At 41.1% G+C, this 72089-nt stretch overlaps 3 protein-coding genes and 1 non-coding gene across 6 annotated transcripts in view; 3 read left to right on the plus strand and 1 right to left on the minus strand.

Annotated features, from left to right (window-relative positions):
• Positions 1–152: 152 nt before the first annotated feature.
• On the minus strand, positions 153–1975 carry LOC110885960. The gene is made up of 4 exons (XM_022133705.1): positions 1868–1975; positions 1021–1806; positions 621–945; positions 153–562 (listed from the first exon to the last, which is right to left on the minus strand). The coding sequence occupies exons 1-4, from the start codon at positions 1973–1975 to the stop codon at positions 153–155; spliced, it is 1629 nt and encodes a 542-aa protein (XP_021989397.1).
• A 10668-nt stretch (positions 1976–12643) lies between these two features.
• LOC118486920 lies at positions 12644–12750 on the plus strand. Its single transcript, XR_004880087.1, has one exon. It is a non-coding gene; the product is annotated as a small nucleolar RNA R71 (small nucleolar RNA).
• Positions 12751–37736: 24986 nt separating this feature from the next.
• On the plus strand, positions 37737–50093 carry LOC110885952. Its single transcript, XM_022133698.1, has 3 exons — positions 37737–38105; positions 45384–46710; positions 49537–50093. Exons 1-3 carry the CDS (start codon positions 37737–37739, stop codon positions 50091–50093), a joined length of 2253 nt encoding a protein of 750 aa, XP_021989390.1.
• A 19823-nt stretch (positions 50094–69916) lies between these two features.
• LOC110910366 (UBP1-associated protein 2A) overlaps positions 69917–72089 on the plus strand; it is a 3102-nt gene continuing 929 nt past the window's right edge. Inside the window, exons 1-2 of one of the 3 annotated variants that reach the window (XR_002576085.2) lie at positions 69917–71372; positions 72027–72089. The exon at positions 72027–72089 is cut by the window's right edge and continues 41 nt beyond it. Coding sequence is in view for 2 of the 3 variants with exons in the window: in XM_022155043.2 (XP_022010735.1) it covers positions 70041–71372 (1332 nt within the window). In the remaining variant the exon portion in view is untranslated. Of the gene's footprint in view, positions 71384–72026 lie in introns of all 3 variants that reach the window. The other 2 variants (XM_022155043.2, XM_022155038.2) reach the window with 2 other exon arrangements.

Here is a 72089-nt window from a genome sequence, read left to right on the forward strand (position 1 = left end):
CATGCTTTACGGCAGACTGGGCAAGTTTCATCATTCGGGAACATGGGGATCATCAAACGGTACTTAAGGATTGACCGGTACTCCACCGCTGACATTCGTTGAACCAAACCATCAATAGGAATAACTGTTAAGAAATCCTGAGCGTGAGGCCTCTATAGGCATTCAATGACGGCTTTCTGGCAGGGTGACAAATGGAAATCTTCTCCCAAACTTTGTGCGATTCGACAACAAAGGGCATTCGCCAAAGTTTTCTGTGGCTTTTTGGGGGCGGTGTCCTTGTTAGAGAAACCGCCGAGATCAAAGTCAGGTAGAGATTCATGCAAGCGTTCCAAGGCGCTGGCATAATCCGGATCAGTGTTAGCAACCCTACTGTTACGTAAGATGTGGTCCTGCAACTCCCAAGATTGAGACCTGGAAGCCACAAAGGCATAGGCAGCCACATCCCGGGCCGAGAGAAGGCCCAACCCACCAAGCCTCATTGGCAAGGTTACGATTCGCCACTGTAGATCACCAAAAAAAGGACCCCCACATACGACAATGTCTTCTATTGCCTCCCGAAGACCTTTATCAAAACATGAAACAGCATTATCCACAAAGGGGGGGCTGGCAAGTTCGCAAACCAAATAGCAACTTTGCAACCCCCATACAAGATCTAAGTAAGAGGTGTTCGCTTTGAGGATCCCACAACAAGGGAAGGTGTCCCATAATGTCAACAGCACGAGTTGCCCTCTTAGACGCTAGACCACTAATAAAACTGGCATCACGGCTGACTGCCCCTCCTAGCAGTTTGACACCTTTCTCCGGCCTCCCAATCTCACTGGGGAAAAGCCCTGGCCGGACCTTCACCCCGTTGCATGTCGGCCAAAATACTTCAGTTTTTCTAATATTAAGTCGTAGCCCCAAGGCTGGACCCTCCGAACCGATGATGTCGAGAGCTTTAGCAACCTGAACAGCGTCCCCGATAATTGTCCCGTCATCCAAGTACCAAGCATGGAAGGGGAGTTTACAGTTTTCCTACACCTGAAGCACTAAGGGGTGTAAGGCTAGGGCAAAAAGCAAAGGTCCCAATGGATCCCCTTGCTGCACACCCGTGAATGCACCGATGCGGTCATTCCCCACGTATAGCCTAGCAGGCTGAGCATATAGAAATTGAACCCATGGGAATATGGAGGGGCAATGGCGATGGACCTCGCGAAGCAAAACTGAACAGTCAACTAAGTTGAAAGCGTTGGAAAAATCAACCGTAAGCATGGCCAGCGAACCATCCGAATGAAAAGAATTAAGAAACCTGTTAGCGCTGTGCAGCACCGCCTCCGCCCCATTGGGGACCCCCACCCCAAATTGATAGTCCCCCAAGTACTTAACAGCTTCTTTCCCAACTTTCTTCATTGCTACTTTGGAGACTAATCTTCTCCAAATTGCCCCCACAGCAATGGGGCGAATCCCATTATCAGGCTTCAACAAAGGGGTTAGGGGCGCCGAAGCAACAAAATCCGCGAGCACCTTAGGACATAACCCCTCTAGCCAAAGGTTTACCACTTCAGTGATGGCAGTAAGCAGTCCTGAGGCCGTGGCCAACCCCTCGCCGCTAAGAGCGTCCAACAGGTGTTGGGCCCGTAGGCCATCTCGCCCACAAGATGTCCCTTTCGGGAAAGATTTCACACACCTGTGCACGCAGTCTTCATCCACGGATAACGCAGGTTGTGAAAGAGGAGTTCCGGGGCGGTGCGAAGGGATGTTTGTCGATAAGGGCTTGCATGGTAGATTCCCCCCGGGGAGCAACCCCACTGGAACACAACACTTTAACTGCAGCAGTGAAGTGACCATCACTCACTTTCCTGAGACATTGCTTGATGTTAGGGCTAACCTCCTCAGCTATCTCCCGTTGTGCCTCCCCCCCACGCACGACCCCTTCTCCAGTATCGGAAAGGAGGGAATTGACCAAAACCTCAAAACCAGAGCCCTCCTTCCACATAGCTAACGCCCGCAAAATACTATCACATTGCAAGGATTTTCGATTACCCGACCTTCGCTCTTGCCTGGAAGACGGCTTAACCACCTTAAGGGTACAACGGAGTAAGAGCAAGAGTTTGACCCAACTTTCGACAGTCCCAGGGGAAGCTACTACTTTATGGATGGCCCCTGTCAAAGCTTGTGCAAATGCCAAACGATAGCTTGGGGGGATGCTCTTAACAGTTCGAACCGGAAGGGAGAAAACACGCGAGTTTGTTTTATGAAAATAAATATAGTTTTTATATTTACTTCAAATATTGTACAACACGCAATCTCTTATAAAAATAAATATAGTCTTATATTTATTTCAAACTTCAAACAACTCGACGATCCTTTATAAAATAAATATAATTTTTTTATATATTTATTTCAAACGCCGAAACGGCATATACGTGTATTGTGTCAAATATATACAAGACACAATATATATAATACAAGTTTATTATATATTACTTTCATACGAATATTCCTATATACACAAACGATTTCTCGTGACGACAAGCGACCTTAACAATATATTTATATGTTTTGATATAAATATTTATTTACTTCTAATATCTCGAGAATCAAGTCTTTTCAAGACTTGTTAGTTATTATCGATGATAAACGACACTTATCAAATATGACCTAATCGTTTCCATTTACATCACAACTTAACCGTCGAATCGTTCGGTCAACGATTCGGTAGAGCTCGGTGACACGTAGTTTAGTTACTGCGCTTATTTAGAAACTTATAAGACATTCCGTGTTAGGAATATTGTAGAATGCATGCTAGCGAATCAAGTCTTGGAAACGACATCACGAAGTCGTATTTAGCTAGCTTTGCACAGGAATATTCAGGTGAGTTCATAACCCCCACTTTTTACTGTTTTACATTTTTATAAATGTTTTCGGGGGTGGAAAGACATGCACGTTTTGCAAGAACATACAAAGTTTTGAACAAACAAAAACTCGTATTTCTAAATCATATTACGAATGGATTTCGAGGAACTCAAATGGATTATACTAAATATACCAGTTTTTACAAAACAAATGCGTATTATCGAAATGTGAATGATTTTCATGACTAGGGGTGGATCGTCTGGTGGTAATATATAGAGTGTGGGGAGTTGGCCTTAGAGGCTGGGGAGGTTCAGCCTTAGAGGCTGGGGAGGTTCAGCCTTAGAGGCTGGGGAGGTTCAGTCTTAGAGGCTGGGGAGGTTCAGCCTTAGAGGCTGGGGTAAAATACATGTTACATTTTTTTCAGACATTTTATACATGGTATGGTTAGCTTAAGGAGGGTTTACTACTTAGATCATGTGAGTGGTGGGTACAACACTTAAGGCCATTAATCCTTGTCGTAGGACCGATAGACATGAGTGATAGATCTATTTGGGTGTAGCGAGCCCCATCCATGAGTCCGCAGAATGGGCCATGTGGTGACTATGTCTTACAGCCGAGGCCCGGTAACAAATTTGCTAGGTTTGAGTTTTCCTGCATCACTTCACACATGCCAGTGGCTTTGCAACCCATTGGTGATCTCTTTTCCTTATTGCTACATACCAGGGACATACATACTTTTAGAAATACTTGATTTTGTTTTACAAATTAAATATCATGTTTTATACAAATTCAAGGCAGAGGATGATGCGGGCATGGAGTCAAAGTCAGGGTGGGCATTGATGTTTATACATACTTTACAAATACAAGAGTTTACAAATACATGGTTTTACAAACATAATGCGTTGCAAATACAAAGTTTCTATATAACTTGACAAGAAAATGATTTTTTTTAAATTCGTTTTCTCGGTATATTCCACAAACCGGTTATTCAAAAGATTTATTTCAAATCTTTTACAAACAAACTACGAACTCGCTCAACTTTATGTTGACTTTTTCGCATGTTTCTTTCTCAGGTTGCATTTCAAAGTTAAGGCACGGTTGGAATAGGAGAGCCATCGGGGATTCGAGTACTTAGTGGGCGTTCATTTTCTAGAAGTCTTTGCTTAATTGCTTCCGCTGTGTAATGAAGATACCAGTCCAGTCACGCCAGCTCTGATAATTTCGGGGTGTGACAAAGACTACAGACATGACGATCAAGAAGTACATTCGAGCTCTACCCGACTGTGTTGCTGATTTCGTCCACGCCACAAAGCCAGCAACGATTGAAGAAACTTACTTGCTTGCCGCTGAAATCAACGACAAGCGGGTAAAAGCTGGTTTTTGGGATAAGCCTTCAAAGTCTCTGCATCAAGCTACCACCGCACCAACCGCTGACACCGCCGCCGCCGCTCCTCAATCATCAAAGTCCTCAAGCCGCAGGAAGAAGAACAACAATAGCAGCTCCAGCAACAAGAACTGTGTTGTCACCACCACTGCTGCTCCACTACAAGCCGTACCGGCTCAGCAGTAGTCCCACCACCGTTCTGCACCAGTTACTTATGCACCACCAGCAAAGCGTGCATACATAGGCCCCCATCCGGCTTGCCCAACATGTTCTTATCATCATCCGGTGGGTCTTGCCTGTCGTTTCTGTGCCCACTGCAATATGTACGGCCACTTTACTGTCAACTGCCGTACTAGTCCCCGCAACACCGCAGCTCCTGCCACTGCTCATCAACTGCCGTACTAGTCCCCGCAACACCGCAGCTCCTGCCGCTGCTCATCAAGCTCTGCTCCCAGCCCCACAAGGCCAACACGCGGCTCAGGCACCCGCGATCACCGCCCGAGTCTGCTTCACATGTGGCGATCCCAACCACTTTGCGAACATGTGCCCGAACAGGGTTGTGAAACAAGAGCCCCAGCTGCAGCAACCTCACCAACAGCAGCAGCAGCAACAGCAAGCAGCGCGCGCCAGGACCTTCAACATCAATGCGCGCCAAGCCCAGGCTGACAAAAACGTGGTCAATGGTACGTTCCTTGTGAATGGTATTTATGTATCGTGTTTGTTTGATACTGGAGCCGATAATTGCTTTGTGTCGTTTGAATTCGAGAAGCTCCTTAGTCGTAAGCGCCCCCATCTCCCCTCAACGTTCGATGTAGAAGTCACCACCAGAAGAACTGTCGCTGTTAATTCTGGTCTCCGTGATTGTACTCTTGAGCTCAACAATCACATCTTCCCAATTGACCTTATTCCAATGCAACTTGGAAGTTTTAACATCATAGTAGGCATTGACTTTCTTCGGGAAAACCATGCTTAAGTTGTGTGCTTCGATAAGATGATTCGATTCTCGCTCGCGAATGGTGATTTATTATGCGTTTATGGTGAAACTGCTTCGAAAGGGCTCAAACTCATGTCATGTGTCCAAGCTAGCAAGTATCTCCGCAAGGAATACAGAGCTTTCTTGGCTAACATTGTAGTAACGGAGAAGGAAAAGAAAAGGAAGACTGAAGTAAAAGACGTTCATGTGGTCCGTGAATTTCCTCAGGTATTCCCTGATGATCTTCCTGGACTACCGCCAAGTAGTGATATCGACTTCCGTATCGACCTCATTCCTGGAGCCAACCCTGTTACCAAAGCTCCTTATCGACTCGCACCGTCCGAAATGCGTGAACTCTCGAACCAACTCCAGGAATTACTTGAGAAAGGCTTCATTCGCCCGAGCACCTCTCCTTGGGGCGCGCCGGTCCTTTTCGTTAAAAAGAAGGATGGGTCGTTCAGGATGTGCATCGACTATCGGGAATTGAATAAGCTAACCATCAAGAACCGTTATCCCCTGCCCCGCATTGACGATTTGTTTGATCAGCTACAAGGTGCTACATGTTTCTCGAAGATCGATCTACGCTCAGGCTATCACCAGCTACGCATTCAGGAGGAAGATATACCCAAAACCGGTTTTCGCACTCGTTACGGCCACTATGAGTTCGTTGTTATGCCCTTTGGTTTAACCAATGCACCCGTGGTTTTCATGGATCTGATGAATCGCGTGTGTAAGCCATTTCTAGACCGTTTCGTCATCGTGTTCATCGACGATGTCTCTATCTATTCCAAATCGAAAGCCGAACACGCGCAACATTTACATTTGGTTCTCGAACTACTCCAAGGGAATCAACTCTATGCCAAGTTCTCCAAGTGTGAATTCTGGCTAGAGGAAGTTCAGTTTCTGGGTCACATTATCAATAGTCAAGGTATCCATGTCGACCCCGCGAATATTGAAGCAGTCAAGAGTTGGATTACGCCAAAGAACCCGTCTGAGGCCCATTCTTTTCTCGGACTAGCGGGCTATTATCGACGATTTATCAAAGGATTCTCAAAGATCGTTGTGCCGCTTACCGCTCTTACGCATAAAGATAAGCCTTTTGTTTGGGGAACTGTAACACCCCGAAAATATAAAACTTTATATTAGAATTATAAAGTTTAAATAAATGAGAGTTTATCAATTTGAAATTTGTAACTTAGTTAACTAACAAGTCTAAAATTTAACTTACATTGTGGTTAAAACAACAAAAGTTATGTTGGATAAGTAGAGGGACTAATAATGTCAAAACTTGAATTTTATTTACTAAATTAGTAAAACAAATCAAACCCCTCATTTGAGAGAGGCCTGATCGACCAAGAACACCCCAGGGCGACACCCACACTTTTCAAACCCTAGTTCACAAGAAAAACTGTAAATTGAAGGCCTAAATCAAGCAATAATCGAAATCTGAACATGGAATCGTGATCACCTCGTCAAGGGGATCATAAGGTATGTTGAATTAGGTCATTTTAATTCGATTCAAAGTTCTTGTATGTGATCAAAATCGAATGTAGAGCTTGATTATGTGTAGTAAACATGAAATTGGAAGTAATGTAATGTTTAGGGACAAACCCTAGACGATTTCTTGTCAAATTCTTGCATGATAACTGTATAGATCAAAATCACCATAGTGGGTGATTAGTATGTTAGTAGAACTTGATGAACACTAGGATTAAAACTCTTGTTCTAGTGTAAACTGAAATTATGAGGAAAACTCTATGTTGTTGATGTTAACATATAGACATGTAGTCAAATTGAATTAATTTGGGTGATAAACTCGAGTCATGAACTTGGTTTAGATCATGTAAAAATCTGACCCGTTAGGTGTTTGATAAAATGCCTAAAAGAGGGTTAAAATGTTAAAAGTTGGGCAAAACGCAGATTTGAATATGTTAAGAAATAATGCGTTAAAGCTTATGAAAGAGTTCTAATTTTTGTTATAAATTGAACTCTCTAGGCAAGGAATCCGGGACGTCAAGTGGACACGCCGGAAGTGATACCCGCGGAAAAAGTGTGCTTTAAAGGTACGTGGCTTAAGTCCCGTTAAATTATGTGTTAATGTTTAGTTTTGTTGTGAGAATGATGTTGTAGTGTAATGAATACGTTTGATGCGTCGTTAAAGCGGCGAAGCACACTCGACCATCAAACGGGTCAAAGTAAAAACTTGGAACTTAGTTTGGCTAGTCAATGAAGTGATGGTTTTCACTAAATAGCCAAACGGGTCAAAATGATGCTTTTAAAAAGAATCACGAGAGTAGAGACTTGAAAGTCTCATACTACGTTAAATAATGGATTGTACTATACTAATGGTTTGGTTATATAAATCTAAGTCCAAGAACCCGGGAACTTGGATCGAATAATAGAAGTTGAATAAAAAGAGGTTGCTTGTGATGCGTGTCAGTGTGTATATATTTTTAATGTATATTTAAGCCCTTTTTACACCTTTAGTCAAGTTTTAAATTTATAAAACACGATATTCACTAACACTAAACACACATATGGGCAAGTGCACCCATCGTGGACGTAGTATAGTGTTGGTAAGATACCGAGGTCGTCCAAGGACACAAGAGCTTTTAATACCGGTTTATCCTCAACGTCTAATCAAATCAAAAAGTGAGAAAAATGTTTTTAAACTAAGAAAATAAAAACTAACTAAATGCTGAAAAATAAAAATAAAAACAGATAGACAAGGCCCCTCTTTTGAAGGCGACGTTACCCTCAACCCAGTAGTTTGAGTCAGCAAGGATACAATCCTAAAGGGTCGGAATATTGGAAGATAATGAATTAAGTTATTAATGCAAATTATGGTAGGCCCCGCTTTTGGCGGTGACGTTACCCTCGGCTAAGTAGTCTGAGTCAGCAGGGATACAGTCCTAAATAGCCGGGTTATAGTATTAATAGTAGTTAACTCATGAGGGGGTCAAAGAGTTTGGATCCCAGCCATCCAATACCCATGGGCATTGAAGGAGATCCTACTAAATTTGACCCAGGTCCCAAGCAGGACCTCTAAACGCTGAACAAGGGCAAGACCCTTACCAAACCGTTCCCTTAACCCCCGACCAGGTAGCCAACATACCTCCATATAGACCGTGGAGATATGAATGGTGAAAATCTTTTATTTTATATAGACAGTAAAATAATGCCAAGACACCACGGGCAAACGATAAGGAAAGATCACCTTCAACATAAGCAACTAGTTATTAAAGTCATTAATACAAAACCAAATAAAAAGTGCAAAAGATTAAAAATAAAAAGTATTATACTAAACACTTGTCTTCACCAAGTGATGTAAGAGACTTAGGCAAACATGGCCTTGATTGTCAAGAACTCTTACGATCAATCTTGGATCCCGAGACGACTCACACACTCTACGATGGACAATGGATGATGGTGGTGGATGATGGTGTTATGGTGGTGGTGGGTGGTGGATGGAGTGTGAGAGAGGAGGTGTGCCAAGGGATGAGATGGAATGAAACCAAGCACCCCTATTTATAGGCTGAACAGAAGGCTGGGCACGGCCCCGTGTCCGCTGGACGCGCCCCCGTACCCGTCTGACAGTCTCTCTCCTCATTAATTGTAATTCGTAATTACAATTAATGCGCCTGCTGTACTTTCACCACGCCCCCGTGCTCACTGTACACGGCCCCGTGGTAGGCAATGGAAGCTTCTACTAGTTTGTCTTTTATGCTGCTTCTTGGGCACGGCCCCGTGCTGGCTGAGCACGGGGCGTGTTCAGGCTTCTGTTTTCTCTTCTTTGCTGAGGATGCCGTTGAGGGTCCGGGCAGTCTACTTTTATTCCTTTTCTTGTATTTATGCTAGAATTAGTTGTCTTTTTGCTTCTTTTGTGAATTTGAGCTCATTTCATCCTGAAAATACAAAAGGAAGACAAAAACACTCTTTTTCCAACATTAGTACTTAAAAAGGGTTAGTTTTATGCCTTAATTGATGTGATTTATATGTTGCATTTTACACACATCAAATACCCCCACACTTGAACTTTTGCTTGTCCTCAAGCAAAACTCTTTAAATGTGGCTTACACTCCCAAATGGAATAGGTAGAAGAGAATGTTTTTTGGTTTGTCATAGAGTGTCGGGAATCCAAAGATCTTTTTAGGTTTTATTTTTATTTATTCACAATCCTATTCGTTATGATTTATTGAGAACGTCTCATAGGATAAATTACTTATTTGGGCATAACATGCCTTTTTAAAATTTTATTTATATACAAGTTCACATACCTCACGGAATAAATCACTCAACACTCGGCCGTAGGTGTATTTTTAGTGAATCACTCGAGAGCGGCATGGAACTCACGCCTTCCATAGGCTTGCCAAGCAATCAATCCTCCTCCTTTTTAACTTTATACCTTTGTAAATATCAAGAGGACTTTTTGGGTGAAGGGTTAGGCTTGGGTAAAGGTGGGTGGTTGGGTTAGTGGTTAGTAAAAGGGCGAAAAGCGTAAAAAGCGTCCGTTTTCGAAAAAAAAAATTTCTTTTTAGTGACTTTTTATTTTGAAGTATTTCTCCAAACAAGCTTTTGTTTGTATAGCTTTGTTTGTTTCTAACTTCATCACATATATATATATATATATATATTTTAGTCACATAAAAGAACGAGCTTGCGAAAAACCGAGCTTTGTTACTAAAATAAGGGGTGAAAAATAAAAAGGTTTTTGGTGGGTAAAAGGGGTTTTTTTTTAGGGTAATGAAATGAAAGGTTTAGGCTCAAAGGGGTTAACTAGGGGGATTTTGGGTAGGTGGTAAAAAAAATTGAAAAATAATGGTGTAGAAAGAAAAATGGTTAGTCCTAATGCCTCCATCATTTACTTACTTGGGTTTAAGTTGGTAAGGACCGGGAATGAATTGTCGTGGCAAGTTCTAGAGTTGTAAGAACCAAGCGGCTATTCACACAAGAAACGAAAAATGAGCATTTAGTCTAAAGATGTAAATTTGTATGCTCAATAAAGGCTCAAAACTCACTTTTGTGGGAATGGGTTTTTAATGTGATCAAGTATATATAATTAAATTTTAACTAGACTTGTTATGCCGTTTCGTAATTTTCTTATGTTGGTTCTTGTTATCACGACGCTTTCGGTTGTAAATTTCATAAAAATATAACCTTATTAAACTTGTGATTCCCAACTTAAACTTTAGACAAGTAAAAATGAAAAGGATTTTTGAAAAAAATTTGGGGTGTTTAGCGGTTCCAATAGAGTTTTGTGTAAGGCTTGTTGTTAGGACTTGCAAAATTTCAAAGTGTTAGCTTCCCCCCACACTTAAATTACACATTGTCCTCAATGTGTCCCAAAAATAAATTTTTAGGTTGATTGGGTGTGTGGTGTAGTGTTAAAAAGCAAAGATTTATGTTACTGGCAGTCTGGACACGGCCCCGTGGTGACCGGGCACGGCCCCGTGGTCAGGTGCCAGTAACAGAAATTAAAGAAATGAGACAGAAGCCTGGACACGGGGGCGTGTCTGGTGAACACGGCCCGTGTCCAGTTACCTGAACTGGGCGTTTTTCTGCATGTGGCTCAGCACGGGGCCGTGTTGGTTGGGCACGGCCCGTGTTGAGCCTCCTGTGATGTAGATTTGTGTCGGGTTGCTCTGTTCTTTGTGCATGGGGCCATTTTTCTCGTTCCCTTTTTCATCCATTACCACTATAAGTGTGTTTTATTCCTGCAAATTAAAACTAAAAGATTAAACTAAACTAAGGATAGTTCCGCGGAATGCCTCCGTGGTGCGCCACGTTTATAAGGGTCCTTGGCTAGACCCAATGCGAGGTTATATGTTTTCTGAGTGGGATGCTTGGCGTCCCATGTTACACCGTCGGAGAGCAGCATCCAAGCTCGAATCAATAACCTTCATGTAGTTGACCGGGTCGTCGTCCTCTATTCTTTTCCCGACTCCGAATTTTACTTCATCATCCCCATATCTCAAAGTGAGTGTTCCGTCATTCATATCTACCACCGCTTGGGCAGTGGCAAGAAAGGGTCTTCCTAGTATGAGGGGAACCTCGGTGTCTTCTTCCATATCTAGTATGACAAAGTCGACTGGATAGACGAATCTGCTTACCTTTACCAAAACGTTTTCGATGACACCCTGTGGAAATTTGACAGAGCGATCAGCGAGTTGTATGCTCATTTTTGTCGGACTCGTGGTTCCCAAGCTGAGTCTTTTAAACATAGATGAGGGCATGAAGTTAATGCTAGCCCCAAGGTCGGCTAGAGCATTACGAACGGGGGATTCCCCTATTGAACAGGGAATCGTGAAGCTTCCGGGATCGATTTTCTTTTGGGGAAGTTTATTGAGTACGAGTGCAGAGCATTCTTCGCCTAAATTGACTAATTACAAATTTTCAATTTTCTTTTTATGCGTAAGGAAGTCCCTCATGAATTTAGAGTATTTGGGCATTTGGGTTAGGACCTCGATAAAAGGAATATTGACATGCAATTGTTTTAACAGACTTTCGAACTTTGCGAATTGCTCATTGGTCTTTTGACGAATTAACCTATCGGGGTATGGAACTCGAGGAGCCTTGGTAGGCTCTGGTGACGGAGGGGAGTCCTTCTCCTGCAGAGGTGTGGGTACTGTTTCTTCTGTTGGCGGTGGCGCTTCTGCAGGTCCCACGGTGCGGTTTCGTAGCGTGATGAGGTGAACTTGCGCTTTTGGGTTTGTTTCGGTATTGCTAGGTAATGCGCCTTGCGGTCTCTCGGCAAAATTTTGAGCTATTTGATTTAATTGTTTTTCTATGTTTTGAATGCTAGCTTGTTGATTTCTAAAATTTGATTCTAATTGTAGAAATCTTTCCGAGTTTTTCTTTTCAGTGTCGAAGATGAGGCGAGATATAGTATCTTCGAGCCTTTCTCGTCCACTTTGTTGTTGAGTGAAATTTTGTGACTCGTTTCTTGGTTGTTGAAAGTTTGTTCATTGGGTTTGTTGGTTACTACTATTGCCGGGTTCCCTCCAACCAAGGTTTGGGTGGTTTCGCCATCCTTGGTTGTAAGTTCCCGTTGGGGGACCCGACGGCCTAGGTCTATTATCAATGTAGTTTCCCATTTCTTGTTGATCGTCCGTTTCTTTCATACAACTCCAATTTTCATGTGACCCACCACACCCTTCACAAGCCATAACCGAGACTGTTTTTGTCATTTCCAACTTTTTATCTTTGAAGAAAGGGCCTCGATTTGGGCTTGTAAAGAAGTGCTTTCATCGACCTTATGGGCGCCCGGGGCAATAGATTTATTCCCCCGGGGGGTGTGCCATTGAAAATTGGTTTGAGCAATTTCCTCAATTTGATTATATATTTCGTGTGGGCGTCGATTACCTAAAAGTCCCCCGGAGCTAGAATCAAGTGTCTGCCTTGTGTGTGGCAACAATCCATTATAGAAAGTGGATACTTGTTGCCATATCGCAAGGCCGTGATGCGGACACTTGCGTAATAACTCCTTGAACCTTTCCCAAGTTTCATATAAGGATTCCCCGTCCTCTTGTGAATATGTATTAATTTCAGTCATTAATTTAGCAGTTTTAGCGGGAGGGAAATACTTATATAGAAATTTTTGGGCTAGTTCATCCCAGGTGTTTACCGATCCAGCTGTGAGGGCGTTGAGCCAAGCTTTCGCTCGGTCTTTCAGTGAGAAAGGAAACATACGGAGGCGGATGGCGTCATTTGATGCTCTGTTGATCCGAAAGGTATCACATATTTCTAAGAAATTGGTGATATGTAGATGGGGATCCTCGTCCGCAAGCCCGTGGAAGGTTGCGGAGTTTTGGAGCATTTGTATCAAATGCGGCCGAAGTTCGAAGTTATTAGCTTCGACATTCGGAGCATTGATAGCGGCGCCTAGGTTACCTACGGTAGGTCGTAGATAATCCATGAGGGTACGTTGGTCCGCCATTGGAGGTGGATCACCCGAAACCTTCTCTTGATTTTTAGCTTTTAATCTTTTTCTGAGAAAGCGTTCGGGTTCTTCTAGAGGTTCCTTTATGTCCTTATTAGAACTGGAGCTCATACACTATGTAAGATTGGCGTCGGGTTCCAAGTCCTGCAATAAAAACAGAAAAGAATGCTGGTCAGAAGGTTCACCACGGCCCCGTGTTCAGCGAAAACGGCCCGTGGTCGGAGTTTCAGTTAATATTTTCCAGACCCCAGTTACTGGAAGTTGGACACGGCCCCGTGTTGCACCGACACGGCCCCGTAGTCAGCCTTCTGTAACTTGGAAAATTAAAAACTGCCAGTAACGACGTTGGGCACGGCCCGTGTCCGACCAGGCACGGCCCGTGCTGAGCTCTGCAGAAGCTGAAAAACTAAGAAAAATCCTAAAAATAAAAAAGAAAAATAAAAATATGATTAGGCCGTTGATTCCTAACTTTCTTAAAATCCTTGTGTCCCCGGCAACGGCGCCAAAAACTTGATGCGTGTCAGTGTGTATATATTTTTAATGTATATTTAAGCCCTTTTTACACCTTTAGCCAAGTTTTAAATTTATAAAACACGATATTCACTAAAACTAAACACGCATATGGGCAAGTGCACCCATCGTGGACGTAGTATAGTGTTGGTAAGATACCGAGGTCGTCCAAGGACACAAGAGCTTTTAATACCGGTTTATTCTCAACGTCTAATCAAATCAAAAAGTGAGAAAAATGTTTTTAAACTAAGAAAATAAAAACTAACTAAATGCTGAAAAATAAAATAAAAATAAAAACAGATAGACAAGATGAATCACTTGGATCCGACTCGTGTATTAGTATAACCTTTGATTATTTTCGCACTTTTGCACTTGTTTAAGAGATTATCTTAGTTATTGTAGTAGGCCCCTCTTTTGAAGGCGACGTTACCCTCAACCCAGTAGTTTGAGTCAGCAAGGATACAATCCTAAAGGGTCGGAATATTGGAAGATAATGAATTAAGTTATTAATGCAAATTATGGTAGGCCCCGCTTTTGGCGGTGACGTTACCCTCGGCTAAGTAGTCTGAGTCAGCAGTGATACAGTCCTAAATAGCCGGGTTATAGTATTAATAGTAGTTAACTCATGAGGGGGTCAAAGAGTTTGGATCCCCGCCATCCAATACCCATGGGCATTGAAGGAGATCCTACTAAATTTGACCCAGGTCCCAAGCAGGACCTCTAAACGCTGAACAAGGGCAAGACCCTTACCAAACCGTTCCCTTAACCCCCGACCAGGTAGCCAACATACCTCCATATAGACCGTGGAGATATGAATGGTGAAAATCTTTTATTTTATATAGACAGTAAAATAATGCCAAGACACCACGGGCAAACGATAAGGAAAGATCACCTTCAACATAAGCAACTAGTTATTAAAGTCATTAATACAAAACCAAATAAAAAGTGCAAAAGATTAAAAATAAAAAATATTATACTAAACACTTGTCTTCACCAAGTGATGTAAGAGACTTAGGCAAACATGGCCTTGATTGTCAAGAACTCTTACGATCAATCTTGGATCCCGAGACGACTCACACACTCTACGATGGACAATGGATGATGGTGGTGGATGATGGTGTTATGGTGGTGGTGGGTGGTGGATGGAGTGTGAGGGAGATGGTGTGCCAAGGGATGAGATGGAATGAAACCAAGCACCCCTATTTATAGGCTGAACAGAAGGCTGGGCACGGCCCCGTGTCCGCTGGACACGCCCCCGTGCCCGTCTGACAGTCTCTCTCCTCATTAATTGTAATTCGCAATTACAATTAATGCGCCTGCTGTACTTACACCACGCCCCCGTGCTCACTGGACACGGCCCCGTGGTGGGCAATGGAAGCTTCTACCAGTTTGTCACACCCCCAAAAATCCACCCGCGGAATACCACCGCTTGGGAGCGTGACTGACCAGGATCAAGCCATCAATCATATCAAATATAAAAGTAATTAACGTAAGTCTCCATGACATGATTGATGTTTCAAAACCAAATACTGTTTTAAGTAGCGGAAGCAATGTAAAGTAAACCCAAATAAAGTTATAAGTTCAATAATGTTCATGATCCATCTGCCCACAACGACCTGCTCCTTCCTTGTGCAAGCTCCATAAAGTACCTAAGGTCCTGCAAGGCATGCAGCAAATATTCAACAAACTAGTTGAGCGAGTTCACAGAAAGTAAGTTCATAACATGCATAAGTATAGCTAGTGGGGGCTTCCCATACTAGTGTGTACTAAAGGTGGGGGCTTCCCATGTTCATCCTGGTCAATGAGGGCTTCTCATTAACGGTACTTACTAGACTAACATCCGACCATGTGTTCTTCTTTACCGAGAACAGGAATACGTACAGGGTCACGTAGGCTTTACGTGACGTGCCCTTCCCCGAGGACAGTGGTACGCGTGGGGGCTACGTAGGCTTTACGCAGCGTGGCCTTCCGACCTGGAAGCCAGTAGATGGTATTGGGTTACGTAGGCTTTACGTAACGTGTCCTCCCGACCCGGGAGACATAAGGCAAGTATACTGGGTTACGTAGGCTTTACGTAACGTGTCCTGACTAACCTGAGGACGATGGTCTATAGTCTGGTGTATGCGTAAGTACGAGTAATCATTCCATATCCATCATATCCAACCCAATTCCCAACCCGGGAATCCCATGCCTTGGCTGTGTGAACTCACCTTGGTTTGCTCGGCAGATACACAAAGAATATAAGTAGCAAGTAAATGGTCACTCACGTCCTATCATGGTTATTATACGAGTCAGGTTTGTATATAGCACGTATATAGTAATCACGTATAGTCATGGCAAGCATGTACGCACGTAAGCAGATAAGACATAGCATGTGAGGGTCCAATTGTCTAAGTCCAACCATACCCGGCCCAATGACATAAGCAGCCCAATAACAAAACAGTCCAGATTCTCAATCGGCCCAAATAGCAAGCACAAACAAGTCCAATAATAAACAGTCCACAGTTCAAATCGTTGGGCTCAATAGATTGGGCCCGTGACAGTGAAGGCCCAACAGTGTGCGTGTAAACGATGGTCTCGAGTCGCAACGGAGATCTCGAGTCGCAACCGGAGATCTCGAGTCGCAACCGGAGATTACGAGTCGCAACAGCTGGTTGCGAGTCGCAACGGTGATCTCGGTTCATCATGGCCTGGTTACGACTGATCATGTGCTGGTTACGAGTCGCAACGGGACTCGCAACCGTAGTCTCGACTTGTGCTGGCTTGGTTACGAGTGGGATTCTGACTCGCAACTATGGTCCCGACTCGCAACCAGGTGTCGAAACCGCGTATGTAACTGATTTCCATAATTCCTGCATTGACTTATCCGTGATTCTAGCAAACATCTAAGGCAGTTTCGAAATCAGATCAATCACAGAAATTCATCAACAGTTAATTCAGATTTCATGCATATCCATAACAATTCAAGAACATCAAACCGGCAATTTAATTAGTAATCATGCATATGAACAATAGTAACATTCATAACAATACATACATTCTAACATGGATCCCGATTACCAACTCTACCCGATCAAACAATGTCTAACAGCCGATTACTAACTACTCGGTGCTTATATCCAAAACGTCAATTATTGTGATCATGTTTAGCATACATGAGTCGATTAACAAAACTAAATCAATTATCATCCCAATCAATACATTAACAAGAATTCTCGGTTAAGCAACACCAACATACAAAACCATACGATAACCATTTAACAAGCAATCTAATTATCAAGCACTAACCGGTTGGATTGAAGGTAGAGGATCGATTCACTTCACAAGTTTCAAAGTGTGTGTGCGTGTCGTCGGGTTCCAAGCAAGCCGAGAGAGAGAGAGACGAGATAGAGGAGCTAGGGTTAGGTGTGTGTGTTTGTGATTTGCAAAAGTGGTAAAACAAAACCCCTAAACTCGGTTTTGTGTTGCGAGTGGGGAGTGGGCCGAGCCCACTCGGTTGTCTAATGGACCCGAGAACAAGGAGTGGCCCAAAGGGCTTTGTGTGGTCGGTTCACAAACATACGACATACATACACACATAATGCATATAACATAACATGTATCATGAAATCAATTAATCATTCGGGTTTATAAAATCACATATCGTGCACAAACGTTACATCAAAGCAAGTCTAAAGTTCGAGTTGTCACATTATCCCCAACTAATTGGAAATTTCGTCCCGAAATTTGGTATGCACTCACTGAGGAAGCTAGGTAAACTGTACTGTTCACTGATTTTCCTGGGGTGTCACATCCTCCCCCCGTTGATCTGGAATTTCGTCCCGAAATTCCGAAGTAGTAGCTTCAGCCTCAGTAGTGGTTGCCTGGTTCCCGAATAACTGGGGGTACTTTTCTGTCATCCTGTCTTCGCGTTCCCAGGTGTACTCTGGACCACGTTTGGAGTTCCAACGAACTCGAACAAGAGGGATTCTCTTGTGTTTGAGGACCTTCACATCCCGGTCCGTGATTTCAACTGGTTCCTCGACGAACTGCAACCGCTCGTCGATAGTGAGTTCCTTAAAAGGAATGATGAGGTTTTCATCTGATAAGCACTTCTTTAAGTTCGACACGTGAAAAACATTGTGAACTGCCCCGAGTTCAGCTGGTAGTTTCAACTTGTAGGCTACTTTGCCAATCTTTTCTATGATTTCGAATGGTCCGACGTATCGCGGATTCAGTTTGCCCCGTTTGCCAAAACGAACCACACCCTTCCAGGGTGAAACTTTCAATAAAACCCGGTCCCCGACCTCGAATTCCAATGGCTTTCTACGCTTGTCCGCGTAGGCTTTCTGACGGTCGCGTGCCGCCGCCATGCGTTGTCGTATCTGTGCTATCTTTTCCGTGGCGTCCACTACAATCTCTGGACCCGTAATCTGACTATCCCCCACCTCTGCCCAACAGAGAGGTGACCGGCATTTACGCCCGTACAATGCCTCGAATGGAGCGGCTTGAATGCTGGTGTGATAACTGTTATTGTAAGAAAACTCCACCAAAGGGAGGTGCTTTTCCCAGCCGTTGCCGAAGTCGATAACGCATGCCCGAAGCATGTCTTCAAGCGTTTGAATCGTTCGCTCAGACTGCCCATCCGTCTGAGGGTGGTATGCTGTGCTCATGTCTAGTCGTGAGCCAAAGGATTTATGCATCGCTTGCCATAGTTCTGATGTGAATCGTGCGTCGCGATCCGAAATGATAGATGTGGGCACCCCGTGCCTCGAGACAACTTCTTTAAGATAGACGTCTGCAAGTGTGGAGAACTTGTCCGTTTCCTTAATCGGTAGGAAGTGTGCAGACTTAGTGAGTCGATCCACGATCACCCATATAGTATCATTCCCACGCTGGGATCTAGGTAAACCCGTAACAAAATCCATGGAAATTTCCTCCCATTTCCATTGCGGTATTTTAGGCTGCTGCAGTAGGCCAGCTGGTTTCTGATATTCGACCTTGACTCTTGCACAGGTCAAGCATTTTCCAACGTACGTAGCAATGTGGGCCTTCATACTAGGCCACCAATAAGTAGTGCTGATATCGTGGTACATTTTATCCGACCCTGGATGTACCGAATAGCGAGACTTGTGTGCTTCATCCATTACAAGTTCTCGTAAACCGCCATAGAGAGGGACCCAAATCCGGCCCGTTACATAATAGGCGCCGTCTGCCTTCCGTTCCATCTGTTGTCGGGAGCCGCGTAAGGCTTCAGCCTTGACGTTTTCGAGCTTTAATGCTTCTACCTGAGCATTTCGTATCTGTGCTGGAAGGCTAGACTGAATCGTAAGCTGTAGCGCTCGCACGCGCTTCGGTAAAGTGTCCTTTCGACTGAGGGCATCAGCCACAACATTGGCTTTGCCTGGATGATACTTGATGGCGCATTCGTAATCGTTAAGTAACTCGACCCATCGTCGTTGACGCATGTTCAAATCCTTCTGCTTAAGAATATGCTCGAGACTCCTGTGATCGGTGTAAATCGTGCACCTGGTACCGTACAGGTAGTGTCGCCATATCTTAAGCGCGAAAACAACAGCTCCCAGCTCTAAATCGTGCGTCGTGTAGTTGCGTTCATGAATCTTGAGTTGACGAGAGGCGTAAGCGATAACCTTGTCGCGCTGCATTAACACACATCCAAGTCCCCGAATGGATGCATCACAATAAACCACGAAGTCATCTGTGCCCTCTGGCAATGAGAGGATAGGTGCACTGCAAAGTCTATCCTTTAGGTGCTGAAAAGCAGTCTCCTGGGGCTCTCCCCAGCGATAGGTAACACCCTTCTGTGTCAGTAACGTAAGCGGCTGAGCAATCTTCGAGAAATCCCTGATAAACCGTCTGTAGTAACCTGCCAGACCCAAGAATTGGCGTATTTCTGTCGGTGTACGCGGTGCAGGCCAGTTCCTGATCGAATCTACCTTGGATGGATCGACATGGATCCCATCCTTGTTCACCACGTGGCCTAGAAAGTGGACTTCACGAAGCCAGAAGTCGCATTTAGAAAACTTAGCGTACAGCTGTTCCTTCCGAAGGAGTTCCAAAATCAGGCGAAGATGCTGCTCGTGCTCCTCCTGACTCTTGGAGTAAATCAGGATGTCGTCGATGAACACAATGACGAACTTGTCGAGATAGGGTTTGCACACCCTGTTCATAAGATCCATAAATACCGCAGGCGCGTTCGTTAACCCGAATGGCATGACGAGAAACTCGTAGTGACCGTAACGAGTTCTGAAGGCTGTCTTGGAGACGTCCTCATCCCGGACTCTCAACTGATGGTACCCAGACCTCAAGTCTATCTTCGAGTAGTAACACGACCCTTGCAATTGGTCGAATAAGTCGTCTATGCGTGGAAGAGGATAACGGTTCTTCACCGTCACCTTGTTGAGTTCACGGTAGTCGATGCACATCCTGAACGTACCGTCTTTCTTCTTCACGAAAAGTACTGGAGCTCCCCAAGGCGAAGAGCTTGGACGAATGAAACCCTTTTCCAAGAGTTCCTGCAGTTGCTTTGACAATTCCTCCAATTCCGATGGAGCTAGACGATATGGTGCGCGAGCTATGGGTGCTGCTCCTGGAGCGAGCTCGATCTGAAATTCAACCTGACGATGAGGCGGTAAGCCTGGTAAGTCTTCAGGAAACACCTGAGGGTAATCACGTACAACTGGAATGTCTTCCAATTTCTTTTCCTTTGCTGAGGCGTCTGTAACAAGAGCCAAAATGGCTGTGTGACCCTTACGTAAGCATTTCTGAGCCTTCAAGAAAGAGATGATGCCCACCACTGCACCACTCTTGTCGCCTTGAACTTCTGGAGGTTCCTGACCAGAACGAGGAATGCGAATAACCTTTTCGCTGCATAAGATTTCTGCCTGGTGTTGGGAAAGCCAATCCATCCCAATCACGACGTCGAAGCTACCCAAAACTATGGGAATGAGATCAATGGAGAAGGCTTGACCAGCTAGGATAAGATTACAACCCTGAACTACGTGCGTGGCTTCTAGACTTTTACCGTTAGCTAACTCTACTACATGTTTGGTGGGTAAAAGTGTTGGTGCACGTTTTAGCAGTTGACACATTTTCACAGACATATAGCTTGTATCCGCACCCGAATCAAATAAAACAGTAACGTAAATATTGTCGAGGAGAAACTTACCCATGACAACGTTGGGATCGTTCACTGCGTCGCCTCGACCTAGCACAAAAGCACGACCACGAGCTTCATTGCCGTTGTTGTTGTTGTTTCCACCGTTGTTGTTCCCGTTGCCCTGGTTGTTATTGTTGTTGCGGTTCTGGTTCAACTGAGGGCAATCGCGTTTGAAGTGACCTTCAGCCCCACACTGGAAACATCCCCGGTTTCCACGCTGTGGCTGCTGCTGCTGCTGCTGGTTCTGTGGAGCTGGTTGCTGAGGCTGCTGATTCTGATTCGCAGGACGAGGGCTCCTACAATCTTTGGCCTCGTGACCCATCTTGAGACACCTTTGACAGCGACCCTTGTTACATGGGCCGTGGTGATGCCTGTTGCAGTTGTGGCACCTGGGTTGACTACCCTGATATCTCCTCTGTCTGTGACCACCAGAGGATTGCTGACTGGGACTCTGATAGTGGTCGATTTTCTGTTGCTGAGCTTGTGGCTGAACGGTCGCTGAACCTTTGCTGGAATCCCCATCCCATTTCCTTTTACTGTCACCAGATGTAGCAGGAGTAACTGAGGTGGTGACGTTAGCAGTAGCGTTAACACGCTTGGGCAGTTTATTCTGATCAACTGCCTGATCGGTGATACGGTGAGCAAGGCGCTGGATTTCCTGGATGTTTTCGAGGTTAGCCGACGTCACGTGGCTCTGAATTTCTGGCGCCAATCCCTTGAGATACAACTCCATGCGCTTGTATGGAGGGTCCACCATAGTAGGACACAGAACGGCCAGTTCATTAGACCGTTTAGTATACGCCTCGATTTCCGATCCAACCATTTTCAGGTTATAAAGCTCGTCTTCCAGCTTGTGAATATCCTCACGTGTACAGTACTCACGCTTGATGAGTTCCTTGAAATCGTTCCATGGGGTGGCGTTAGCAGCTGCCAACCCTAAGATCTGGACTTGGGCGTTCCACCAAGTCAGCGCTATTCCTTCCAAAGTGCCGGTGGCAAACTTGACCTTGCGAGCCTCAGGGCACTCGCACATTTCGAATACCGATTCTAACTTTTCAAACCAATGGAGGAGTCCCACTGCCCCCTCTGTGCCGCTGAAAGAGTTTGGACGACAGTCCATAAAGTTCTTGAAAGTGCAGACTGGCTGCTGCGCGTGTTGACCTATTGTGTACGAATAGGACGAAGTTAAATACGAGAGTTAATGTAGGATCTAAAGATCCTAGTGTGTGCCTATACTGCAGGATATACTACCTGCTTGAGCTGCTGCAACTGCCGCAGCAACTTGAGCTTGAACAAGAGCCTCTAGCTGGGCTTGTGTCATGTTGATTCGTCCAGACATGATCTTCATAGTAACAAGTAGCATACGTAAGAATGGTTCGCGAGTAGGACGATGACAGAAAAGCGTAGGCATATAGGTGTTCTCATGTAATCAAAGCATGTGTATCTAAGCGTAATGCGAGCAAGGTTCTAAGCAGTTCTAGCAAACAGGCAATAAACATAAACCTTATTACCTAAGATGTCGAGTCTTGCACGTGGAGCGAAGCGTCGTTGTGGATCGTTGAGAGCACTGTTCTGGTTATAGTCCGGTTTTAATAAAAACGTTTTCCCATATTAAAACCAAGTTCTCTATAACCAATGGCTCTGATACCAATCTGTCACACCCCCAAAAATCCACCCGCGGAATACCACCGCTTGGGAGCGTGACTGACCAGGATCAAGCCATCAATCATATCAAATATAAAAGTAATTAACGTAAGTCTCCATGACATGATTGATGTTTCAAAACCAAATACTGTTTTAAGTAGCGGAAGCAATGTAAAGTAAACCCAAATAAAGTTATAAGTTCAATAATGTTCATGATCCATCTGCCCACAACGACCTGCTCCTTCCTTGTGCAAGCTCCATAAAGTACCTAAGGTCCTGCAAGGCATGCAGCAAATATTCAACAAACTAGTTGAGCGAGTTCACAGAAAGTAAGTTCATAACATGCATAAGTATAGCTAGTGGGGGCTTCCCATACTAGTGTGTACTAAAGGTGGGGGCTTCCCATGTTCATCCTGGTCAATGAGGGCTTCTCATTAACGGTACTTACTAGACTAACATCCGACCATGTGTTCTTCTTTACCGAGAACAGGAATACGTACAGGGTCACGTAGGCTTTACGTGACGTGCCCTTCCCCGAGGACAGTGGTACGCGTGGGGGCTACGTAGGCTTTACGCAGCGTGGCCTTCCGACCTGGAAGCCAGTAGATGGTATTGGGTTACGTAGGCTTTACGTAACGTGTCCTCCCGACCCGGGAGACATAAGGCAAGTATACTGGGTTACGTAGGCTTTACGTAACGTGTCCTGACTAACCTGAGGACGATGGTCTATAGTCTGGTGTATGCGTAAGTACGAGTAATCATTCCATATCCATCATATCCAACCCAATTCCCAACCCGGGAATCCCATGCCTTGGCTGTGTGAACTCACCTTGGTTTGCTCGGCAGATACACAAAGAATATAAGTAGCAAGTAAATGGTCACTCACGTCCTATCATGGTTATTATACGAGTCAGGTTTGTATATAGCACGTATATAGTAATCACGTATAGTCATGGCAAGCATGTACGCACGTAAGCAGATAAGACATAGCATGTGAGGGTCCAATTGTCTAAGTCCAACCATACCCGGCCCAATGACATAAGCAGCCCAATAACAAAACAGTCCAGATTCTCAATCGGCCCAAATAGCAAGCACAAACAAGTCCAATAATAAACAGTCCACAGTTCAAATCGTTGGGCTCAATAGATTGGGCCCGTGACAGTGAAGGCCCAACAGTGTGCGTGTAAACGATGGTCTCGAGTCGCAACGGAGATCTCGAGTCGCAACCGGAGATCTCGAGTCGCAACCGGAGATTACGAGTCGCAACAGCTGGTTGCGAGTCGCAACGGTGATCTCGGTTCATCATGGCCTGGTTACGACTGATCATGTGCTGGTTACGAGTCGCAACGGGACTCGCAACCGTAGTCTCGACTTGTGCTGGCTTGGTTACGAGTGGGATTCTGACTCGCAACTATGGTCCCGACTCGCAACCAGGTGTCGAAACCGCGTATGTAACTGATTTCCATAATTCCTGCATTGACTTATCCGTGATTCTAGCAAACATCTAAGGCAGTTTCGAAATCAGATCAATCACAGAAATTCATCAACAGTTAATTCAGATTTCATGCATATCCATAACAATTCAAGAACATCAAACCGGCAATTTAATTAGTAATCATGCATATGAACAATAGTAACATTCATAACAATACATACATTCTAACATGGATCCCGATTACCAACTCTACCCGATCAAACAATGTCTAACAGCCGATTACTAACTACTCGGTGCTTATATCCAAAACGTCAATTATTGTGATCATGTTTAGCATACATGAGTCGATTAACAAAACTAAATCAATTATCATCCCAATCAATACATTAACAAGAATTCTCGGTTAAGCAACACCAACATACAAAACCATACGATAACCATTTAACAAGCAATCTAATTATCAAGCACTAACCGGTTGGATTGAAGGTAGAGGATCGATTCACTTCACAAGTTTCAAAGTGTGTGTGCGTGTCGTCGGGTTCCAAGCAAGCCGAGAGAGAGAGAGACGAGATAGAGGAGCTAGGGTTAGGTGTGTGTGTTTGTGATTTGCAAAAGTGGTAAAACAAAACCCCTAAACTCGGTTTTGTGTTGCGAGTGGGGAGTGGGCCGAGCCCACTCGGTTGTCTAATGGACCCGAGAACAAGGAGTGGCCCAAAGGGCTTTGTGTGGTCGGTTCACAAACATACGACATACATACACACATAATGCATATAACATAACATGTATCATGAAATCAATTAATCATTCGGGTTTATAAAATCACATATCGTGCACAAACGTTACATCAAAGCAAGTCTAAAGTTCGAGTTGTCACACAGTTTGTCTTTTATGCTGCTTCTTGGGCACGGCCCCGTGCTGGCTGAGCACGGGGCGTGTTCAGGCTTCTGTTTTCTCTTCTTTGCTTTGGAGGATGCCGTTGAGGGTCCGGGCAGTCTACTTTTATTCCTTTTCTTGTATTTATGCTAGAATTAGTTGTCTTTTTGCTTCTTTTGTGAATTTGAGCTCATTTCATCCTGAAAATACAAAAGGAAGACAAAAACACTCTTTTTCCAACATTAGTACTTAAAAAGGGTTAGTTTTATGCCTTAATTGATGTGATTTATATGTTGCATTTTACACACATCAGCTTGAAATGGAATACTTGAATTCCGATGAAACAAGTAACTAGTTCCAATAGAACGCGAAGCCATAGAATGGCACAAATGCACAAAATTTATGAGCCCGGGAATTTGGGTAATTATGTCCGAAAAGTTTTAAGAGTTGAAAAATGGTGCTATGTACTTACAACAATGGGTTGGATAATTGAAATAAGGAAATTGGGGACCGACTATCGATATCTCGGTTTCCGTAATGTGAAACTTACATGGATAGATCCGTAATTTTATTACGGACCCATAGGAAAAAGAATCGGTTAAAACGGACTAGTGAGTGAAAAGTTATGACCCTTTAAAGTTAGAATTTTACAATTTTCGGAGCTGGGCAGAAATGCAGGTTTTAAACCTGCACCTGCTGGAAAACATGTTCCCCCGCGCCACGCGGAGGAATACATGAATACCCTCGCGACACGCGGAAGCCGTCGCGAGTCGCGACGGATTTGATGTCTTCTGCCGCGACACGCGGGAGGATCAAAAATCAAAATTTTTATTTTCTTTTATTGATTTGATGTTGGAACATGTTTACTCGTATTATGTCAATGCCAAAACTAATGTTATTAGTGATTTTGACTTTAGGTGACTATAATGGGCTTCCGGATGGCGGTCTAGCAATGTAGAAGAACCGAACACGTATTTTGAAGCTTCCGCGTTAACTTAACTTTGTTTTAGACAATGATTTTGGTGTAAATGAATTGACAACCATGTCCTAAGGTTTTAAACTAGTCGGTGGTGACTAGTATAAGTTACTTTAAACTTTCGTTTTGTACTTATATGATCATGTTTGGTATTTTGAATTGAAAACCTTTTGTAAATTGGAAATTTTAGTATAAACTCATGAAATATATTAAGTAATCTCATTATTAAAAGTAAGGGTGTTACAGGAACCGAACAAGAGTCTGCCTTCCAAGCCCTCAAGCACATGCTCTGCAATGCTCCTGTTCTTACATTGCCCGACGGAAACGATGGTTTCATTGTCTATTGTGATGCTTCCAACCTTGGTCTTGGTTGTGTTCTTATGCAACGGGACAAAGTTATAGCTTACGCATCTCGTCAGCTCAAAATCCACGAGAAGAACTATACAACCCATGATCTCGAGCTAGGCGCGGTTGTTCTTGCGTTAAAGATTTGGCGACACTACCTATATGGTACCAAGTGTACGATCTTCACCGAGCATAGGAGCTTACAACATATCTTTGATCAGAAGGAACTTAATATGTGTCAACGCCGATGGGTACAACTTCTCAACGATTACGACTGTGAGATTCGTTATCACCCAGGCAAAGCAACTATTGTTACCGACGCGCTCAGCAGACGGAGTTATTTGCTCAGCATTCGCAATACTTAAGCCCAATACGATCTCGAAACTCTCATCTACGAAGCCCAGCATGCCTGCTTTAATGAACGCACCTTGAAGAAGGAGAGAATCTACCACGATGGAGCCCAGCTAGTGAGTAAATCAAATGGGATTTTTCATTTTCTGGACCGAATTTGGATCCCTAAGCGGACCGATTTGCGAAAGATTTTGATGGACGAAGCCCACAAATCCCGGTATTCTATTCATCCCGGTGTCGACAAAATGTACCAGGATCTTCGCTACAAGTATTGGCGGCCGGGCATGAAAAGGGATATTGCTCTCTACGTGGGAAAGTGCCTGACTTGTGCAAGGGTCAAAGCTGAACATCAAAGACCCTCTGGCTTACTCGAACAACCCCCAATCCCTATGTGGAAGTAGGAGAGTATAGCTATGGACTTGATAACCAAGCTTCCGCACACGTCATCAGGTCACGACAGCATCTGGGTTGTTGTTGACCGTTTGACCAAATCAGCCCACTTTTTGCCAACACGAGAAGACTACAAGGTAGAACGATTAGCCCGAATCTACACCGATGAGATCATTTGTAATCATGGAACGCCTCGCGACATCATCTCTGACCGTGACGCTGGGTTTACCTCGTGACTGTGGGAAACGTTTCAAGCTGCTCTTGGTACTACGCTTAATCTGAGTACCGCATTCCACCCTCAAACCGACGGCCAGACTGAAAGAACGATTCGTACTCTTGAAGACATGCTCCGTTCGTGTGTCATAGATTTTGATGGTAATTGGGATAAATACCTGCCGCTAGTCGAATTCTCGTAGAACAACAATTATCATTCCAGCATTCAGATGGCACCATTCGAGGCTCTATACGGAAGAAGATGTCGATCGTCGATTGTGTGGCACGAGATCGGTCACTCGCAATTAATCAGTCCCGAGCTATTACAAGAAACGACTGACAAAGTCCTCCAAATTCGAGACAACTTATTGAAAGCTCGAAGTAGACAGAAAAGTTACGCCGATAGAAGACGCAAGCCCCTTGAATTTGACGTTGGCGACTACGTACTCCTAAAGGTATCACCTTGGAAGGGTGTGGTCAGATTCGGCAAGAAAGGGAAACTAGCGCCTCGATATGTTGGACCTTTTAAGATTCTGGAGAGGATCGGAAAAGTCGCCTACAGACTCGAACTACCAGAGGAACTTAGTAATGTCCACCCGACTTTCCACGTGTCAAACCTCCGAAAGTGCCTGGCTGAGCATGATTTAATTGTACCTCTCGATGACCTCCAAATAAATGAAACACTACACTTCGTGGAGAAGCTTGTCGAAATCATGGATCGACAAACCAAACAGCTCAGACGCTCGCGCATTCCTATTGTGAAAGTCCGGCGGGAAGGCAAACGAGGCGCAGAGTTCACTTGGGAACTCAAAAGCGACATGAAGACAACGCATCCGCAGTTGTTTGTTACGGCTTCGGCCTAATTTCAGGACGAAATTCCCTAAACAAGGGGAGGCTGTAACACCCCGTGTTTTGGAAGTCAAAGTCAAAGTCAAGATTGAAGTCAAAGGAAGAAAAGATTGCTAATTACAATCTGTCTCTCCTTGCTCAATTCCTGTTTTGACTTCTTTGACTCGTAGTTAGTCTATTTTATGTTTTACGTTAGTTGTATTATGTGGAATAATTAATTAAAATCGCATCAATCGACGAATATTTATCGCTACGAATCGCGTTACGACTGTGAATAATAGTAAGTAACAATGCGATAAAGTTAACTAAACGCTAATCGAACTAATCTAATCAACATCGCGCTCGCAACTCGAAATACGCACTTTGGTGACTGTTATACGTGTGTGTGTGCCTTATGTGTTACTGATGTGTGAATGTATATTAATTAAATTCAACAAGTTTTAAAATTGAAAAAACCCGTAAACCACACACTACCGGCAAGTGTACCGGTCGTAAGTAGTAAACAAGTAAGTCCGAGTATCGAACCGTGGACACAATCTAGCGACTCTCGATACTAAACCTCTATCGAGCCCTAGCCTAATAATTTGTTTGTTTGAGAGAATGGTTTAAACTAAATACTAAATAAAGCAAATAAATAAACTCAGATAAAACAGAGCAGAAGACTCAGCAAACTGAAGGGAAACTCAAATGCTAGGAGAAAACAGCTACCTAGGTCTAGAATCCTACCCGTAACTTACAACTCTCGGAATTGGATAATGGAATGGCTACCGGGTTCCTAAAAATACGACTAACTCAAGAAAATCCTATAAACTGCTAGATCACCTCCCGGTCTCACTAACACCTCTCGGACAATCCTAAAGTGGACGTGTAAATCACCGGTTACTAGATCAGATCACCTCCCGGTCTCACTTCACTAGGGAATGCTAAGGTACCCAAATGACTTGCTCACCTCCCGGTCTCGCTAATCACAACACACCCTAAAGTATGAAGGGGTAATCTAGGGTTGATGATAACAACTCAAATTTGCTAGGAACTAAGGAAATCAAGCTAGGTTCACGTCCCGGTCTCACTTTTACCCAAAACCCAAGAACTAGACAAATTGACACTCTATCTCCTCCCGGTCTCAAGAGTGGCAAAACACTAATTTCAAAGACTCACAAGGTTGCTTATAGGGTTATCTAAGACAAGAAACCTCTAGATTATACCACTAACACAAAGTCTATGGAAAATCACGTGTAACCCTAGATCTGAAACTACCAAAGTAACAAACGTAGAGAAAACGCAAAGCAACAATCAAGTAAACCGATTACTATAAGCATTCATACGCATTATCATCAACAACACAAAGATATTTTACCAAAACATTAGGCCAAAAATTATATTATCCAAAACCGAAAGTTATAAGTCACAAAATATTCATCAATATGACCTAGGTAGCATAAATGTTTTGCTACTCATGTTCAAGAACGAAACACAAATAAATTTAAAGTCATAAAATTCAGCAAACATGTCTAATATATCCAGTTTTAACAACCCAAAAATAATAAACGATGTCTAACCGAATAAAAGCAATAAACTTTATGTCAAGTTTCTTCAACACAAGCCTTCTCTTTCTTGTACTCCAAAGTTCGTCTCTTTTTTACGCTTCTTCTCTGCGGTCTGTTGTTGCCGTCCACTGATCTCCTCTCCTTTTTTCGAAACAATATATATCCCTATCAAGTTGTTGCCGCCTCCTTAATATAATACCCTTTTTTTTTCATTAGGGTCCAATAACCACTTCAACAAATAATAGCCCACCACAAAAATAATGTAATGCCCCGTAGGTTTTTTCCTTTTGCTGGGCCCTTTGCGCTGCCATCCTAAAAGAATTAAATAATATTTCTTTTTCTTTTTTTTTATTATTGCGCCAATTTAGAATTCACGTTGAATTCTATTCATGCATACAATCTTTCAATTAATTTTAAGTTTCATAAAATGTGCATTTTAGCCCCTTGAGTACTATGGACAATTTTTAAAGAACTTTCCTTTAATTGCGATTTAACCCTTCGTCTTTCAGCTTCGTTTAATATTTCCTGATTCTTCGTGCATTGATCGTTTAAGCTCGTTTTTCATTCCTTTTCGCACCCTGACCTGTAATAATAATAAATAATAAAATATATGTCTAAATATTATAGAAATGACTCTAAACTATCAAAATAATATACAAAATACACGGGTAAATGACAGTGTTTTTCAACACATCAAATATCCCCACACTTAACCTTTTGCTTGTCCCTAAGCAAAATCTCAAGCAACATGTCCAACTTAAACACTTAACAACAACGCCAGTCTCAAACAAATTATAACGCGAACTACGAAATCATCAAACACAGTTTCGCAAGACTTACAACGTTCAAAAGGTTGACGAATCATAATATTTAACTTAAAACGGGCCTACCTAATCAAGTTTTTCTTACCTTCAAGCAATCAACTATGCAATGTCAATACCCCTCACAATGTCACTCATCTCTCGGCTAATATATATATATATATATATATATATATATATATATATGTAATTTCGAGTGAACTCTCAAGACCGAACTATGCAACATACTATCATAAGCTTGTACGTCAATCAGATCTCCACCTAAATGTTAGAATTTAACACGGATCAAGAGGGCTTTATTGGGTAGGTAGGGGCTAAAGGTAGGTAATTTTTTTTTTTTTTGGAATAAGTGGCTAAACACATAATCTCACGATAAACCGGATAAGCACGAAACAAATACTAACATATTGGTCATTTTGACCCACAACTTTATTCTTTTTTTTTCATCTTTTGCTTTTTTTTCATTTTTCTCTTTTTTTCTTTTTTCCTCATTTTTTTTGTTTTTTTTTTTCAAATATAATAATCACGTAACACGATCCGGCTATCAAATCACAAACGGGTAACAAACGAATGGCTAGGCTCAAAGTGGTGTATCTAAGGGTAGTGGTGAAACGGGTCAAACACAAAGGCTACATAAACAAGGTGATCCTAATGCCTCTATCATATCCATGTCAAATCCTAACCAAAGGTCTCAAACTGTATCAAAACGCACAAGTTCTAAAGTGATGCAACAAAGTCGGTAAACACACATGAAACGAAAATAGTGATCATATATATGAAATATATAAAGGCTCAAATCTCACTATCATGTGGAATATAAGGGCTACCGATATCGACAATGCACAACCAATTAACTCTCCGGCTCCATCCACTATCCTAGGCATCCCAAAACCTTTTACTCCCAGAAACTGATTCAGTCAACCTACTATCCCGCAACTTAAAGAAACATGCGCTCTCGACTCGTAAATTCGACAATTAAACTGCTTTTGACCGACGTTTTGAAAAGGTTTTTTGTTTTCTATGCGCTCAAGGACCGGGACTCGCAACAAACTCACTCTTTTTTTTCGATTTTTTTTAATTTTTTTAAAAAAAAATTTTTTGATTTTTCATTTTTTTTTTTGATTTTTTTTCAACTCAAATCTAGCTAAAAAGACGTAGTCTCCCATCCCCACACTTAAAGTTTACATTGTCCCCAATGTAGGATGCAAGACAACTAAAAATAAATAAGAAATAAACCCTAATATAATATACAAAAATAAAAAGATAACGAGTTGGAAAGGACTTAGCTGGTTAGGATAAAAATCAGTGGCAACTGCGCGTGTCATCAATCTGAACCCGTACACGATTGTATAGCATTTCCTTCGCAATCGTATCCAAAACCAATATACTGGGGCTGCCCTTTACAATATAGTATAAGCTCGAAATCGCCGTCCGAATGGAGATTGAGTACGGACGATATCCTCCAAACCTGCATAAACAAAACAAAGCAAACCCAGGCATAATATCGACTCTAAACAAAAACTGACTCAAGACTGACTCAATCAATAAAATGAAAAAATATATATATACAAAACTCTACAACAAATATACCTACACCTCACGTGCTAACCTTTGGGGGATCAACTGTCGTCCCCTACGTCTCCTCAGCTCCCTCAGATGGATCGAGATAAATCGTCTCGTCCTCGCGATCATCTAACGTCCCACCAAAGTAGTGCTTAAGACGGTGACCATTCACCTTCCAAGCACGTACATCGTCTGCCTCGATCTCTACCGTCCCATACGGGAATACCTCTCTCACCACAAACGGACCAGACCATCGGGATTTTAACTTACCCGGGAATAACCTCAATCGCGAATTATAAAGCAAGACACGATCCCCACACTTAAATTCTTTCACACTCTTAATGTGGCGGTCGTGCAACTGCTTAGTCTTCTCCTTGTAAGCCCACGACTTCTCGTATGCTTCATCACGCAACTCTTCTAACTCATGTATCTGGAGAAACCGTTTCTTACCCGCGGCGTCCATATCAAGATTGACCTTTCGCAAGGCCCAATACGCCCGGTGTTCCAACTCAACCGGCAGATGACACGCTTTCCCATAAATCATCCTAAAGGGTGTGGTCCCAATAGGCGTCTTATATGCAGTGCGGAAAGCCCAGAGTGCGTCATCTAAATTGTCGGCCCAGTCAATGCGGCTCTGTCCTACAGTCTTCTCTAGGATATGTTTAATGCCACGATTGGCATTCTCCACCTGTCCACTCGTCTGAGGGTGATAGGCAGTCGAGAGCCGATGGGTGACCCCATAGCGCTTCAACACCTTCTCCATCTGCGAGTTACAGAAATGGGTGCCACGATCACTAACAATGGCCTTAGGAGTGCCGAATCTGGCAAACAACTCTCTCAGGAACTTCACTACAACCCTAGCACTATTAGTGGCCAAAGCTTTCGCTTCAACCCACTTAGACACATAATCGATAGCTACAAGGATGTAACGACTCCCACGTGACATGGGGAAGGGTCCCATGAAATCGATGCCCCAGATATCAAAAATCTCAACCACCTGGATGGGGTTTTGGGGCATCTCATTCCGGGATGAGATGTTGCCGGCTCTCTGGAAAGCATCACAACTACGAACAAACTCATGGGCGTCCCTAAAGATGGTGGGCCAATAAAACCCCGAATCAAACACTCGCTTAGCGGTATACGCTCCCCCGTAGTGGCCACCAGCTGACCCTGAATGACAATGCTCAAGAATACTACGAGTCTTGGGTGCAGTCACACACCTCCTAACCATCTGATCCGCACCTATCCTAAACAAATAAGGATCCTCCCATATGTAGAATTTAAGGTCGGTAAAGAATTTTTTCTTCTGCTGGTATGGCATCTCGTGTGGAAGCTCTCCTGTGGACAGGTAGTTCGCAAAATCTGGGAACCAGGGATAGCCCTCCTCCTGGGCCCTCACATACATCAACATCTCATGGGGGAAGGAATCGCCTATTGTCCCCACGCTAGACGGCTCACTCTCTGAATTCTCAAGCCTAGATAGGTGGTCAGCAGCCACGTTCTCTGCTCCCTTCTTATCCCTAATCTCTATGTCGAACTCCTGGAGCAAGAGAATCCACCTAATCAACCTGGGTTTCGCGTCCTTCTTCGCGAACAAGTACCTAAGTGCAGCGTGATCGGTAAAAATAATGGTCTTAGAAAGCACTAAGTAGGACCGAAACTTGTCACATGCGAACACGACTGCTAACAACTCCTTCTCAGTCGTGGTGTAATTCTCCTGAGCATCATTTAGGGTCTTGCTAGCGTAATAGATGGGATGAAAATGCTTCTCCCTACGCTGCCCTAAGACGGCTCCAACAGCAGAATCACTAGCGTCGCACATGACTTCAAACGGAAGGCTCCAATCGGGAGCCACAAGGATGGGAGCAGTAACAAGCCTCTCCTTCAACAACTCAAAGGCCCTAGTGCATTCAGCATCAAAAACAAATGGCCTGTCCTTCTCCAACAATTGGGTCATGGGTCTAGCTATCTTAGAGAAGTCACGAATAAAGCGACGATAGAATCCTGCGTGACCTAAGAAGCTCCTAATAGATTTCACAGAAGTAGGCGGCGGGAGCTTAGAAATCGTATCAATCTTGGCCTGATCCACCTCAAGCCCCGCGTGTGAAATCTTGTGACCTAACACAATCCCCTCACGAACCATAAAATGACACTTCTCCCAATTAAGCATCAGGTTCGTCTCCTCACAACGAGCTAGCACTCGATCTAGATTACGCAGACACGAATCGAAGGAACTCCCAAAAACAGAAAAGTCGTCCATGAAAACCTCCATGGAGTCCTCGATAAGCTCGTGAAATATGGCCACCATACAGCGTTGAAAAGTAGCCGGAGCATTACATATTCCAAATGGCATGCGTCGGTACGCAAAAGTGCCGTAGGGGCATGTAAAGGTGGTTTTCTCCTGATCCTCCGGTGCGATGGGAATCTGGAAATAACCGGAAAAACCGTCAAGGAAGCAATAGAACTGCTGCCCCGAAAGTCGCTCAAGCATCTGATCAATAAACGGCAAGGGAAAGTGATCCTTGCGGGTGGCATCATTGAGTCTGTGGTAGTCAATGCAGACTCTCCATCCGGTGACTGTCCTGGTGGGTATCAATTCATTCTTCTCGTTCACCACCACAGTCATACCCCCCCTTCTTGGGAACTACCTGGACAGGACTGACCCATGTAGAATCAGAGATCGGGTAAATCAGGCCGGCATCGAGCAACTTCAACACCTCCTTCTTCACCACATCCTGCATATTGGGGTTCAACCTCCTCTGCGGCTGTACCACCGGTCTATACTCCTCCTCCATAAGAATTTTGTGGGTGCAAAAGGAAGGGTTAATACCCTTGATGTCTACTAACTTCCAGGCAATAGCATGCCTGTGCGCCCTCAAAACAACCGTCAGTCTCTCCTTCTCCTCCACCGTCAAACTCGATGAAATAATGACAGGCAACTGAAATCCCTCGCCAAGGAATGCATACTCCAAGTGAGATGGCAGTTCCTTCAGCTCTAGAGGCGGGGGTATCTCCACTGATGGTTTCTCCTCAGAAGTCTCTCTCTCTCTAACACTTCAAACACCTCAGAAACCTTAGAACATTCAGATCCTATGGATGGCTCGCTGGATGGTAATGGTGAATCCTGCTCTAGGTCGAACTCGGTCAACTCAATGCCCTCGACATCTACCCCTAACATCTGGGTCTCTATAGACTCTCTACCATAAACCTCACCAAGAAAACTACCCACATGTGACATAAAAGTGTCTATAAAGTAAAGAGTGTCGTCATGTTGCGGCGTATGCTCCATCGAATGCTGAATGTCAAAGGTGACCGCCTCATCGTCGACGCGGAGAGTAAGCTTACCGTCAAGAACATCAATGACGGCTCGGGCAGTAGCAAGGAATGGACGTCCTATAATAAGTGGAACTTTAGAATCCTCGTCCATATCAAGAATGACGAAATCCATCGGAAAAACGAACTTGTCAACCTTGACAAGCATATTCTCTACAATACCACGTGGAAACTTCACAGATCGATCTGCGAGCTGAAGGCTCATGCGCGTAGGAGATGGTTCACCTAGATTGAGCTTAGCGAAAATGGAGTAAGGCATGAGGTTAATGCTAGCTCCTAAGTCGGCCAGCGCATGGCTGACAGTAAGGTCTCCGATCAGACACGGGATGGTGAAACTCCCTGGGTCGGTCATCTTCTTAGGAAGCTTGTTCTCCACGACTGCAGAACACTCCTCACTAAGAGTGACAGTAGACAGCTCCTCCAGTTTCTTCTTGTTTGTGAGAAGATCCTTTAGGAACTTAGCATACTTAGGCATTTTAGACAGAGCCTCAATGAAAGGAAGGTTCACATGAAGTTTTTTCAGCATCTCCAAGAACCGTGAATACTGCTCAGAATCGCTCTTAGCTAAAAGCCTACCAGGGTAAGGAGCTGTGGGTTTATAGACTCTAAGTGGCTCCTTCTCCTTCTTCTTCTCTCCCGAAGACTCGCCGGACTGTGCTGTACTTGCTGGGCGCAGCCTAGGGTGCACTTCGCCAGCAGGAGTCTCCATCTCAATCTCCTCATCAACCGGTTCCTCGACCTCATCGACCGGTTTCTCTACTTCTACCCCTCTACCACTCCTAGTAGTCACTGCCTTTTGCAGTGGCGTTTGGGTTAGTTTGGGTGCTACTAGGGAATGTACCTACTGGCCTCTCTGTCATCCTATTAGCAATCTCTCCTACCGTCCTCTCTAGACTCTTTATGGTGGACCCCTGATTCCTAAACATGAGCTCAAACTCTTGATTTTTCTTGACCTGCTCCTGATGCCTAGCCTCACCCTGCATCACTATCGACTCTAGGAGTTTATTCGTCCTACTCTGACTCTCCTCATTCCTCTTCAAAAACTCGCTCAGCTCAGATTTAGATTCTCCACTGTTCTGTCCATTAGCAGGGGTCTGAAACAGACTCTGGCGAGGCTGGAATCCAGGGGGATTCCTGCCCTGCCGGTTCGAGGTCTGGCGTGGCTGCCATGGTTTTAAAAAACGTCCGAGGTGTACGCCTCGAGGCGCGCCTCGATTCGGGACGGTCCAAAAACGTATCTGAGGCGGCGCCTCACATTCTGTTATTAAACGTACGCCTCAGTGTGGTGAGGCGTCCGTTTCGTTCCGTTCCGTTTCAAATGATCTGAGGCGTACGTTTTTTTTTCTGGGCGGCAGATTTAGGGTTTTTAGGCGGCAACTATTTTGGCGGGACTTTGTTTATCCCCTAAAAAGTAGCGGGCTTTTTTTTATCTATTTAACTACGCTATATTCACAATCAAATCCCCAAATCCTATCTGAATTCACAATCAAATCTCCAAATCGTTCCTGTTTAACAATCGCCAAATTCACAATCGCTATTACAGCTGCCAGTTTCTCATCCCCTCTTTTTAATCTCTATTGCTCAATCTCATCTTCAAGGTTAGTTTTAATCTTTATTGCTGAATCGTTATTGTTTAGTAATTTATTGCTACTGTTTATTGTTATGATGATTAGTGATTAGTGATTAGTGATAATTAGTGAATATTGGTGATTATCAATCTATCATTCTACTTCAGCCACCGAAAACATGCTTTGATTATCAATAATCTGTTATCTGTTAACTGCTTAGTGATTATCTGTCTGATGTATATATGTTGTTTGATTATCTGTTCACTATAATCTGCTGTATATATGATATATATATATAGTGATTATCAATCTATCATTCTGCTTAGTATAATCTGCTGTATATATGCTATTTGTATATTAATATATGCTGAATTGCTGATGTATATATGTTGTTTGATTATCTGTTCACTACTTCACTATAATCTGCTGTATATATGATGTATATAGTGATTATCAATCTATCATTCTGCTTAGTATAATCTGTTGTATATATGCTGAATTGCTGATGTATATATGCTGTTTCATTATCTGTTCACTATAATCTGCTGTATATATGCTATTTGTATATGTATATATGATGTACATAGTGATTATCAATCTATCATTCTGCTTAGTGTTTTTAGCTATATTGCTGTTTGATTATCAATCTGTTAACTGTTTAGTAACTGTATTGCTATTTAATTTTGCTGTTTTAAACTATATACTGTTTGATTATCTGTTCACTATAATATGCTGTTAATAATTGTTTTATTATCTCTGTTTTAAACTATATTGATGCTGTTAATAATTGTTTTATTATCTCTGCTTGTATTAATACTTGCTGAGTTGGCTGTATAAATACATTATTACTTGCTGAGTTGCTGTATAAATACGTTATTACTTGCTGAGTTGTTGTTTGTCTGTTAATATTTGTTGTCTTGCTGTTAATAGTTAATATATAAATATAATACTTGCTGTTAACAGTTAATATAAATATAACAATTGCTGTATAAACAATATAAACTGTTGAATATGTTTAGATTTTAGGGATGTCTAGTAAAAATGCAAGGAAGGATCCCGCTTGGAAGTATTGTGTAGAAATTGACGTACCGCCATCGGGTGTAAAAAAGGGTTACAAATACATGAAATGTAACTTTTGTAGTAAAGATTTTAAAGGAGGAGTGAAAAGAATGAAGGATCATCTTGCCGGTACACACAAAGATGCTGCCCCTTGTCTTAAGGTGCCCGCTGAAGTGAAAGACGAAATGAAGCAATACTTGAAGGCTTCTCAGGATTCTAAGTTTGCTGCCCAACGCAACTTTGAAGAAAACGTCGAAAGTGGGGCATATTACACCGGTAGTAGCGCTAGTGTTAGCAATCGTGGCGTTAGAGGACCAATGGACCGGCATGTGCATGTGGTGAGTGAAGGAGGATCACAACCGACCGAAACAATGCCACTGATGTGTGTCGGTGTGTATATAATTTAGATATATATTTAAGCCCTTTTTACACTTTTAGCCAAGTTTTAAATTTATAAAACACGATATTTACTAACACTAAACACACATATGGGCAAGTGCACCCATCGTGGACGTAGTATAGTGTTGGTAAGATACCGAGGTCGTCCAAAGACACAAGAGCTTTTAATACCGGTTTATCCTCAACGTCTAATCAAATCAAAAGGTTAGAAAAAAAAATGATTTAAACTAAGAAAAGTAAAAACTAACTAAATGCTGAAAATAAAAATAAAATAAAACAGATAGACAAGATGAATCACTTGGATCCGACACGTGTATTAGTATAACCTTTGATTATTTTCGCACTTTTGCACTTGTTTAAGAGATTATCTTAGTTATTGTAGTAGGCCCCTCTTTTGAAGGCGACGTTACCCTCAACCCAGTAGTTTGAGTCAGCAAGGATACAATCCTAAAGGGTCGGATTATTGAAAGATAATGAATTAAGTTATTAATGCAAATTATGGTAGGCCCCGCTTTTGGCGGTGACGTTACCCTCGGCTAATTAGTCTGAGTCGGCAGGGATACAGTCCTAAATAGCCGGGTTATAGTATTAATAGTAGTTAGCTTATGAGGGGGTCAAAGAGTTTGGATCCCCGCCATCCAATACCTATGGGTATTGAAGGAGATCCTACTAAATTTGACCCAGGTCCCAAGCAGGACCTCTAAACGCTGAACAAGGGCAAGACCTTTACCAAACCGTTCCCTTAACCCCCGACCAGGTAGCCAACATACCTCCATATAGACCGTGGAGATATGAATGGTGAAAATCTTTTATTTTATATAGACAGTAAAATAATGCCAAGACACCACGGACAAACGATAAGGAAAGATCACCTTCAACATAAGTAACTAGTTATTAAAGTCATTAATACAAAACCAAATAAAAAGTGCAAAAGATTAAAAATAAAAAGTATTATACTAAACACTTGTCTTCACCAAGTGATGTAAGAGACTTAGGCAAACATGGCCTTGATTGTCAAGAACTCTTACGATCAATCTTGGATCCCGAGACGACTCACACACTCTACGATGGACAATGGATGATGGTGGTGGATGATGGTGTTATGGTGGTGGTGGGTGGTGGATGAGGTGTGAGAGAGGTGGTGTGCCAAGGGATGAGGGAGAATGAAACCAAGCTCCTCTATTTATAGGCTGGACAGAACGCTGGACACGGCCCCGTGTCCGCTGGACACGGCCCCGTGCCCGTCTGACACTCTCTCTCTTCATTAATTGTAATTGCGAATTACAATTAATGCGCCTGCTGTACTTTCAACACGCCCCCGTGCCCGCTGGGCACGGCCCCGTGGTGAGCAATGGAAGCTTCTACTGGTTTGTCTTTTCTGCTGCTTCCTGGGCACGCCCCCGTGTTCGCTGGACACGGGGCGTGTTCAGACTCTGTTTTCTTCTCTTTGTCTTGGGAGGTGCCGTTGAGGGTCCGGGCAGTCCACTTTTGTTCCTTTTCTTGTATTTATGGTAGAATTAGTGGTCTTTTTGCTTCTTTTGTGATTTTGAGCTCATTTCATCCTGAAAATACAAAAGGAAGACAAAAACACTCTTTTTCCAACATTAGTACTTAAAAAGGGTTAGTTTTATGCCTTAATTGATGTGTTTTATATGTTGCATTTTACACACATCAAATACCCCCACACTTGAACTTTTGCTTGTCCTCAAGCAAAACTCTTTTAATGTGGCTTACACTCCCAAATGGAATAGGTAGAAGAGAAGTTTTTAGCTTGTCCTAGAGTGTCGGGAATCCAAGGTTTTTATAGGTTTTATTTTTATTTTATTTACAATCCTATTCGTTATGATTTATTTTGAACTTTTCATAAGATAAACTACTTATTTTGGCATAACATGCCTTATCAAAATTCTATTTATATACAAGTTCACATACCTCACGGGAGATCACTCAACACTCGGCCGAAGGTGTATATTTAAGTGAATCGCTCGAGAGCGGCACGGACTTACGTTTTCCATAGGCTTGCCAAGCGATCAATCCTCCTCCTTTTTAACTTTTTACCTTTGTAAATATCAAGAGGACTTTTGGGGTGAAGGCTTGGGTTTAAAGGTGGGTGGTTGGTTAGTGGTTAGTAAAAAGGGCGAAAATCGTAACAAGTGTCGGTTTTCATAAAATACCTTATTTTTAGTGACATTTATTTTTGAAGTATTTCTCCAAACAAGCTTTTGTAGCTTTTGTTTGTTTTTGACTTCAAAATTATTTTTTTTTTTTTTCGTCACGTAGAGGGTATGTTTATGAAAAACCGAGCTTGTTACTAAAATAAGAGTGAAAAAATGAAAAAGGTTTTTGGTGGGTAAAAAATTGTTTTGGGGGTAATGAAATGAAAGGTTTAGGCTCAAAGGGGTTTTCTAGGGGGATTTTGGGTAGGTAAAAAAAATGAAAAATAATGGTTTTGAAAGAAAAATAGTTAGTCCTAATGCCTCCATCATTTACTTACTTGGGTTTAAGTTGGTAAGGACCGGGAATGTATCGTCGTGGCAAGTTCTAGATTTGTAAAGACCGAGCGGCTATTCACACAAGAAACGAAAAATGAGCATTTAATCTAAATATGTATATTTTTATGCTCAATAAAGGCTCAAAACTCACTTTTGTGGGAATGGGTTTTTAATGTGACCAAGCATATATAATCGAATTTTAGCTAGACTTGTTATACCGTTTCATAATTTTCTTATGTTAGTTCTTTTTATCACGACGCTATCGGTTGTAAATTTGTAAAAATATAACCTTTTTAGAACTTGTTATTCCCAACTTAAACTAAGACAAGTAAATAAAAAAAAATGAAAAAGTTTTTAAAAAAAAAATTTGGGGTGTTTAGCGGTTCCAATAGAGTTTTGTGTAAGGCTTGTTTTAGGATTTTGCAAAATTTCAAGGTTTTAGCATCCCCCCCCACACTTAAATTACACATTGTCCTCAATGTGTCCAAAAATAAAGTTTTTGGTTGATTAGAATATGTAAAAGTGTGTTTAAAAACAAAGATTTGTGTTACTGGCACTCTGGACACGGCCCCGTGGTCAAGTGCCAGTAACAAAAATTATAGAAGTGAAACAGAAGCCTGGACACGGGGGCGTGTCCGCTGAACACGGCCCGTGTCCAGTTACCTGAACTGGGAGATTTCCTGCAGGGGGCTCAGCATGGGGCCGTGTTGGTTGGGCACGGCCCGTGTGGAGCCTTCTGTTATGGAGATTTTTGTCGGTTTGTTCTGTTCTTCTGCATGGTTCCATTTTTTTTTTCTCGTTCCCTTTTTCATCCATTACCACCACGAGTCCATAAATCATAAAAACCATCATAACATTGCTAATAGAGAGATTACATAAAGATAGTTAATTAACTAAGGGGTACATAAGGTTATCATAAAGGTTCTACTTATTTAGGAAAATTTCGGGAATAGCTTCCCGATGTAGAAACATTCTTCAGCCCATGGCTCCTCGGTTTTCACTCAAAGCCATTCTTCTATCTCCCTTGGGAGGTAGAAGGTAGCCTCATTCTCGTCGGTATCTTGAGGAGGAGCGCTTACCGGGACTCCTTGCACTACCCTTGGTTGCGGTACTTGGTGCAAGGCGTGCCATTCTGCTGGGATGATAACCTCGGGTACTACATTCCACGCCCTGTGTGTTATCACCGGAACCAAAGGCGGGGAAGCAAGAAGGTTTAACCTTTGGTGCAGAAGGTTCACTTCTTGCAGGCAGCCCTCCAAACTTATCGTCAGATGATTAACGCGGTCCACTAAAGCTTCTTCTACACTTGTCAATTCGTCCACGGCTTCCCTTAAAGCGTAAACGTAGTTTACTAGGGAATCCTCTGCGGTGGACGATCTCCTTCCATTTCGGTTATTCCTTGAAGATGCTCCGCTGTTTCGGCTGGCCATTTTCTGCGAAATAAGCCGAGGATAACTAAATTTTTGCAAAACAGTACCTCGAACACGGCCCCGTGCTCAGTGAGCACGGCCCCGTGTTCAACTGTCTGCAGGAATTTTTTGTCTAATGGTTCTAGGTTTTTAAATTATTTCTATATACTTTCGTCGTGTTATGAGCTCAGATAATTTAAAAACAAAGTTATAGAACTAACTTTAGACAAGAATCCATAGCGAAAATTCCTACAAACCTTGCATAGAAGGTTGGAATCATGGGTTTCCAAGCTTCCATGGAGGTAGGGTTTGAAAAATTTTTTTGGAAGAAGAGGAAATGAACAAAAGTGGAAAAGACAAGATGGTCCTTAGGAACCTTCTTTTGGTACTTACCTAGGATGGTATATGTGAAGATTCCAGGGATCTCTGCTTGGTGGAGTGGTAAAAAATGAGCAGGATTCAGGCTGCATTTAAAGAAAACGACAGCACACTGAACACGGCCCCGTGTCCGCTGGACACGGCCCCGTGTGCAGAGAAAATCCTGACACATTTTGTCCGTATTCTGACAGAATCAGCAGAAAATCTTCTGAGCGAACATGGGGGCGTGGTGGCCAGACACGGCCCCGTGTCGGAGGGCTGTTTTATGGAGTTTCGTCTTTTCTAAGGAGCTAACTTTTATCGGGTGGCTCCTGACTTGTTGGAACAACCCCAAAGTGCCTAAGATACCTTAATTGTCCTATACTAAGGCGAGAACGCAAGAGGTTGTCGGTGAGGGTAATTCCTATTTTCATTCTAGGTGGACAAGTCCAACCCTTTCCCGGGCTCTCGTTAAAGAAGGTGTATGCCGAATCGCTCAGGTCTATGTATGCACCGAACGAGGTCGATGGGGAGTCCTTCACGGCACAATCGGCATAGGGACGACTATCGTCCACGTCTTGTTTAGGAAGAAAGGTATTTTCGGAAGCAACGAGGTTGTCAGAATGCGATTCCAACATTTCCTCATGGTCATCTTCTTGGGATGGATCTAAAAAATCCTTCCTAAGTTCTTTTGACCAATTTAGAAGTAGTTCTTCTAGTTGAAATAGCTCGTCAAGGAGCATTTCTCCTAGAATGTCTGGCTGGGCGCATTCAAGGGAAAAATAATGTTTATTTTTACTTTCGCCCCTCTTAAGGTTACAAGGAATTGGTGGGTCTATATAGTGTGGCCTATAAGTGAGGAAGAAACATTTTAATTCCTCGTGTTCGCCTCCACATATTCGACACCACAAACCATAAGAGTGCCGAAAGTAAAAAGAATCATTATTACTCATGTTTGTATCAGAAATTACCAACCGCCGGGATCAAACGGTTCTGTTTTCAGCAACTGAATCTTGGGCACGGGGGCGTGTTGAGTGGACACGGCCCCGTGTTCAGCCTACTGTCTGATATAAAACAGGATTGCCAGTTCCAATGATTGGGCACGAGGCGTGTTCAGCGGGCACGGCCCCGTGCTGAGCTCTGCAGAAGCTGAAAAATCTAAAAAAAAAATCCTAAAAATTAAAGAAAAATAAAAAGATGATTAGGCCGTTGATTCCTAACTTTCTTAAAATCCTTGTGTCCCCGGCAGCGGCGCCAAAAACTTGATGTGTGTCGGTGTGTATATAATTTAGATATATATTTAAGCCCTTTTTACACTTTTAGCCAAGTTTTAAATTTATAAAACACGATATTTACTAACACTAAACACACATATGGGCAAGTGCACCCATCGTGGACGTAGTATAGTGTTGGTAAGATACCGAGGTCGTCCAAGGACACAAGAGCTTTTAATAACGGTTTATCCTCAACGTCTAATCAAATCAAAAGGTTAGAAAAAAAAATGATTTAAACTAAGAAAAGTAAAAACTAACTAAATGCTGAAAATAAAAATAAAATAAAACAGATAGACAAGATGAATCACTTGGATCCGACACGTGTATTAGTATAACCTTTGATTATTTTCGCACTTTTGCACTTGTTTAAGAGATTATCTTAGTTATTGTAGTAGGCCTCTCTTTTGAAGGCGACGTTACCCTCAACCCAGTAGTTTGAGTCAGCAAGGATACAATCCTAAAGGGTCGGATTATTGAAAGATAATGAATTAAGTTATTAATGCAAATTATGGTAGGCCCCGCTTTTGGCGGTGACGTTACCCTCGGCTAAGTAGTCTGAGTCAGCAGGGATACAGTCCTAAATAGCCGGGTTATAGTATTAATAGTAGTTAGCTTATGAGGGGGTCAAAGAGTTTGGATCCCCGCCATCCAATACCTATGGGTATTGAAGGAGATCCTACTAAATTTGACCCAGGTCCCAAGCAGGACCTCTAAACGCTGAACAAGGGCAAGACCTTTACCAAACCGTTCCCTTAACCCCCGACCAGGTAGCCAACATACCTCCATATAGACCGTGGAGATATGAATGGTGAAAATCTTTTATTTTATATAGACAGTAAAATAATGCCAAGACACCACGGACAAACGATAAGGAAAGATCACCTTCAACATAAGTAACTAGTTATTAAAGTCATTAATACAAAACCAAATAAAAAGTGCAAAAGATTAAAAATAAAAAGTATTATACTAAACACTTGTCTTCACCAAGTGATGTAAGAGACTTAGGCAAATATGGCCTTGATTGTCAAGAACTCTTACGATCAATCTTGGATCCCGAGACGACTCACACACTCTACGATGGACAATGGATGATGGTGGTGGATGATGGTGTTATGGTGGTGGTGGGTGGTGGATGAGGTGTGAGAGAGGTGGTGTGCCAAGGGATGAGGGAGAATGAAACCAAGCTCCTCTATTTATAGGCTGGACAGAACGCTGGACACGGCCCCATGTCCGCTGGACACGGCCCCGTGCCCGTCTGACACTCTCTCTCTTCATTAATTGTAATTGCGAATTACAATTAATGCGCCTGCTGTACTTTCAACACGCCCCCGTGCCCGCTGGGCACGGCCCCGTGGTGAGCAACGGAAGCTTCTACTGGTTTGTCTTTTCTGCTGCTTCCTGGGCACGCCCCCGTGTTCGCTGGACACGGGGCGTGTTCAGACTCTGTTTTCTTCTCTTTGTCTTGGGAGGTGCCGTTGAGGGTCCGGGCAGTCCACTTTTGTTCCTTTTCTTGTATTTATGGTAGAATTAGTGGTCTTTTTGCTTCTTTTGTGATTTTGAGCTCATTTCATCCTGAAAATACAAAAGGAAGACAAAAACACTCTTTTTCCAACATTAGTACTTAAAAAGGGTTAGTTTTATGCCTTAATTGATGTGTTTTATATGTTGCATTTTACACACATCAGCCACCGGTGAGTGCTAAAGAGCACCGGAATCAAGTTTGTTTGGATATCGGGAGATTCTTTTACGAGAATGGAATCCCGTTTCACGCAGCAACTAGTCCTTCATTTACTAGTATGCTACGTTCGGTTGGTAACTTTGGACGAGGATTGAAGCCTCCTACGATGCACGAGTTAAGGACTTGGATCCTTAAAGAGGAAGTTAAAACAACCACTGAAATGGTGAATGACATCAAAGCAACTTGGAAGACAACCGGGGTTTCATTGTTATCAGACGGTTGGTCAGACATGCGAAACCGAAGTCTAATCAATTTTTTGGTCAACAATCAATATGGAACGGTTTTTTTGAAAACGGTTGATGCATCGAATTGCGTGAAAGATGCTGAAAAGATTTTTGAATTGCTTGATGGTGTTATTAAAGAGATTGGGGAAGATATAGTCGTTCAAGTGGTGACCGACAACGCAAGTAACTACAAAAAGGCCGGAGAGATGTTAATGAAGAAGAGGAAGAAATTGTATTGGACCCCATGTGCCGCCTATTGCATCGATTTGATGCTTGAAAAAATTGGAGAATTGCCACAACACAAAAATGCTTTGCTTAAAGCAAAAAAAGTTAGCAATTTCATTTATAATCATAATTGGGTGTTGAGTTTGGCAAGAAAAATTCTTGGGAAAGATCTTCTTCGACCGGCCGCCACAAGATTCGCCACGGCCTTTTTGACGATTCAAAGTCTTTATGATTCTAAAGATGCTTTGCAACAAATGTTCGTTTCTAATGATTGGAAGAATTGTGCTTGGGCTAAGAAAGACGATGGAAAAAATGTAAAGAAAATTATTATGGATGAGAGAACTTTTTGGCCTAGTGTGGTCTATACCCTTCAAACCACAAGCCCACTAGTTGAAGTGTTGAGGATCGTTGATGGTGAGCAAACACCCGCAATGGGATTTCTTTATGGAGCGATGGACGCGTGCAAGGAAAAAATTGCAAAGAACTTGAATAATGTCGAAGCGTCTTACAAAGAGATATGGGACATCATCGATGAAAAATGGGACTTTCAAATGCACCGCGCTTTGCATGCGGCTGCCTACTATCTAAATCCTAAATTTCGATGGAGTCCCGATGTTTCACAGCATCCAGAGATTAAGAGAGGGTTGTATGATGTCATGGAACGACTCGTGAAGGACAACGGAATGTACATGAAGATTGAAGAACAACTAATTCTTTATAGGGAAAAGAAAGGATTATTTGGTTATAGGGGTTCGTTGGCAACTTATCAAACACGTCCACCGGGTAAAATATTTGCTAGTTATGTTATTATAGATGTGACACCTCGTATTTTCGATCTTTCCATTTTTGGAAAGTCTACTTGTACTTTCTATTTTTGTAAGTTGTACCTTTGTGGTATTTGGTTTTATTCCCAAATTGTACTCGAGACTTGAAATCATAATGAAAGTGCATTATTTTATTCATATTTGTGTTTGAATACTATGTATTGTCAAAACAATTGATAACATGTTAAACTATGTTAAACACGTAAAAACAGTGAAAATACATCTTAATCTCAGCTCTCAAATTCATCATTGCCAAGAGATTACCCTAAACCGTACAAAAATCGGGAATTTATACGTTAATTCGGTAAAAATATCAAAATTTGGGTTAAAATAATTTTTATATTATTTTATTAATATTTTAAATAAGTAAACTAATAATTAAAATTAAATAAATAAATATTTAAAACTGAATTTTTTATGATTTTTGATCATTTTGGTTAGTTAAACTAACCTGGTTAGCTAATCCTGGTTAAATCAGCTAACCAGGTTAATTTTATCAAAGGGCAACACTAACTGAGTTAGAAAACTCAGTTAGTGACTAACCCAGTTAGTCAGGATATATGTTAGTAAAAAAAAGGGGGGGGGGGGGGGGGGGGTTGAACCGCGCGGGACAAGAATCGAACTCGGGACCATGCACTTAACAAACAAGCGACTAACCACTCGGCCGGGCATGCCACATCCGGCATATCTTGAAACCGAATGATATTTAACCGCTAATTAAATACGCTAAATTCAAATATAACCGCCTAAACCGATCGTCTTCTCCGACTGTTGGCTTGTTTACCGGAAAACCGAGACCCTTCATGTTCGTAACCGACGTCCTACTTCTATATAAACCCGACTAACCTTCATGATCGTTCCTTCACACCCGAAACAAACCGCAACCGACTCGCGTCTTCGTTCACGTCTCGCCGGAATCCTGCACCACCACCGACCGCCGCCGTCTGCCGCCTTCTGCAACCGGCCCGGTGGCCGTGTCCGGTAAACCGATTCTCTCCTTTCTTTTTTTGGTAATTTGTTACAGTTTCTATTATTATTATTATTATTATTATTATTATTATTATTATTATTATTATTATTATTATTATTATTATTATTATTATGTTTATTATTATTAATATCATGTATTGTATATTATTATTATTTTTATTATTTATTCCAGATTTATTAATATAATAATTATTATTATTATTAAACATATATTATTATTATTCTTATTATTTATTCCAGATTTACTAATATAATTATTATTATTATTATTAAACAGATTTATTAATATATTTTTAAATCTTTAATTTTATAACAGAATTATTATTTCTGTTTTTTTATATAATCGGAATTTTTACAACAAAATAAATCAGATTTATTTTTAAATTTTCAGAATTATTATTTAAATTATTATTTAAAATCTGAATTATTATTCTTTATTTAATCAGATTTACTATTTTATTCAGAATTATTATAATAATCAGATTATTTTAGATTTTCAGAATTTTTATATAAAATCAGAATTAATTAACAGAATTATTATTTTACTATTTAAATCCGAATTATTAATCAGATTTATTATTTTATATAATCAGATTTATTATTTTATTTTATCTAAATCAGAATTATTATATAATAAACAGATTTACTATTTTATTTATATTAGAATTATTACTTTTATATATATATATCAGAAATATTATTTTAAATACATAATAATCAGGAATTATTATTTATATAATCCAGAATTTTAGTAATAATATTTATAATACTTTGGTAAAATCAGAAATATTATTTTAATAGTATATAAAAATCAGTATTTATTTTTATTCACTTATTTATAAATAAATTGACATTTATTTCATTAAATACAAGATATAAAAATAAGACATATTATTATTATTTCACTCTAGAAATATTAATATTATTTTGTAAATGTTCTTGTTATTTAATAACCATTAAATTCCCAATATTTAACAATCCTCAAAATTAATAGGGTAAATCTCTTGTGCACATACTCTTGGGCAATCCCTTGTTCTTAATCTTTTCCAAGAAAAACGCAACACAACCTAAGGTGAGTATACATGACCCATTTTCTATTTTATCACATTTTGGGTGCTGTATGCATTTCTATATCAAACACACTATGTTAAACATTTTTGCACCCTCAATCTACATTTCATGTGAATCTATTTGACTCATGTTAATCACGTTATGCGACTGTTAAACATTTATGAATGTGTGTTCATTAACTTTGCAAGCCTCCCCTAACAATGGCAGCGCTGTAGGTTGAGAAACGCCCCTCCCATAATATTATGGGTATTGTTAGGTTTATTCTATGTTACTCATGTTACCACCCTTCTAGGGTTAGGCTATGTTAATTGCGTTAAACTTTGGTTTGAACACATAGATATCATCGTTACGAGTATAACTGTTAATATGAAATCATGTAGTCACGTGGATTTGAGCATGTTAAACTATTTCAAACATATTATACTATATTCAAACTTGTATACTCGCCAACATGTTTTGTTGACTTTATTTTAAATGCATACTGCAGGATGAGGAAGTCAAGATTTGAAGAAATGAATAGGATGGCCTAGAAACCCACTTTTGAAATAAACTATGCTTAATGTTTGTTATTTCCTTTTATGACAATGTATGAAACTTTGCAATTTTAATAAATGAAATTTAATTATATTGTCACATGTAGTGTTATGATGTTTTGAGCAATTTGTTCGTCTCATCCCGATGTTTCCGCCATCGGTTGGGGTGTGACAATATACTTATAATTTGTATAAATTAAATAATTAACTAACTAATTTCTTAACATATATAGTTTTATGGTGGGGCGAATATGGAGATGATACCCCTGAACTCAAGGCGTTTGCAATGAAGATTTTGGGTCTTACATGTTCGGCTTCAGCTTGTGAACGTAATTGGAGTACGTTCAATCAAGTACATACAAAGAGACGAAACCGGTTGACCACCGAGAGGATGGACGATTTGGTGTTCATTATGTACAATAGAAAGTTGAAGCAAAAATTTGTAAAAAGGTCCAATTTAAAAGAAGATGAAGATCCTTTACTTGTTGAAAACGTCATGTCTGATGATGAGTGGATAGCCGACCCGAGCGATGATGATGATGATGATGAAGATGCAATTGAAGTTGATGCGGCAAATGTGGAAGAAAGTGACGAGGTCATTAGAACAACAAGAGGTAGTGGGGCAACTAAAACACGTAGAGGTGGTGGGATAATTGAGCGAAGCGGTGGAAGTTCCTCATCTAAGAAAAGGAAAGCCGCCCTTCATTTGATTGACGAGGATGACGATGATGAGGATTGGGTTGAGGAAGATTGTGAGGATGATGAAGATGATGTTCGTTATGCTATTTGAGTTGATTAGAAACTATTTGTGTTTTTTTTATGTTAAGTATTTGATGAAATTTGAATATTTTTTTATGTTTTTGAACTGCTAAATCTAATGAAATTTGATGAGAAAAATCATTTTTTGATGTTAAGTATTTATTATTTTATGATATATATAATTTTAATATTTATTTATTAATACCACCTCGGCCTTACGCCTCGTTCCGCCTCAATACTTACACCTCGTGAGGCGAAGGGAAAACGCCTCGATACTCGTTTCCGTTTTTTTAAACCTTGGTGGCTGCCATCCAGAATTGTAACCCTGGCCTCGTCCCTGGTTCTGAACAAAACTCAACTCCTCCTCAGATCCTACCGGGCAATCTACCGTCTCATGCCCACCTCTACACACCTCACACTTAGAGCTAATCTTAACTTGAATGTCCATGACCATCTTTGTCAAGGATTCGACCTGGGCGGCTAGAGCTACGCTAGAATCTACCGTATGAATACCCCTTGAGGCAGCAGCAACGCCCCCGGAGCCTGGCTCGGTATAAGTACTGGTGGCTAGATCCTCCATCATCTCAAGACACTCAGCAGCAGTCTTGGTCTTCATCATGTTTCCTCCTGCTGTGGAGTCAAGTAGTCTCTTAGTCGCTTCAGAAACTCCGTTATAGAATTTCTCCACGACTCTCCACTCCTCAAGCCCATGGTGAGTGATGTGTGTTGGTGTGTATATAATTTAGATATATAATTAAGCCCTTTTTACACCTTTAGCCAAGTTTTAAATTTATAAAACACGATATTCACTAACACTAAACACACATATGGGCAAGTGCACCCATCGTGGACGTAGTATAGTGTTGGTAAGATACCGAGGTCGTCCAAGGACACAAGAGCTTTTAATACCGGTTTATCCTCAACGTCTAATCAAATCAAAAAGTGAAAAAAATGTTTTTAAACTAAGAAAATAAAATCTAACTAAATGCTGAAAAATAAAATAAAAATAAAAACAGATAGACAAGATGAATCACTTGGATCCGACTCGTGTATTAGTATAACCTTTGATTATTTTCGCACTTTTGCACTTGTTTAAGAGATTATCTTAGTTATTGTAGTAGGCCCCTCTTTTGAAGGCGACGTTACCCTCAACCCAGTAGTTTGAGTCAGCAAGGATACAATCCTAAAGGGTCGGATTATTGGAAGATAATGAATTAAGTTATTAATGCAAATTATGGTAGGCCCCGCTTTTGGCGGTGACGTTACCCTCGGCTAAGTAGTCTGAGTCAGCAGGGATACAGTCCTAAATAGCCGGGTTATAGTATTAATAGTAGTTAACTTATGAGGGGGTCAAAGAGTTTGGATCCCCGCCATCCAATACCTATGGGCATTGAAGGAGATCCTACTAAATTTGACCCAGGTCCCAAGCAGGACCTCCAAACGCTGAACAAGGGCAAGACCCTTACCAAACCGTTCCCTTAACCCCCGACCAGGTAGCCAACATACCTCCATATAGACCGTGGAGATATGAATGGTGAAAATCTTTTATTTTATATAGACAGTAAAATAATGCCAAGACACCACGGACAAACGATAAGGAAAGATCACCTTCAACATAAGCAACTAGTTATTAAAGTCATTAATACAAAACCAAATAAAAAGTGCAAAAGCTTAAAAATAAAAAGTATTATACTAAACACTTGTCTTCACCAAGTGATGTAAGAGACTTAGGCAAACATGGCCTTGATTGTCAAGAACTCTTACGATCAATCTTGGATCCCGAGACGACTCACACACTCTATGATGGACAATGGATGATGGTGGTGGATGATGGTGTTATGGTGGTGGTGGGTGGTGGATGAAGTGTGAGAGAGGTGGTGTGCCAAGGGATGAGATGGAATGAAACCAAGCACCCCTATTTATAGGCTGAACAGAAGGCTGGGCACGGCCCCGTGTCCGCTGGACACGCCCCCGTGCCCGTCTGACAGTCTCTCTCCTCATTAATTGTAATTCGCAATTACAATTAATGCGCCTGCTGTACTTTCACCACGCCCCCGTGCTCACTGGACACAGCCCCGTGGTGGGCAATGGAAGCTTCTACAAGTTTGTCTTTTATGCTGCTTCTTGGGCACGGCCCCGTGCTGGCTGAGCACGGGGTGTGTTCAGGCTTCTGTTTTCTCTTCTTTGCTTTGGAGGATGCCGTTGAGGGGCCGGGCAGTCTACTTTTATTCCTTTTCTTGTATTTATGCTAGAATTAGTTGTCTTTTTGCTTCTTTTGTGAATTTGAGCTCATTTCATCCTGAAAATACAAAAGGAAGACAAAAACACTCTTTTTCCAACATTAGTACTTAAAAAGGGTTAGTTTTATGCCTTAATTGATGTGATTTATATGTTGCATTTTACACACATCAAATACCCCCACACTTGAACTTTTGCTTGTCCTCAAGCAAAACTCTTTAAATGTGGCTTACACTCCCAAATGGAATAGATAGAAGAGAATGTTTTTTGGTTTGTCATAGAGTGTCGGGAATCCAAAGATCTTTTTAGGTTTTATTTTTATTTATTCACAATCCTATTCGTTATGATTTATTGAGAACGTCTCATAGGATAAATTACTTATTTGGGCATAACATGCCTTTTTTAAAATTTTATTTATATACAAGTTCACATACCTCACGGGATAAATCACTCAACACTCGGCCGTAGGTGTATTTTTAGTGAATCACTCGAGAGCGGCATGGAACTCACGCCTTCCATAGGCTTGCCAAGCAATCAATCCTCCTCCTTTTTAACTTTATACCTTTGTAAATATCAAGATAACTTTTTGGGTGAAGGGTTAGGCTTGGGTTAAAGGTGGGTGGTTGGGTTAGTGGTTAGTAAAAGGGCGAAAAGCGTAAAAAGCGTCGGTTTTCGAAAAAAAAATTTTAGTGACTTTTTATTTTGAAGTATTTCTCCAAACAAGCTTTTGTTTGTATAGCTTTGTTTGTTTTTAACTTCATCATTATATATATATATATATATATATTCACATAAAAGAATGAGCTTGCGAAAAACCGAGCTTTGTTACTAAAATAAAGGGTGAAAAATAAAAAAAAAGGGTTTTTGGTGGGTGAAAAGGGTTTTAGGGTAATGAAATGAAAGGTTTAGGCTCAAAGGGGTTAACTAGGGGGATTTTTGGGTAGGTGGTAAAAAAAAATAATGGTGTAGAAAGAAAAATGGTTAGTCCTAATGCCTCCATCATTTACTTACTTGGGTTTAAGTTGGTAAGGACCGGGAATGAATCGTCGTGGCGAGTTCTAGAGTTGTAAGAACCAAGCGGCTATTCACACAAGAAACGAAAAATGAGCATTTAGTCTAAAGATGTAAATTTGTATGCTCAATAAAGGCTCAAAACTCACTTTTGTGGGAATGGGTTTTTAATGTGATCAAGTATATATAATTAAATTTTAACTAGACTTGTTATGCCGTTTCATAATTTTCTTATGTTGGTTCTTGTTATCACGACGCTTTCGGTTGTAAATTTTTTAAAAAAATATATATAACCTTATTAATCTTGTGATTCCCAACTTAAACTTTAGACAAGTAAAAAATGAAAGGATTTTTGAAAAAATTTTGGGGTGTTTAGCGGTTCCAATAGAGTTTTGTGTAAGGCTTGTTGTTAGGACTTGCAAAATTTCAAAGTGTTAGCTTCCCCCCCACACTTAAATTACACATTGTCCTCAATGTGTCCCAAAAATAAATTTTTAGGTTGATTGGATGTGTGGTGTAGTGTTAAAAAGCAAAGATTTATCTTACTGGCAGTCTGGACACGGCCCCGTGGTGACCGGGCACGGCCCCGTGGTCAGGTGCCAGTAACATAAATTAAAGAAATGAGACAGAAGCCTGGACACGGGGGCGTGTCTGGTGAACACGGCCCGTGTCCAGTTACCTGAACTGGGCGTTTTCCTGCAGGTGGCTCAGCACGGGGCCGTGTTGGTTGGGCACGGCCCGTGTTGAGCCTTCTGTGATGGAGATTTGTGTCGGGTTGCTCTGTTCTTTGTGCATGGGGCCATTTTTCTCGTTCCCTTTTTCATCCATTACCACCATAAGTGTGTTTTATTCATCAATAACCATCAATCTTAGAAACCATCATATCATTGCAAACATAGAGAATTACATATAGTTAACTAAATAACTAGGGGGGATACATGAGGTTATCATAAAGGTTCTACTTATTTAGGAAAATTTCGGGAATAGCTTCCCGATGTAGTAAGACCCTGTAGCCGATGGCTCCTCGGTTATTGTTCAAAGCCACTCTTCTATCTCCCTTGGGAGGAAGAAAGCAGCTTCATTCTCTTCAGTGGCTTGAGGAGGAACATTCACCGGGACTCCTTGCACCACCCTTCGCTGAGGCCCTTGGTGCATGGTATGCCATTCGGCCGGAATGATGACCTCGGGCACTACATTCCATGCTCTTTGGGTTATTACGGGAACCAAAGGCGGGGAGGCGAGAAGGTTTAACCTCTGGTGCAGGAGGTTTACTTCTCGAAGACAGCCTTCCAATCCTACCGTCAGATGATTAATACGGTCCACTAACGCTTCTTCTACTCCCGTCATCTCGTCTATGGCTTCCCTTAAGGCGTAAACGTAGTTTACTAGGGAGTCTTCTGCTGTGGATGACCTTCTCCCATTTCGGTTATTTCGTGAAGATGATCTGCTAGTCCTGCTGGCCATTTTCTGTGAAAGAAACCGAAGATAACTAAATTTTTGCAAAACAGCACCTCGAGCACGGCCCCGTGCTCACTGAGCACGGCCCCGTGTTAAATTGTCTGCAGGATTTTTGGCTAAGGATTCTTGGGTTTTAAATTATTTTCACATCTTTTAACTGTGGTTTAAGCTTAGAAAATTTAAAACAAAGTTATGGAATCAACTTTAAACAAGAATCCGCAGCAAATAATCTTACAAACTTTACATAGAAGGTTGGAACCATGGGGTTTCCAAGCTTCCATGGAGGAGATGTTTGAAAAATTTTGAAAGAAGGAGAAATGAACAAAAGTGGAAAGGACAAGATGGTCCTTGGGAACCTTCTTTTAGCACTTACCTAGGATGGTATATGTGAAGATCCCAGGAATCTCTGTCTAGTGAAGTGGTAAAAAATGAGCAGGAATCAGGCTGCATTTAAAGAAAACGACAGCACGCTGGACACGGCCCCGTGTCCGCTGGGCACGGCCCCGTGTGCAGAGAAAATCCTGACACATTTTGTCCGTATTCTGACAAAATCAGCAGAGAATCTTCTGGGTAGGCACGGGGTCGTGTTGACCAGACACGGCCCCGTGTTGGGAGGCTGTTTTATGGAGTTTTGTTGCTCCTAAGGATTTTATTTATAACGGGTGGTTCTTGATTTGTTGGAACAACCCCAAAGTGCCTAAGATACCTTAATTGTCCTATACTAAGGCGAGAACGCAAGAGGTTATCGGTGAGGGTAATTCCTATTTTCATTCTAGGTGGACAAGTCCAACCCTTTCCCGGGCTCTCGTTAAAGAAGGTGTATGCCGAATCGCTCAGGTCTATGTATGCATCGAACGAAGTTGATGGAGAGTCCTTCACGGCACAATCGGCACAGGGACGACTATCGTCCAAGTCTTTTCTAGGTATGAAGGTATTTTCGGGAGCAACGAGGTTGTCGGAATGCGGTTCCAACATTTCCTCATGGTCATCGTCTTGGGGCGGATCAATAAAATCCTTCCTAAGTTCCTTTGACCAATTTAGAATTAGTTCTTCTAGTTGAAATAACTCGTCAAGGAGCATTTCCCCTAGAATATCTGGTTGGGCGCATTCGAGGGAGAGATAGTGCTTATTTTTACTTTCGCCCCTCTTAAGGTTATAAGGAATCGGTGGGTCTATATAGTGGGGCCTATAATTTAGAAAATAACATTTTAATTCTTCATGTTCGCCTCCACATAATCGACACCACGTACCATAAGAGTTCCGAAAGTAAAAAGAATTACTATCACTCATGTTTGTGTCAGAAATTACCAACCGCCGGGATCTAACGGTTCTGTTTTCAGTAAGAGAATCTTGGGCACGGGGGCGTGTTGAGTGGACACGGCCCCGTGTTCAGCTTACTGTCTGACTTAAAACAGGATTGCCAGTTCCAATGATTGAGCACGGGGGCGTGTTCAGCGGGCACGGCCCGTGCTGAGCTCTGCAGAAGCTGAAAAACGAAGAAAAATCCTAAAAATTAAAAAGAAAAATAAAAATATGATTAGGCCATTGATTCCTAACTTTCTTAAAATCCTTGTGTCCCCGGCAACGGCGCCAAAAAAACTTGATGTGTGTTGGTGTGTATATAATTTAGATATATAATTAAGCCCTTTTTACACCTTTAGCCAAGTTTTAAATTTATAAAACACGATATTCACTAACACTAAACACACATATGGGCAAGTGCACCCATCGTGGACGTAGTATAGTGTTGGTAAGATACCGAGGTCGTCCAAGGACACAAGAGCTTTTAATATCGGTTTATCCTCAACGTCTAATCAAATCAAAAAGTGAAAAAAAATGTTTTTAAACTAAGAAAATAAAATCTAACTAAATGCTGAAAAATAAAATAAAAATAAAAACAGATAGACAAGATGAATCACTTGGATCCGACTCGTGTATTAGTATAACCTTTGATTATTTTCGCACTTTTGCACTTGTTTAAGAGATTATCTTAGTTATTGTAGTAGGCCCCTCTTTTGAAGGCGACGTTACCCTCAACCCAGTAGTTTGAGTCAGCAAGGATACAATCCTAAAGGGTCGGATTATTGGAAGATAATGAATTAAGTTATTAATGCAAATTATGGTAGGCCCCGCTTTTGGCGGTGACGTTACCCTCGGCTAAGTAGTCTGAGTCAGCAGGGATACAGTCCTAAATAGCCGGGTTATAGTATTAATAGTAGTTAACTTATGAGGGGGTCAAAGAGTTTGGATCCCCGCCATCCAATACCTATGGGCATTGAAGGAGATCCTACTAAATTTGACCCAGGTCCCAAGCAGGACCTCCAAACGCTGAACAAGGGCAAGACCCTTACCAAACCGTTCCCTTAACCCCCGACCAGGTAGCCAACATACCTCCATATAGACCGTGGAGATATGAATGGTGAAAATCTTTTATTTTATATAGACAGTAAAATAATGCCAAGACACCACGGACAAACGATAAGGAAAGATCACCTTCAACATAAGCAACTAGTTATTAAAGTCATTAATACAAAACCAAATAAAAAGTGCAAAAGATTAAAAATAAAAAGTATTATACTAAACACTTGTCTTCACCAAGTGATGTAAGAGACTTTGGCAAAATGGCCTTGATTGTCAAGAACTCTTACGATCAATCTTGGATCCCGAGACGACTCACACACTCTATGATGGACAATGGATGATGGTGGTGGATGATGGTGTTATGGTGGTGGTGGGTGGTGGATGAAGTGTGAGAGAGGTGGTGTGCCAAGGGATGAGATGGAATGAAACCAAGCACCCCTATTTATAGGCTGAACAGAAGGCTGGGCACGGCCCCGTGTCCGCTGGACACGCCCCCGTGCCCGTCTGACAGTCTCTCTCCTCATTAATTGTAATTCACAATTACAATTAATGCGCCTGCTGTATTTTCACCACGCCCCCGTGCTCACTGGACACGGCCCCGTGGTGGGCAATGGAAGCTTCTACAAGTTTGTCTTTTATGCTGCTTCTTGGGCACGGCCCCGTGCTGGCTGAGCACGGGGCGTGTTCAGGCTTCTGTTTTCTCTTCTTTGCTTTGGAGGATGCCGTTGATGGTCCGGGCAGTCTACTTTTATTCCTTTTCTTGTATTTATGCTAGAATTAGTTGTCTTTTTGCTTCTTTTGTGAATTTGAGCTCATTTCATCCTGAAAATACAAAAGGAAGACAAAAACACTCTTTTTCCAACATTAGTACTTAAAAAGGTTAGTTTTATGCCTTAATTGATGTGATTTATATGTTGCATTTTACACACATCAGTGAGGGCACTTGTTCAGCAGCGCCTTAAACCTATCCCAAGTCTCGTAGAAAGACTCCCCCGGTTGCTCAGTGAATGCGTAGATGAGATTTCTAAGACGAGCGGTTTTTGCAGGTGGGAAGTATTTCTGTAAGAATTTAGATTGAAGATCATTCCAAGTGGTGATTGCTCCCTGTGGGAGGGAGTCCAACCAGATAGCAGCCTGATCAGTGAGTGAGAATGGAAACAAACGAAGGTGAATGGCCTCCTCAGTAACGCCCGTAAGGCGGAAAGTACTACAGACCCTACCGAATTTAGTCAGATGAGCATGTGGGTCCTCGTCTCGTAAACCATGGAACTGGACCGAATGGGTAATGGTGTTGATCAAGGTGGGTGGGATGGTCCAGTTGTTCGCCTCTACAGCAGGAAGTGTGATGCTCGAACGAACGGTGGTGGGAGCAACACCAATGTGATCAGCAACGGTCCTACGATCAGCCATAACTACAGAAAAGACAAGATCAGAAAGAAGTACCTGTGGCTGGCGTAGACGACGGTGAAACTCGCGTTCGGGTTCAGAGAATGGTGAATTATCAGGTGGGCCCGAGGAACGTGTGTGCATACACTGAAAAGCAAGTATAAAATGGCACGAATCACAAACAGCTAGCTAAACAAGTAGGCACACAGAACTAGCAAGTATCCTAAAAAAACAAACAACTATTTTTATTATTTTTTTTTTTTATTTTTTGGTTTTTATTTTTTTTTGTTTTTAATTTTTTTAACTAAGAAATAACAAAAACAACTAATCTAAGAAAGCAGTAAAATGGCTAAATCCCCGACTCGGGTCGTCCTCAAAAGCGCACTGTGTCCCCGGCAACGGCGCCAAAAACTTGATGTGTGAAATGTATATTACTTAAATTCAACAAGTTTTAAAATTGAAAAAACCCGTAAACCACACACTACCGGCAAGTGTACCGGTCGTAAGTAGTAAACAAGTAAGTCCGAGTATCGAACCGTGGACACAATCTAGCGACTCTCGATACTAAACCTCTATCGAGCCCTAGCCTAATAATTTTTTTGTTTGAGAGAATGGTTTCAACTAAATACTAAATAAAGCAAATAAATAAACTCAGATAAAACAGAGCAGAAGACTCAGCAAACTGAAGGGAAACTCAAATGCTAGGAGAAAACAGCTACCTGGTCTAGAATCCTACCCGTAACTTACAACTCTCGGAATTGGATAATGGAATGGTTACCGGGTTCCTAAAAATACGACTAACTCAAGAAAATCCTATAAACTGCTAGATCACCTCCCGGTCTCACTAACACCTCTCGGACAATCCTAAAGTGGACGTGTAAATCACCGGTTACTAGATCAGATCACCTCCCGGTCTCACTTCACTAGGGAATGCTAAGGTACCCAAATGACTTGCTCACCTCCTGGTCTCGCTAATCACAACACACCCTAAAGTATGAAGGGGTAATCTAGGGTTGATGATAACAACTCAAATTTGCTAGGAACTAAGGAAATCAAGCTAGGTTCACCTCCCGGTCTCACCTTTACCCAAAACCCAAGAACTAGACAAATTGACACTCTATCTCCTCCCGGTCTCAAGAGTGGCAAAACACTAATTTCAAAGACTCACAAGGTTGCTTATAGGGTTATCTAAGACAAGAAACCTCTAGATTATACCACTAACACAAAGTCTATGGAAAATCACGTGTAACCCTAGATCTGAAACTACCAAAGTAACAAACGTAGAGAAAACGCAAAGCAACAATCAAGTAAACCGATTACTATAAGCATTCATACGCATTATCATCAACAACACAAAGATATTTTACCAAAACATTAAGCCAAAAATTATATTATCCAAAACCGAAAGTTATAAGTCACAAAATATTCATCAATATGACCTAGGTAGCATAAATGTTTAGCTACTCATGTTCAAGAACGAAACACAAATAAATTTAAAGTCATAAAATTCAGCAAACATGTCTAATATATCCAGTTTTAACAACCCAAAAATAATAAACGATTTCTAACCGAATAAAAGCAATAAACTTTATGCCAAGTTTCTTCAACACAAGCCTTCTCTTTCTTGAACTCGCCAAAAACTTGATATGTGAAATGTATATTAATTAAATTCAACAAGTTTTAAAATTGAAAAAACCCGTAAACCACACACTACCGGCAAGTGTACCGGTCGTAAGTAGTAAACAAGTAAGTCCGAGTATCGAACCGTGGACACAATCTAGCGACTCTCGATACTAAACCTCTATCGAGCCCTAGCCTAATAATTTGTTTATTTGAGAGAATGGTTTCAACTAAATACTAAATAAAGCAAATAAATAAACTCAGATAAAACAGAGCAGAAGACTCAGCAAACTGAAGGGAAACTCAAATGCTAGGAGAAAACAGCTACCTAGGTCTAGAATCCTACCCGTAACTTACAACTCTCGGAATTGGATAATGGAATGGCTACCGGGTTCCTAAAAATACGACTAACTCAAGAAAATCCTATAAACTGCTAGATCACCTCCCGGTCTCACTAACACCTCTCGGACAATCCTAAAGTGGACGTGTAAATCACCGGTTACTAGATCAGATCACCTCCCGGTCTCACTTCACTAGGGAATGCTAAGGTACCCAAATGACTTGCTCACCTCCCGGTCTCGCTAATCACAACACACCCTAAAGTATGAAGGGGTAATCTAGGGTTGATGATAACAACTCAAATTTGCTAGGAACTAAGGAAATCAAGCTAGGTTCACCTCCCGGTCTCACCTCTACCCAAAACCCAAGAACTAGACAAATTGACACTCTATCTCCTCCCGGTCTCAAGAGTGGCAAAACACTAATTTCAAAGACTCACAAGGTTGCTTATAGGGTTATCTAAGACAAGAAACCTCTAGATTATACTACTAACACAAAGTCTATGGAAAATCACGTGTAACCCTAGATCTGAAACTACCAAAGTAACAAACGTAGAGAAAACGCAAAGCAACAATCAAGTAAACCGATTACTATAAGCATTCATACGCATTATCATCAACAACACAAAGATATTTTACCAAAACATTAGGCCAAAAATTATATTATCCAAAACCGAAAGTTATAAGTCACAAAATATTCATCAATATGACCTAGGTAGCATAAATGTTTAGCTACTCATGTTCAAGAACGAAACACAAATAAATTTAAAGTCATAAAATTCAGCAAACATGTCTAATATATCCAGTTTTAACAACCCAAAAATAATAAACGATGTCTAACCAAATAAAAGCAATAAACTTTATGGCAAGTTTCTTCAACACAAGCCTTCTCTTTCTTGAACTCCAAAGTTCGTCTCTTTTTTACGCTTCTTCTCTGCGGTCTGTTGTTGCCGTCCACTGATCTCCTCTCCTTTTTTCGAAACAATATATATCCCTATCAAGTTGTTGCCGCCTCCTTAATATAATACCCTTTTTTTTCATTAGGGTCCAATAACCACTTCAACAAATAATAGCCCACCAAAAAATAATGTAATGCCCCGTAGGTTTTTTCCTTTTGCTGAGCCCTTTGCGCTGCCATCCTAAAAGAATTAAATAATATTTCTTTTTCTTTTTTTTTTGATCATTGCGCCAATTTAGAATTCACGTTGAATTCTATTCATGCATACAATCTTTCAATTAATTTTAAGTTTCATAAAATGTGCATTTTAGCCCCTTGAGTTCTATGGACTATTTTTTAAAGAACTTTCCTTTAATTGCGATTTAACCCTTCGTCTTTCAGCTTCGTTTAATATTTCCTGATTCTTCGTGCATTGATCGTTTAAGCTCGTTTTTCATTCCTTTTCGCACCCTGACCTGTAATAATAATAAATAATAAAATATATGTCTAAATATTATAGAAATGACTCTAAACTATCAAAATAATATACAAAATACACGGGTAAATGACAGTGTTTTTCAACACATCAGTTACTTGTGCATGTTTATTTATGTTGTTATGTGTGGTAATCAATCGAATCACAATCGAACTCAATCGCAATCAAATCGCAAACGCAAAACGAATACAAAAAAGGATGATTGTATGTTGATATAGTATGATAATTAGTGGATGTAGGATCGCGAGATGATCGAAACGAGTCTATCAGAAGAGTTCTCGGTCTAATCAGAGGCGGAATTCATTGATTAGACTTTGTAACAGCTTGATTCACTCTTAATTGTCTTGTTTTATTGATTTGACACGATTACAGATCAGTAGACACGTCGGCAGCACTTCGGTACCGGAATCATGAACCTTACAAATGAAATCGCATGAGAAATATATATAGGGGTTTGATTTCGTATGAAATGACCAGGAGTTCATTTCGTGCAAAATAGCCACAAGTTATTTCGTGCGAAATAACTCTTTGTCATTTCGTGCGAAATCAACATTCATCACCCAAATCGTATTTTCTCGTACTACGTGCCCTGATCTAACATTTCTATTACAAGACTCGATACAAGACGAAGTCGACAGACGTAATGCACCAACAGACTCCCCCTCGGATGTTGACGAAGTCTTCGGTGTCGAGTCTTCACAATCTTCGGTCTTTATCAGTCTTTGGGCTCTTGCAAAGTATCTGACAGTGTAAGCATCCTCAATCTTTATCTTTTCTTCTATCTTCAACTAATCTCCTGGCTCTATTCTCTTTATCTTCTTTTGATCAGATCTTTTGATTCCTTAAGTTCATCAGCATCAGCAACTAGTGTGAACCTTAGGAATTGAATCTAGCTCTTGCATCTTCAGACTCTTCTTTACTAGCAGACTCCCCCTTAAGTTGTGCTGGGATCGTAGTCTTGCTTTCACAAGATCAGGATTGTGACCTGGCTCTCTACTCAGAATCAGAATCCTGGCTATCCTACACATCCTCTACCTCACAATAAGATTTACAAATTTAACAATTTGACAAATTTTGTTCTTTGATTACCACTTGTAGAAACAACACTCAAAATGATTTAACATTTTGAAGAAGACTCTGATGACCACATGTAAGAAAACATCTTTTTCAAACAAACCCTTTCCAAACCTATTCGTCATGTTTAGCACTTGTAATTTTGAAAATCAGCTTTTCATCATCAGCTGTCGAAAATCTTTTTGGATTTTTCAAAATTTTATGCTAAAAACACACTGAAAATCTTTTTGAATTTTTTTAATTTTTTTGAATATAAAGAAATGCGATTAAAGAAATATTTACAGATAATATTTTTGTGAGTTTGTGTAAGTGGATCATATCAGTTTTTGAGACAGAATCACTAACACCATTAAGCTTTAAACATTTTAAGCTCTAAACGATTCACTTAGATTGTCAGTATATTGATCCACTTAAATTTTCACATAAAGTTCAACTGTTTCGAGATATGAGATTAATGTTTTAAGCACTTAAACTTATTCGCGTGTACCACCTCAGAATATACTCCCATATCCAGACTTCTATATTCAGTCTTACAGGTGAGTGTACACTAATGATATCTGTAAACGGGTAAATGTGAGACCGTGAGAGCTCGGGCTAGAACTTCCGTTCGTACAAAGAGATGACGGTTCGACTTTATGTGTGTCCCGTTTGGGGATCTTTTCTTCAACAACACATGATTAGCATTTTGCAATGTTTCATCATTTTTTGTACTGAGGGCTAGCTTAAAGATTTAAAGCAAATGCAAAGTATTATACGAGGACTAGGCTGTTGCTCCCGCAAAATCAGAAGTCATGGTATAATACCCCAAATATCATCACGCACAAAGACCTAGTATGTCAGAAATAGAAAATCTTTCAAACAAGATTTCGGGGGTTACCCATATATCCGAGAGATGTTCCCCACGAGATAAGTAAGTATTTGAATTTAGGTTTATATCTCGAAAACAGTCTACCGAATGTGCAAAAACCTACTGGCACATCCTCAGTGAGACCGTTTATCACATTTTAACTTTCCAATTCTTTAGCGTGTTGTGATAGTCCACTGATATACTATCATTTCCTCTTTTTACAACAAAACTCAAATTTCTGATTTTATCATGTTTTTGACTTTCAAATTTTCTAATGTTTTTTTTTTGGATTTTCTGACCATTAACTTTCCCTAAAATTCAAAACCATAAAAATTTGAAAACAAACTATACAAAATAAAATGACAAACTGATTTTCAAGCTTCAATTCTCCATCCACTTGGCATAAACAATCAGAACTCCCTCTTACAACAAACTATTTTCCCATTAAGACTTCAAAACACTTAAGTTTGTTTTAATCAAAATGGTTTTTCCAGAAAATAAGTTTTGTTGCATTTACCAATTGGAAAATTGGGGTTCAATTCATCACATTGTTATATCAACTTCTTGAATAAGGATTAAATCAGGTTCAACTTAATGACCCTGATAACCTCTTGCAGATGAAAATCTCTTTTTACCACTTGTAAGATGACAATTTTCAAAAATGAAAACACCATATGTAAGTCGAAATTTCACAGATGTGAATTTCTCAAGAAATGTGTCGATTCTTGCTCCACAATTACCCACCTGGGAGCTCCGGCAAGTCACACTTTTAGAATTTTAACAAATTTTAAATTTTTCACAAAAACAATTTTCAACGAATGATGCCGATTCATGCTCCACGATTTCCCACTTAGACTAGTATGCTACTGATTTTAAGTTTTGTTATGATCGTAATATAATGTAGTATAGCCCCATAAGGTTATACTACACGATCGGACTAGGAATCTGAGTTTATGTGCATGTTCCGTTATTATGCCATACTTTGACTAAAATACCCTTTCGATTAAAAATAAGGTTTTAGACATAAATGAGCATGCAAGTGAGTTATGTACTGATAAGTAAACATGTTTAGAATATTTTGGTGACTATAAACTGGTCATAAACTGAGTTTACGCATATGGTCGTAAACTATGCTTTTAAAAGGACTAATTACCCTTTTAAGTCTAAAATGAGTTTTAAACATAATTTTAGCATAAAACTCATTACCTACTGATATGATATGATAAATAAGATTATTTGGGATGCTAAGTCAGGTTGTAAACTGAGTTTAACTTCAGTTTCGTATATAATGACGATAATACCCTTATGGCACATAAAACGCGTTTTAAGCATAATATTCAAACCAAACCTTTTGATTACTGATATGTTATGACAAATAAAATATTTTAACTATTCAAAGCTGGTCATAACATCATATTTCATAAATCTTCACATAAATCGTCATTTAACGACATTAACGTCGTTTAGGCGCGTATTATGGTTTTAAACCATATTTATGAATCAAGACTTGTTACCTAATGATTTTATAAACCATTTTAAATGTTTTTACAGTAGGTATAAGTCATGAACTCATAATCCCAAATATATTCTCAAAACTTTGTGTGAAATGACCAAAATGCCCCTACGGTGCATAGCTTGGTCTTAAAGCATAAACCACACATATATTTGATATCCTACTGATATGATATCATAAATTAACCACTCTTTCAGAATGTTTATGACCATGACATCAGTTTACTCGCAAGCTCCTTTTATAAGTTGTAAAATTACCAAAACGCCCTTTTGAGGCATAATTTGATTTTAAAACCTTAACGGGCATACAAGTTGATATCCTACTGATATTATAACTTGTTTAAAGTGTATTGGCATATTGAACTTGTTCATGACTCATCCGATTACCCGTCATTGCTTATACGCGTACGGTTAGACTTACGTAACTAGTCTACAAAAGCTTACCGAAAAGGGTTTAACCTTACCGTTTTGATCTCAAAATCCAGAATGTACAATGTTTACCCATATTATACAAGTCCTAGTACTTGTTGGGTTTAAACCACATTCCATTCGGTATATGCTTAATCTAGCGAACCTATTCTTAAGTATTGGGTCATATCAAAAGGGACTACCTTTGGCCCGTATACATTCTAACAGATAATAAATCTGTTCATTTCAGACAATAGTACCCCCCAGATAATCGGACTTGGGTCAATATACTTAGACTTGCGACTTTTTCCCAACTATAGTCTTGTTGATTGGAAGCTAGCAAAAAGGTAAATACTCAACTTGGGATGGCAAATATGCCTCTTGGGACAGTTATTACACAAGTAAGTCGCCTATGATTGCGCAAAAGTGTATGAATACGGTTTTATTCCGTTTACTTGATAATTACTGTTATTGGGGGTTATTGATACCATGTCCGGACAACCCAATGGGTTAATCAAGCATATAATCTCGTAACAAAAAAAATCCCAAGATATATTTAAAAGATTACCTACGGGTTATCTATATGTATAAAACTCTTTTTGAAAAACTATTTTTCCAAAGAGTCAGTTAATTGTATTTACCAGCTTTGGCTGACGTATTTTCAAAAGATTGAACAACAGGTACCGAACCTTATTATAGGCTGGGATTACGGGTCGGCTAGAATGAAGGCTAAGGAATTTGCACTCCTAATGCTTAAGGCCTATGATGTCTAAAGCTCTGTTATTTGGATCCTACATGTGGGCTTGTATCGAACGCTTGTAATACTTTTATACATTCAAGCTTTATTTTAATAATTTTTATCCAATACTTCCGCTGCATAATAATATATTGTGATAACTGTTATCCAACCGTCACGATTGTACCCTTCCGGGCCCACCAAAAAATGGGGTGTGACAAGAGCATGGCTAACATCTGATGAAGACTTGGAACCGCTGTTCAAGAGTACAAGCATCTGTTGAAGACCACAACCCTGATCAAGCAAAGGTCTGTTGAAGAAGACCAAACATTTGTTGGGCCAAACAGATGTTTGGACAACTGCAACATAGGATATCTTAGACAGTGTTTTTTCAATGTAACAATAATTATTTCATCATTGTTTTAGTATATTCTAAAACAGATGATAAGTTTGCTTAGATGTTTGCAAATATCTGAGAATCTTTTTTGTTAGGAATGTTAGATGTTACTATCAGGATGGCGTCAGGCAATCGCTGAACATAGCTTTCGTATTTATATAAACAGATCACACATATTAGTGATCTATTTACCACACACACTCACATTTTCTCTTGTACGAACTGATTTGTTTGTGTGATCAGCTGGGGGGAGTCTGTAAAATCAATTGTTTGTAAAACATTTGAATCTTTTGAATGATTAATGAAAAACAATCGTTGATGATGACTTCCAGTTTATGAATATTATTGTGATAATCAATACTTGTTTGCAAACAAATAAACTCAGTTGCTAACATAATTTCATATTAATTTAGTAATTATTTTTCCTTTTTTAATTCATATGTCTATTTTTCTTTAGTTTGATTTTTTTAATAATTTATGTTTATTCCTAAACATTCCATTCATGTATAAATTTTGTTAAAAATGAAGGTCTATTCAAAAGTAAAATGGTATAATGATGAACTACACCGATTTTAACGATTTACCTTTCTAAACAACTGTCTTTATTTTCAAATACGGTGTATTTTACATATTATTTGCTTTGTTAAGCCTAGTAAATAGATTACCACCAAGACACTGATTGATAAATAATTTTTAAGAGTGAATTACTTTTTGAATCTCTATATTTTAGTGGTTTTAAATATTTGAGTCAAAAATTAAAAAGTTTAACATTCTAAGTTCTTAACCGCTCATTTTATAACGTTTTGAGTACCTGTATTTTAGTGATTTTAACCAACTGAGTCCAAAATCAAAAGTATAAGTGTTAAAAATTGAACTTAAAACGTTATAAAATGAGCAGTTAGAGACTCAAGAAGTTAAACTTTTTGATTTTTTATTCAAATGGTTAGGCCAGAGGGTGTGGGGGCGCCACCGCCGCCAACTCATCATCTATAGCGCCCCGGGACGCTATACCTCGACACCCTCGGATTTAAAGGGGGGCGCTATAGGAGGGGCTCCATAATGGTACCGATGGAGAAGGGGGCTATAGGAGGGGCCCACTTGATTTAAACCAATGATTTTTTTTAATTTTGTTTAATAGGGGGCTCCATCCACAGTTCCACATCATGCAAATTAAAGAGGGCTCCATGGCTAAGGTGAATTCTAGGTGATGCTGACGTAACCTGATAAACCCCTTAGAGGGCTCCAACCACACCCTCCAGCCTTAAAACCACTAAAACAAATATACTCGAAAAAGTAATTTACTCTAATTTTAAACAAATCCTTACTATAAATAAAATATAGAGTAAACTGCAATTTTAACCCCTGAGGTTAGGGGTGATTGGCACTCTTACCCCCCCTAAGGAAATAATTGCAAATTTACCCCCCACTGTTTGCTGTTATGTTGCAACGTTACCCCCTAAGCTCAATTTTGTTGACTGATCTGTTGACTTGGTGGTGAAATCACCATTTTACCCTTTTATTTTACCCCCCTGTGTTTTGTTTACTCTGTAATATTACCCCCTGCCACCACTGCCACCGCCATTCACCACCACAACCACCACTGCCACCTCCAACCACCACCCTCAACCACCACTGCCACCGCCATTCACCACCACAACCACCACTGCCATCTTCTTCCTCCCCCCTCTCTCTTTCTCTAAAAAAAGCCACCACCCGCCTTCATCTTCAACAATCACCACCGTCATCTCCACACCCCAGCCCCCAATCATCCACATACATACAGCCAAACCACCACGATCACTACCACCCCTACACCACCCTTCAATCAACACCTGCAACCAGTGATTCATCTCAATTTGTGGTAGAAATTACAAAATTGGATTTATAACAACAAAATTACAAACAGGCAGGCATTATTAAAGAAATCAAACTGCAACTTAGTTATCAGTAGACAAACAACATCTGGGTATCAGTTCAAATAACTAAAAAACATGTTTTTAACATCAAAATAACAGTTATAATCACTACCCACTTGAAATTAAGAATCAAGAAACAAAACCCATGATTCTTTACCTTTTTTTGTTCAGGTTATAACATTAAGGAAATCAAATTGCAACTTGAAATTAAGAATCAATGTGGGATCAACACCCACTTGAAATTAAAAATGTATTTTTAACAACAAAATCAAAGGTATAATCAGCACCCACTTGAAATTAAGAATCAAGAGACAATACCCATGAATCTTTACCTTTTTTGGTCTTCCGTCAAGCAATCAGAGTGAACCGCCTTCGAAATGGTCGGAGTGGGATGAGGTTGCCGGAGATTTGATGTCAGATCTAAAAAACGAAGAACTATATCAATTTGTTTTTGAAAATGATGTCAGATCTAAAAAACGAAGAACTATATCAATTATATCCATTACCCCCACTCACTTGTAAATTAATCAGATCAGATCTGACATCTCACTTGTTTGTTTGTTTGTTTGATGGATGTAGCATGGTGGGGATGTGCACGCTGTTGATAAATTAATCAGATCTATCTCCGTCTCCGGTCATCCTCTCCGGCGACCATTGAACCTCCTCTGTCTCCTTCCGGATGGTTGTGGTGGTGGTTGTGTGGCGGCGGCAGTTGCGGTGGTTGTGGTGGTGAATGGCGGTGGCATGGTGGTGCCTGGGCAAGAACTATGATGATGATAAACCCATCTTTCGATCTCTGATGATGGTACCTGGGCAAGAACTATATATATAATAACAACAATAAAAATAATAATAATAATAAATATAGGGTAAGATTACCAAAATACCTTTACCTATAAGGGTCAAACTATCGTTGACTGAGGCCGGGGAGTAAGGTTGTAATATAACAGCAAACAGTGGGAGGTAAATTTACAATTATTTCCTTAGGGGGATAAGAGTGCCAATCACCCCTAACCTTAGGGGTAAAATTCCAGTTTAGTCTAAAATATATTTTTCGACAACCAACTCCTAAAAAATCATAGAACAAACCGACCTACCTATAAAATACTAATATCAACCATTCAACCCAAACAAAGTTAAGAAGCCGATCTACCGACTACCATCCAATAAGGTAAAGCATAAACAGAACCTAACAAACCCTAGCCTACACTCCATCCCCATCCACCCAAACCCAAAATCCGCCATGGCCAAGAAGCGAAAGACTCGAGCTTCACAACCGTCACAAGATCAACCACCGGTCGACGAACAACCCGTCGCCGTTAAGGAAGAAGAACAAGAGCCAGAAGAAGAAGAACCCTATGAAGAAAATCAAGAAGAAATCAATGAACAAGACGAGGAGGAACAAGAAGAAGAAGAACAATCCGACGAAGAAACCACCGGAAACGACGTCAAAGAAGTTAAAATTGAATCCAACGGTGAAGATTTAACCGAAGAACCCGTAGAGAAGCTTCTGGAACCGTTTTCGAAAGAACAATTGGTCTTATTAATGAAAGAGGCGGTTTCCAAGTATCCGGATTTAATCGGGAGTGTCGAAAAGATAGCCGATGCAGATCCGGCTCACCGAAAGATATTCGTTCACGGTTTAGGGTGGGATACGACAACTGAAACGTTAATTAGAGAGTATTCAAAGTACGGTGAGATTGAGGATTGTAAAGCTGTAGTGGATAAGACGACTGGTAAGTCGAAAGGATACGGGTTTATATTGTTTAAACATAGAGCGGGTGCGAGGAAGGCGTTGAAGGAGCCGCAGAAGAAGATTGGGAACAGGATTACTTCGTGTCAGTTGGCGTCTGCAGGGCCGGTTCCAGCCCCTCCACCGAATGGGCCTCAGGTGTCGGAGTATACGCAGAGGAAGATTTTTGTGAGTAATGTGGCGGCCGAGATTGATCCGCAGAAGCTTACGGAGTTTTTCGCCAAGTTTGGGGAGATTGAGGAGGGGCCATTGGGGTTGGATAAGCAGACGGGGAAGCCGAAGGGGTTTGCGTTGTTTGTGTATAAGAGCATTGAGAGTGCGAAGAAGGCGTTGGAGGAGCCGCATAAGATATTCGAAGGGCATACTTTGAATTGTCAGAAAGCGGTTGATGGGCCGAAACCGGTGAAAGGGGGTTTTGGTCAACATCAGCAGTTTGGTGGGCATCATCATCAACCGTCGAAGAAGGCGAAGTATTCTGGCGGCAGAGGTGGTGGTGCAGGGCAAGGTCATATGATGGCGTCTTCTGGACCGCCTGTGGGATATTCGCCTCCTATTCCGCCACAGGGGGCGTTGACTCCTGTTTTGGGGCAGGCGTTGACTGCCTTTTTGGCTTCGCAGGGAGCGGGGCTTGGAATTGGTAATCTTTTAGGAGGTCTCGGTGCGCCTGCGAACCCGCAGGGGATGCCGCATGTTGGGAGCAATCCTGGGTACGGGAATCAAGGCGGTGCGGGGTATCAGCAAGGTGGGTATGCTAATCCACAGATGGGTCAAGGAGGCAGCAGGCCACAACAAGGTGGTGGATATATGGGCCAGGGTCACTAGGTGAGTAGAAGGTGATGTTTTTTGGGTCAACACTATGTTTTTTGTCCAGTTTGACTGTTTGTTTATGGTTGATTAGATCTCTGCAAGGGTAGAATAAGTGAATAAAATAGGTAGTATAGGTTAATGCAAGTCCACACTTAAATTTAACAAAAATTGTCACACACACATGTGATCTGTACACCCAAAAACATTCTCATACCCAACTGTACAACTTTTATATGCATTATGCAGATGTTGTGTGTGCAGTAATTTCATAAAGTTGTACAGTTTAGTGTGAGATTCGTTTTTGGGTGTACATGTGACCTCTTTTTGGATAACTATCTTGATTTTTTCAGTTACCAAGTTAAAACTTTAGGTTCAAAATTTTTTATTGGAGGTTTAGTGTAGTAGTTTCTATTTATAAAAGCTGAGATTTTTGTGTTTTGTTACTATGAGTTTGGGGGCAAGCTTTGTTAAAGCTTCATGTTAACTACTTTTTGTGAGGATATCATGTCGGGTGATTAATCGGATTGGGAGTTTTTTATGTACGTTTTCAAAGTTATATACACACACATTTACTTAAAAATAAAAATTAAACAATTAAACTTAAACATAAAAATAAACTGTTAAACTTAAACATAAAATAAACAATTGAACTTAAACATTGGAGAACAGGGGCGGTCAGTGGTCACCGATCGGAGAATATGAAGGGGATTGTAACCTGTATTAGTGATCAAA

This window comes from Helianthus annuus, chromosome 14 (genome assembly GCF_002127325.2).
Source record: "Helianthus annuus cultivar XRQ/B chromosome 14, HanXRQr2.0-SUNRISE, whole genome shotgun sequence".
Classification (NCBI taxonomy): domain Eukaryota; kingdom Viridiplantae; phylum Streptophyta; class Magnoliopsida; order Asterales; family Asteraceae; genus Helianthus; species Helianthus annuus.

What these genes read in the sequence shown, in the direction of transcription:
- LOC110885960 (XM_022133705.1), bottom strand. Translation starts at nt 1,975, where the DNA reads ATGTGGAAGGAGGGCTCTGGTTTTGAGGTTTTGGTCAATTCCCTCCTT. An exon ending in AACGGGAGATAGCTGAGGAG is followed by an intron (nt 1,807 to 1,867) that starts GTTAGCCCTAAC and finishes TCACTGCTGCAG; the next exon opens with TTAAAGTGTTGTGTTCCAGT. An exon ending in GGTTGCAAAGTTGCTATTTG is followed by an intron (nt 563 to 620) that starts GTTTGCGAACTT and finishes GTTTTGATAAAG; the next exon opens with GTCTTCGGGAGGCAATAGAA.
- LOC110885952 (XM_022133698.1), top strand. Translation starts at nt 37,737, where the DNA reads ATGTCTAGTAAAAATGCAAGGAAGGATCCCGCTTGGAAGTATTGTGTA. An exon ending in TGGACCGGCATGTGCATGTG is followed by an intron (nt 38,106 to 45,383) that starts GTGAGTGAAGGA and finishes TACACACATCAG; the next exon opens with CCACCGGTGAGTGCTAAAGA. An exon ending in TATTATAGATGTGACACCTC is followed by an intron (nt 46,711 to 49,536) that starts GTATTTTCGATC and finishes TAACATATATAG; the next exon opens with TTTTATGGTGGGGCGAATAT.